The sequence below is a fragment of the Saccopteryx bilineata genome, chromosome 6, assembly GCF_036850765.1.
Source record: "Saccopteryx bilineata isolate mSacBil1 chromosome 6, mSacBil1_pri_phased_curated, whole genome shotgun sequence".
NCBI classification, from domain to species: Eukaryota; Metazoa; Chordata; class Mammalia; order Chiroptera; family Emballonuridae; genus Saccopteryx; species Saccopteryx bilineata.
In genome coordinates this window covers 45,758,297-45,830,385 of record NC_089495.1, presented here as the reverse complement: position 1 = coordinate 45,830,385, position 72,089 = coordinate 45,758,297, and positions in this window count along the sequence as shown.

Sequence of the window (72,089 nt, the reverse complement as noted above, 5' to 3'; positions counted from 1 at the left end):
TCTTAGAGAGAACCTTGATTACAAGTGCCATTTTAAAAACCAGTTCATCAAACTCAACAAAAAATTAGGTATTAGTTCTGCCGAACCGGTGCAAATCAACTGAATCCCACCACTGACTTTCCCTCTTCAGCTTTGTCTTGAAGCACTCTTTCCAGTCTGGGATCAGTGACATGAAACACTTGGTTGTAGCCAGCTGTCCTCTCTTCTGCTCCAGAATCATCTTCAGCTAAATCTTTCCATATCTTTGTAAGTCCTACCCTCTTCACTGCAGCAATATCGTTATACTCTGAAGACCCAGAGCTTTTCTCTGAGGTTCCCTTTCCATTCATATGTTTCTTTACTATTTCCTTCCTGCATTCTTGACTGAGGATTTGTAATTATGATGATGCTAATAATTATGCCAGCAATCACTACTGGGTGCATACTATGTCTCACGCCTTCTGATAGATTACTGACACTCAGAGAATTCTTTTAATCTCACAGCCTCCCATTAAGGTAGATATTATTCAACCCAATTTAGAGGTAAGAAAGCTGTGAGAAGCCACAGCTTCCCATGAAGCTGAGTTCAGAACCTATGCCTGTCTAATCTTAGGCTTGTGAACTTTGGCCCTGTGCTCTATTTCTTCATTTCCCCACTTCTTCCTCAGACGCATTCATAAACATTCTGCCTCACAGCTACCTGATTTCTATAGTGACTTCCTTGGTCTGGAGAAATCTGTTTCCCTCTGTTGTTTTCTTTTGCTTTTCCATAAAACACCCCACTGAAGGCTTCATTATTATATGTGTATTTGTGGTCCTTTTCAACTACTATCTTCATTGAATAATTACTATAGATCTTTTCAGTGAATAAGTAGTGTTGGGTATGAATGGATATATAAAAGAAATGCCAAATATATTTCTTAATCCCTGGTTGGAGAGACAAGAACTTCACATAAAATATAAACTGCATAAAAGAATTTATGCTCTAAGATGTTTGGCAATTTACTTCTAATCTGAAGTACACTTATTTTCCTGGTTTTCATCACCCTATAAATTCTCTATTTAATTATGTTTTTTCTCTAATCTCTTACTCTTTATTTACTTCTCTGAATCCATTCCCTCTCTTCTGATTATTTATCTTTGCTTTTTTTTTCTTTCCTGTTCATCTGTTTAGTTCCCTGAAGGCTTTGGTCTGAGACATTTTCTTTTTCCTTTTTCTTATTTATTTATTTATTTATTTATTGTATTCTTCCGAAGTGAGAAGCTGAGGGGGACACAGACTCCTGCATGTGCCCGACCAGGATCCACCCAATGCTTGGCCCCTCTGGGGCATTACTTTGCTTCAATCAGAGTCATTCTAGCATCTGAGGCAAAGGCCATGGAGCCGTCTTTAATGCCCGAGCCAACTTTGCTCCAAAGGAGCTTGGCTGCAGGAGAGGAAGAGACAGAGAGAAAGAAGAGGGGGAAACATGGAGAAGCAGATGGGCGGTTCTCTTGTGTGTTTTGGCCAGGAATTGAACCCAAGACTCTCACATGCCGGGCTGACTCTCTACTGCTGAGGCAACCGGTCAGGGCTGACATTTTCTTTTTCTTTTCACTATTTTTCTTTGTTATATTACTATTCCTAAGTAGTTGCATCTATTATTCTTAATTCTAAAATATAAAATCTTTTTTTCGAGAAGAGAAACTTTTACAAAATAATTAAAACACTTCTTGAAGTTCTCACAGTGTTTAAAATTGAAATTGGTAGAGCTAAGATTCAATCTAACCTGTGCTGCATCTTCATCACCACCTAGGTGTTTAAAAAAAAATTTTTTTTTGTATTTTTCCGAGGTTGGAAACGGGGAGGCAGTCAGACAGACTCTCGCATGCGCCTGACCAGGATCCACCTGGTATGCCCACCAGGGGGCGATGCTCTGCCCATCTGGGGTGTCGCTCTGTTGCAACCAGAGCCATTCTACCACCTGAGGCAGAGGCCACAGAGCCATCCTCAGCGCCCGGGCCAACTTTGCTCCAATGAAGCCTTGGCTGCGGGAGGGGAAGTGAGAGACAGAGAGGAAGGAGAGGGGGAGGGGTGGAGAAGCAGATGGGTGCCTCTCCTGTGTGCCCTGACCGGGAATCAAACCCGGGACTCCTGCACACCAGGCCTACGCTCTACCACTGAGCCAACCTCCAGGGCCTAAAAAAATTTTTATGCTAATTATTTTGCCTTTCTTACACCATCAATGTATTTCAAATAAGTTGTTTTAGAAGAAATAAGTTGGGTTTAGTTTGATGATTTTATCTGAAGAGATGGAGGACAAAACTGAACCCAGAAGCCAATAACGAGATGATGGCAAAACAGCTGAAGTGTTATTCCCAACTAGTAAACGACTGTTTTCCTTTTTAGAGGACCCAGGGCTCTATGTTTATGGCTTCCGGCCGAGTCTTCCAACTGTATTAACAATGAATTTCCTAACTTTGCTTTAAAATAGTGGATAATGAATAGTTTCATTTAAACTCCTCTTGATGCAGCCCCAATGATATGAAAAAACAGTCCAAATGAAAAACAAAGGATGAGTCACATACACAATCCTTTCTTTTCTTTTTTTTTTTTCATAGCAGGGTGAGACCATGGCCAGCTAGATAGTTTCTTCAATCCATCCTCTGATTCCCTTGGCAATTAGCAACCTCATGGGTGAGTGAGGGGAACAAGAGCAGGAGGAAAAATGCCTTGTCCTCTCTTTCTATAAATTTAAGCCTACTTCCTCTTGTCCTTTCTCAGGGGTAAGCTTATATTTCCATCTTAAATATGAGCTCCCGAAGGGTATTAACCATGCCATTTTTACTTAACTACATTTTATTTTCTCCAATATGATGCTGTGCTCACATAACTGATCTACGGTCATAGGAAGAAAATGACGAAAACTGCATTCCAGTGACTATAAGCTAATATTTTATGGACCTCTGTAATGAAAGTTTTGACCACTATTATAAATCATACCTTGAACATACATAACTCATGGTCTGTACTGACCATACTGTGAATATGTCATATAACATTTAGCAATTGATTTGAAGTCTCCTAATTGGGGTTTGGTGATAATTAGGCAGAGCAGGATAACAATTACTTCTGCCCTCTGTATAAATGGGGACACTTACAAGTAAGAAAATGATAATATAAAAAAAGGCATAGAGTCATGTTTCACTTTTTTCTGCAAACATTTTTATAGAAGTGGACTGTATTGTTGTAAACTCATACTAATGACAATATATTTTTTTTAAACAAAAAAAATTCAGTTTAAATTTGAATTTTAAAGTCACAGTATTTCTAATACATGAAAGTAATTAAAATATATTTCCTTATCAATTGCCACTTATGAAAACATCAATTTAAAATCATTTTTTTGCTATGATTTAGTGCAAGTAAGTGAGAGTAACATGTTCTTTTTTTTCCTTTTATTGTTTTCTTTATTACTTTATGATTCTTCCCCTACCCCTTTCTTTTAAAGGCATTGGAAACTAAATATATCTTAATATATAAAATGGTTTTCTTTTTCAAAGATTTCAAAGTAGATAATAGAGCAATTTGGACATATATCTTTATGAAAAGATCTTCTTTGTTTTAGAGAGTATAACTTCATTTATTTCTTTTATTGGTAACTATCATATGAAAGAGCAGCTCATTCTAGTTTCCCAGCATAGCTCAGTGGGAGACATCTGTTTTTCTGGTTTCGGGCTCTCTGTTTTCCAAGCCCTGGCAGTGAAAAGGTTACCTGCACTGATGAACAGAAAAATAAATAAATGAGTGATGTGCCTGGAGAGATGGCGTGGTGAAGAAATGTACATTTTAAATGAATTCTGATTTTATTAAATGCATTTGCATAATCTGAAGAATGCATGTGAGTTGCATAAAAGTGCTGAATACTTTTTTAAGGGTTCCTCATTTTCATAATTTCTGCAATTTTGTGTCTATGAATGTTAATAGGTCCCTCCAAACCCCATTTTAATTGATGGTTCTAATTCATTTTTATAAGTTAAGCCTTCGGAGATAAAAATAGCAAGAAAGGCCCTGGCCGGTTGGCTCAGTAGTAGAGTGTCGGCCTGGCATGCAAGGGGTCCCGGGTTCGATTCCCGGCCAGGGCACACAGGAGAAGCGCCCATCTGCTTCTCCACCCCTCCCCCTCTCCTTTCTCTCTGTCTCTCTCTTCCCCTCCCGCAACGAGGCTCTATTGGAGCAAAGATGGCCCCTGGTGGGCAGAGCGTCGCCCCCCTGGTGGGCGTGCCAGGTGGATCCCGGTCGGGTGCATGCGAGAGTCTGTCTGACTGTCTCTCCCTGTTTCCAGCTTCGGAAAAATACAAAAAAAAAAAAAAAAAAAAAAAAAAAAAAGGCAGGAAATGCCCAGACATCCTTTTCTGGGAATATTCTTCAGAGATCATTGACTGCTTTGAGGAAAATGCTTGTTTTTCTCCTAGCATGCCACCTGTAATGTCCTTATTGTGCATGTTTGAAGGAAGGTCAGCCCAGCTGTCAAGCTTATTTTATTGACTAACGGGGACTGGGCATCTTGGAGCCACCATGGCACAGCATTTGTGTAAGGCTGGAGTGTGCTGGAAACAAGGTAGATAACTTATCCCTTTATCTTTTGCTTCTTTCTGATCAAATCCTGCACTTTTATAACTGTAACATAATATTTTTGTCTACAAAGAAATTCAGGATGCTGCACCGAGGATTACCCTATACAACTGAAAACTCTCAGAGAAAATAGGCCACAGAAGTAAATAAGAAACTAATGTAACTAGTCTTGATTCACAGAGACTTTACCCTTAATCACTTTACCCTTAATTGCTGTGTCAAACCACAAGGCAGTTCCCAATATTTCCACACAGACTTTACCCTGGAAGACCTCTAAGCAACCAAACTAATGTATTTTGATTGCTTATTCTTTGCAATGGACTGAATGTTGGTGTCCCACTGAAATTCACATACTGAAATCCTAATCTCAAAGTGATGGTATTTGGAAGTGGGGATTTTGTGATGAGGTCTTGAGGGTGGAGCCTTCAAAATGCTATCATAAGACGAAGCAGAGACCTAGCTAGTCTAGACCATGTTATGATTCATTGAGAAGGGGTCATCTACAAACTATGAAGTACGCCCTTACCAGACAGCTAATCATCTTGGACTTTCTAGCCTCTAGAGCTGTGAGGAAAAATGTCATTTAAGCCACTCAGTCTACTGTTTTCTGTTATGGCAACAAGAACTGACTAAGATACTCTCCTTGTAATGTACATTATACTTCATCTAAACATCATGTTAGACTTTGCATACTGATTAAGCAAATGTCAATGGTTATTTAAAAAATAAGTGACATCTTTATCAGGCAGTGGCAATATGGATAGAGCATCAGACTGGGATGCAGAGGACCCAGATTCAAAAACCTCGAGATTGACAGCTTGAGAGTGGGGTTGTTGATTTAAACATGGGATCATAGACATAACCCCATGGTCACTGGCTTGAGCCCAAAGGTCCTGGCTTGAAGCCCAAGGTTGCTACCTTGAGCCTGAAGTTACTGGCTTGAGCAAGGGGTCACTTGATCTGCTATAGCCCCCTGGTCAAAGCACATATGATAAAACCGTCAATGAACAACTAAGGAGCCTAAACGAAGAATTGATGTTTCTCATCTCTCTCCCTTCTGGTCTGTCTGTCCTTATATGTCCTTCTCTCTGTCCCTCTGTCTTTCTCTCTCTCTCTCTCTCTGTCTCTTTCTCTGTCTCTGTCTCTCTCTCTCTCACACACATACATACACACATACACACACACACACGCATGGTAAGTGACAGTTTATAAAGAGTTGTAGACAAAGCATAGGTATTGGAGTTGTAAGTCTCACCTAATTTAATTCCCTATCATCTGCTGGTGTCATGACAGGTCATTTGGTGCCCTATTTCCATTATTAATATGGTGGAAATGTTAATAATAGCAATAATAGTAGTTACAACAACAAAAGCAACAACCATTTATAAAATCTGTTGACCACTCTCCTAGACATTTTATCTGCATTATCTCCAATCCTCAGAATGACCTGCAGAATAATATTGCTATTTTACAAATGGTGAGATAAGGCTCACTAACAAATGCAAGACCTTACGACTATTGTCCAGCCTCACTATCGGCACTGTATGTGTAGTTCATGAGATAACATTTGTGGAAACATCATACATAGATGTATGTGTGCGGTGTCTTAATGTTTATTTTATTGATTTTAGAGAGAGAGGAAGGGAGAGAGGCTGCCCTGACTGGGGATCAAACTGTCAACCTCTGTGCTTCGGTACAATGCTCTAATCAACAGAGTTATCTGGCTAAGGTTCATAATGTTTGTTGAAATGGCTAAAACAAGCAAGAGAGTACATAATTCTTTGAAGGAAGGAGGGAAAGACCATGGCCTGGTTTCTGGATTTTTCCTTGTCTTACCCCAGTTTCTGAATTCCATCCAGGGTTTCTAAAAAAATAATTTAATTTTGCATTTTATGGCCCTCTTCACATTTTTCCTCCATTAAAAAAATAATGTCTCTATGGCTCTTACAGTCCAAATTTTTATCTCTCATATCACCTCTAGTCTTCTGGAGCAAGGCAAAGAAACAGTGGTATTCAAAGATTTATTTCCAAGAGAACTATGTAGTCTTGGGACATATTTGTGAGAGATCAAAGGAAATACAATAGAAAAGAAGTCCTTTTCCTAATCTCCACAGCAGGGGTCCCTCGTGGGCCACATGCGGCCCCCTGAGGCCATTTATCCGGCCCCTGCCGCTTCCGGAAGGGGCACCTCTTTCTTTTTTTTTTTTTTTTTCTGAAGCTGGAAACGGGAGAGACAGTCAGACAGACTCTTGCATGCGCCCGACCTGGATCCACCCGGCACGCCCACCAGGGGCGATGCTCTGCCCACCAGGGGCGATGCTCTGCCCCTCCGGGGCGTCGCTCTGCTGTGACCAGAGCCACTCTAGCGCCTGGGGCAGAGGCCAAGGAGCCATCCCCAGCACCCGGGCCATCTTTGCTCCAATGGAACCTTGGCTGCGGGAGGTGAAGAGAGAGACAGAGAGGAAGGAGGGGGGGTGGAGAAGCAAATGGGCACTTCTCCTATGTGCCCTGGCCGGGAATCGAACCCGGGTCCCCCACACGCCAGGCTGACGCTCTACTGCTGAGCCAACCGGCCAGAGCAGGGGCACCTCTTTCACTGGTGGTCAGTGAGAGGAGCACATTGACCATCTCATTAGCCAAAAGCAGGTCCATTGTTCCCATTGAAATACTGGTCAGTTTGTTGATTTAAATTTACTTGTTCTTTATTTTAAATATTGTATTTGTTCCTTTTTTTTTTTTTTTTTTTTTACTTTAAAATAAGATATGTGCAGTATGCATAGGGATTTGTTCATAGTTTTTTTTATAGTCCGGCCCTCCAACAGTCTGAGGGACAGTGAACTGGCCCCCTGTGTAAAAAGTTTGGGGACTCCTGCTCCACAGCATAGCTAAGGCAACTCCAGGCTTCGTGAGTCCATTTCATTTCAACAGTGCTTTCCAAAGAAACCTAGTGACTTCCTGTCTTAAAATTGGCAAGTAAAAGTCTCAAAATGCAAATTATAGAGCCCTTTCTTAGCAAAGTTCCTGAGAGCTCCAGCCCCCAGCTGTCTTTTAATAAGATTCTCTTGTAGATTCCTCTTTGTCTCCCTTTTGAAACCAGCCACTTATGGTTCTGAATTGCTAGTGAAGGAGGCTCACCTGTTCATGGGGAGGAGTTGATTGAATGATTTGACAAGAAATTTAGCTCCTTTCAGTTTAAGTCTGAATTTGACTTCATTTATGTGTGAGTTCTAACAAGTCTACAGTCAGATTTCATTTCGGGGGGAAATGAGAAGATATTTTCTCTACATAGATGTCCACTGTTTTGGTCCCTTCAACTGTGACACGTGCCTGTGATAGTTGCACGTTCTGTTGTTCTTTTCTGCCATTGTTCAAGGTCTATAGTTTATTTCATTATTATTGGAGGATCATGATGGCTGCAAGTTACTTAAAAAAATTTAGTTGAGTTTTGTAAGGCCAATAGTCATGGCCGTTGTGGCTATGCACATGCAGGTTCTCATTGGATTCAGGCAGATAGTAAAGAAACAGTGGAGCCCAGTGAAGCCAAAAAATGGTGGGCTATTTCTTTATTAAAGTCTCGCACTGGCCAACAAGCAAACAAACAGGAAAAACACTTCACACAGGTTTCACAACCAGGAGAATCTTCTCCGTTTCTCCTAGAATCAAAGACCCCACCAGTCTCAGCAGAGCTCCCAAAAGCCCCTCAGCTCTGGTTCCCCATCCACATACCTTCTCTTTGCCTGCCAACATGGCTTCTTCCTCAGTACTCTGCATTCTCTCCTCTCTTATTCTGAAATATTGTTTTTTCCTTCTCTTTCTGCTTTCTCTTTTCAAAACTTTCTGGCTTGAAAACCTCTCCTCCAGCAAACATTAACAAAACAATAGCCCTTCCCAAGCAGAAAGGTAATTTGCAATTTCACAGGCCATATAAACCTGGTGCTGCCCAGCCCCCAATGCAAACTATAAGTGAGCAAACATAAAAATCATATTTTACAAACTTAATTGACCAACAAGTTTTGATGCAAATATTTTTCTTGCTCACTAAAAACTCTCAACAATAACTTCTGAAAAGATAAGGACATAGCAAAGAGTGTTATTTTTTAAATCTTTTTGAAATGAAATCACTAGGAAAACATCTTCTGAGGTTGATCTGATTATTAGCTAGACAAATGCACCTGACTTTTTTATTGTTGTTTCTGCTTCTGTAGCTGTAATTTTTCTTTGCTTACTTTGCTAAGGACATATCTGATAAGATTCAGGTCGAACTTTCTATTTGTCTCTGTCACTGATAAATGAGAAGTTCTATCCTTTGTACTTAGACTTGTATTGTTTATTCATAAAATCATTCTGGTTTCATTTAGCACCTGTTTGAATATATTTAACTTATCACCCCAGAAAATCATTTTTTAGAAACAGACTTTTTTTACATTGGTGGTTCCATTGAGTTCTATTTTAGGATATTATTTTATAATAACGAATACTCTTTATCTCTAGTTCTGTATTTATCTTTTCATGGTATACAGTGTCAGTGGACTATTTTGTGTATACACACACACCTTTGGAGGTGCTTACAATACTAGGTAGAGATCTTATTTCTAATATTAAAAATCTCTATTGTTTTTATACTGGTTTAAAACTTTAAAACTTACTATTTATTTCTATGAAATTTTAAAATAATTTGCATCACTTGCAAATGAATTCTATACATTTCTCTTTGGCTTAATTTTATTATAGTCATTTAAATTGGAGAAAGTTTCATACAAAAAATAGCTTTTTTTCAAATCTTTTCCAAGTTTTCCAAAACTCTGATATTTTCAAGAGTAAATTTTTTAAAGTAAATTCTGAAGGTGACTCTGAGAACATGACAACATGAATATAAACTTTCTACCTCATACTACTAATTCTGGAGCCATTTGCTTCTCTAGGGACAAGTCGCTGCTGTGACAAGGGGCTTTACTGGTTTGGGGAAATCTTAGGAGATAAAATAAAAAGCCATTTCAGCTTGGAAGGGCTCTATGCCTGTCTAGGGGGAAGGTCAACTTTGACCTCACATGAATTTTTTCAGTTGTCCAATCTCATAAAAATTGAGACCAAGATAGATTTAATTTGAAGGTGTAAGGCCAGGGGCCACCACCATCATGGTCATTCACATGCAGGTTCTCATTGAATTTGGGCAGATAGTAAAGAAACAGTGGAGCTGGAGAATGGTGGGCCATTGTATTTATTGGTCTTTCACAAAGACAGGCAAGCCGCAAGAAAGCTAAAGGAAAAGCAGAAACCTGCTTTTCCCGTGGAGGGCAAGGGATCAGGGAAGAAAAAGAAACCCTACTGCACCTTCCAGTGGTGGGGGCAGAATCTCTCTTCTCCTTCTACTCTCTCTGCAAAACATAGCTTCATTCTCTCTCTTTCCCTTCTCTTCTTCTCTTTTCAAAACTTTCTGGCATGAAAACCTCTCTTCTAGCAAACATTAGCAAAACAATAGCTCTTCCCAAGCAGGGAACATAATTTGCAATTTCACAGACCACATATACCTGGCGCTGCCCAATTCCCAATGCAAACTATAAGTGAGCAAACAGAAATCATATTTTACAAACTTATTTGACCAACAGAAGGCTAAGGTTTCCATGTGTGTGTTTGGGACACTGTTAGAGAAAACACAACAGGCCTTCAAGGACTCTAACCTGAACCTCTAAATCTATCTTATACCTTGTCTATAGAGGAAGAGATAATTTTAAAGGGGTTCACCTAAATTGAAGGATGTTGTAAAGCCAGTATCCATGGCCACCATCACAGCTGCCTGGCCCATGCAGGTTTGCATTTGATTCGTACAGACAGTAATGAAACAATGGAGCCAAGAACTGGTGGGCCATTACCTTTAATCCTAGCTTGCACCCAGTGGGCAAGAAATACACACACTGGGAAAACACTTCCCTTTCCATTCAGGGCTCCCAAAGCCACTGACTTTTCCAAGTTTCCTATAATCAAAGGTTTCTATCTCACCAGCCTTATTCACCTCTGTTTCCTATCTCTTTCTCTCTGCACAAACTCTGCACAAACTGGCTTCTCCTTCAGCATTCCACCATCTTGGCTGCTTCTCTTCTCTTCCACATGGTCTTTCTCTGCTCTCCTCCAGCATGAGCTCCTTTGCCTCATTTTATAGTGTAGAAATCAAAACCTTTAATCCAATATACAAACAAGGAAGTCTCTGATACAAAGTCACTTATATGAGGCATAATGGGATTCCTCATGAGAGTGCACCACTCCACATCATGCAACAGTCAAGGGTGTGGGGAAAAGCTTAGTCTTAAAACTAAGCCTTAGGCTATAAGGACCCTGCCTGCTTGCAGCCTGTCCCCCACAATGCAAACTATAAGCAAGCAAACATATACATCATATTTACAAACTTATTTGACTAATAGATGTATATATAAATTAATTAAAAAACCCACATAATTGGGTGTAGGGCCAGTGGCCTCCTCTGTAGTGGCCATGCACATGCAGGTTCTCATTAGTTTCAGGCAGATGGTAAAGAAACAGTGGAGCCAAAAAATGGTGGGCCATTCCTTCATTAAAGTTTCACACTGTCCAATGAGCAAACACACAGGTAAAACACTTTCCTCTTCTTTCATTCAGAGCGCACAAAGCCCTGACACATTATCCAGTTCCACAACCAGGAGAATCTTCTCCAGTTTCTCCTGGAATCAAAGGACCCCTCAGTCTTTCTTAAAAGAGCTCGCAAAACCCCTAACCTTTGGTTCCCCATCTGAACACCTTCTCTCTCTGCAAAACATGGCTTCTTCTTCAGCACTCTGCATTCTCTCTCCCTCACTCTGCAAACATGGCTTCTTTGTCCTCTTCTCCTGCTCTCTTTTCAAAACTTTTTGTCTTGAAAACCTCTTCTCCAGAAAACATTAGCAAAACAATGGCCCTTCCCAAGCAGGAAGGTAATTTTTAATTTCACTGACCACATATACCTGGTGCTGCCCAGCCCCCAATGCAAAGTATAAGTGAGCAAACATAAAAATCATATTTTACCAACTTATTTGACCGACATTGGATATATCTTTCTCAGCTAAAAACAAGTTTTACAAACCTCTAGATTAGTGGTTCTCAAGTAGGAGATACCTTTTTTTGGTCCGAAGGATGCACCTGACTATAAGATGCACCTGGAGTTTTAAGGAGGAAAATAAAAGAAAAAATATTCTGAACGAAATAATGTGTTAAAGTATTTAATAACATATACCACAATGATATTTCAACAATGTAAACTCAACAGCAGTATTAACAAGCATTATCACTGTACTTAACAAATGAGAAGAGACTTTAATATTCAAATACTCTTCCAGTTGTCCGGGAACCGACAGCAGCTAAAAAAAAAAAAAAAAAAAAAAAAAAAGGACATTTGCTCTATTAAATGCATGGGCATTTTCCCCTCCACATTTGAGGAAAAATATGTCTTATGAAGTGAAAAATATGGTAGTTTGTCTCCCAGGTGATATTTGGCAATGTCTAAAGATGTTTTTGGTTTTTACAGCTCAGGGGAAATAGATGGTGGTGCTAACATCTGGTGAATGCAGGGCAGGGATAGTGCTAGACAACCTAAAATTCACAAGACAGCTCCCACAACAAAACAGTATCCAACCCAATCTATCAATAATGCCAAAGTTGAAAGACTGTGTGTTAGACTAAATAATAAGTTCTCCCAAAACCAACAAATTAAAAATTTTTTAAAAAGTGTATCAGACTGCCATTAGATTCTTCATCTATAAGACCAGAAGCTACAAAAAGTGGTTTAGAATTCATAATTTAAAAGCAAAGGATTGCAAAGCAAAAAGTTTATTTCTAGCCAGAATTTTTCACCCTAGTACCTAATTTCAGAAAAATACCAAAATAAAATAAATGACTTTAATATATAATGAATTGACCAGAGAAGGATACACTCATATTTCTCTTTTCTTTTTACTTGAGAAATTAGTTACAGAGGCAAAAGAAGGGCCCTTGGAGCTTGGGGCGAGGGCAGAGGGAAGGAGGGAGAAAGATATATATTTTGAAATATGAAAAAGATAGGAAAGGCCCAAGTGTGCTCCTGTGAAAGAGAGAGAGCAAGAGTGAGCATGCTAACACAGTCATATTTCTAAACATAATAATTCTTTCATAGAAATGCTGATCATTTCTAAATTTTTTTCATCAAAATCTAGAAACAAGAAGAAGCAGTGTTGAAGAGGAGATAAAGATACTTCAGAGATCTCTTGAAGGGAATAGGAAAGAAGAATAAGAGAAAAAGAAAGCAAAACCTTTCAAAAGTTCTTATCATATGAAATATACTGTCAGGGAGAGATGGTACAGAAATTAATAATTTATAAAGCCATTGTGAGGCTATCCTGTTCACAATCTTACTGAGAGCTATGTATAGTATAGCAATCATTAGTGGAATTGAAAAGTATAGTGGTAATTGTGGATAAATGAGTGGAAAAATGAAATAAATACCAGTCCCATCCAAGCAATAAAAGTAAAGGGAGACAAACACCCAACAAGGTAAAGAAATAAAAGTATAGAATGGCCGTATACAATCATATATATATCAATGATTATATCACAGTGAGTGGGATAAATTCTCTTTTTAAGAAGTAGAAACTCTTCAATCACATTAAAATAAAAACAAATATTAGCATTTGCTTTAGAGATGGTTAGATTTTGGGCGAACCTGTTGCATTTTTTCCTGGGCCTGTGACTAGATTGTGTCTGAAGCTTCTTAGAAGTCGAATGTGCTCCTGAGATTGAATTCTGCCTAATGAAATATGTGAGTGAGTCTGGTCAGCTGTTTCTTACGTTGACTATTAAAATCTCCCCTGTGTGATTATCTCTTTTTCCGTAAGGGCTGGACAACTGCAGAGGATCCATCCAAGGGCTGTGAAGATCCTACCAGATGGAAGCATTCCAAAAAGAAAAGATGGACAGAAACTGAGATCTCTGAATGATTGTGGGTTGGCTGTCCACTCCAAACATGCACTAAACTGGTGTGCTAACAGGAGATAAAATTTTTTATGTGAAGTACTGGAATTTTGGTATCTTTTGTTTTAGCAGTTAATTTTTTGACTAATATAAGTATACAACTTATTGTCTCTCTGAAGTCACATGACGATGATCTTCCTGGTATGGCAGACTATCCCATTGGAAATGGTTTAAAATAATTAAGATGCTCATAAAATAATTAATTTGTTGGGATTAATTAAAAAGGGACACTGATCAACTACTGTTATGGGTAAATTGTACAATCTTTTTGGAAGATATCAGCATCCAAACATCAACAGACTAAGTAGTTTTCATTTCCCGTGAACCAGCAATTTTACTTCTAGGAATATAGCCTAAAGAAATACCCAGAATTTTTATAAAAAAGATGCATTGATGTATGACTTTTATAATTTTTAATAAAATTATAAAGTATTAATGCCCTAAAAGTAGAATAAGAGATTGTTAGATAAATGTCTGTGATCTTAAGATGTAATAATTAAGACTCATTAAAATCACATTGAATATGAATATAAATATTGCCAATAGAATGTTTTTAAGTTATATTGCCTGAAAAATGTTAAGATATAAAGTAATATCTGAAATATGTTATCACATTGGAAATAAATGTACAAAAATGTATCTGGGTAAGCTTTTTGTGATTACTGAGCTTTCAAAGATGAGCAGGTATAGATTTGTGATTTAAAAATGTAAAAAAACACATTTAATCAGTTCTTTTAGATCATTCCAAATATATAGTGAAGCTTTTAAGGGACTATATGTTGAGTCTTCCTTCTTGTTGGCCTAGGAATTCAATTTTAGCCCAGATCATAATAAAGCGCCCATATGAAAGTATTGGATCTTTACATAATGAATCTATCTCATCTTTCAGGAGGACTAGGTTTTCAAAGTAATGTGTCAGAAATAATTGTACATAGATAAAATTACTGTTAAAGATCTCTTAGGAAGGTGTCACATAAAAGAAGGTCTTACTATTGAAATAGTCTGGGTTTTTTTTCTCTCAAATTACATCAAATCTTCATTCTTCTGTTAAGTGATTGCTTTGTGTTTACGGACATTTTGGTGGCAGCCTGATCATAATTTAAAGGCAAAGAGAAAGGATCCACTGAGGTATCAACAGATTCAATCTTTGGTCTCATGCTCACTTAAAACAGGTACTTCCTGAGAAGAATGGTGAGAAGAATCCCCACCATCATTTCCATTCATTTTCTCCTTCTGATGAAGAACACAGAGCAGACTCATCAAACAGTACTTGCACATTTGCTTTAACTCCATTGTGCTATTTTCACTGTGTTCCATTAAACACACACACACACACACACACACACACTAAATTAATTTGACAATATATTTGGCCTTTTACTATTTTGTTAAAAAATGTGTTGAGCTAGCCTCTGCTACTTGAGAACATACATTTTTTTTTTCTTTCTTCATTTTTGAAGCTGGAAACCGGGAGAGACAGTCAGACAGACTCCCGCATGTGCCCGACTGGGATCCACCCGGCACGCCCACCAGGGGCGATGCTCTGCCCACCAGGGGGCGATGCTCCGCCCCTCCGGGGGGGTCGCTCTGCCGCTACCAGAGCCACTCCAGCGCCTGGGGCAGAGGCCAAGGAGCCATCCCCAGTGCTGGGGCCATCTTTGCTCCAATGGAGCCTTGGCTGCGGGAGGGGAAGAGAGAGACAGAGAGGAAGGAGGGGGGGGGTGGAGAAGCAAATGGGTGCTTCTCCTATGTGCCCTGGCTGGGAATTGAACCCGGGTCCCCCGCACTCCAGGCCGACGCTCCACCGCCGAGCCAACCGGCCAGGGCCAAGAACATACATTTTAAAGAGACATTATACCTTTTGTCAGAACAAGAAATCACTTTTGGAATCCAAGACTGCAAACAACTGGCATCCTTCTTGCTAAGTCATTTAGTATTAGGAATATTTATTGTACTTTAATATCTTCCATCCTAACCTCACAATTCATTTTCCTATTGCCTAATAGAGCCTCTGACTGAAGATACTAAAATTAAGAGAAATTGTATACAAATAACTATCAGAATATTTGAAAATCATGTGCACAACATTCAAGTTCATGCATGTGGTCCAGGTTTTTTTTTCTTTAAATAGAAAATACATTGCAAAGTGTTTAATGAGGTGCCAGAACTGGTGACTTAATACAACCTTCTGTAATTTCACACCCATATCGCATGTATTTTGTGTGGAGAAAATTAAAGTTTCCAGCTGCCATAGCAAAAGATGCAGAAGTCCTCAATGCACTTATAAATGATATTTCCCTCCACATGGAAGAGATTAGGGCTACATCTGCTGCAGTTTAGTTGATGAACATGGAGTAGATGGTGTCAAGAATCACGCAGCACTGGAGTCTAGTAAGAGAACAGGAGGCCACCACCCACAAAGGGACAAAGTTCACAGATTCTTATGGGACATTGTTTAGTTAGGCTGGCTGTGTTCATTCAGGAGATGAAACATTACATGGTACTCCCTGCAAACTCATTCACAATGCTTGCCTACACACAACACTCGGATCTACTCTAGAAATATTTCAATCGTAAATATGATTGAAGCCATCAGTTGTGGTATGTCTCTATGATAATGAAATGTTATCAAAGATACAGAAGCATTGCCATTGGTCACTGATGGGACAGAGACAAACCACTTCCAGAGAAAGTAATGGTTGTGGAATGTGTGTTGGTGAAACACCAAGGGATCTCAGCAGAGGCAACGAGGGTGCTCTTTCTAAATCAAATTCAATACTAGAGTGAAACTGTCATATCAGTGAGAAAAAGAGGATACTGTTTAAAAGATTGCAAACATATAATAGCAATGCGGTATTTTTTTTCAAGGAATGCTAATCTAAACACAATAACAAAAGTATGAACACAACAGTAAGTCATTTTGATGTTCTAAATGACATTTTGCATTTTTTTATTATTTTAGATTTTATTTATTCATTTTAGAGAGAGGGGACAGAGAGAGAGAGAGAAAGGGGAAGAGCAGAAAGCATCAACTCCCATATGTGCCTTGATCCGGGAAGCCTAGGGTTCTAGGTCGACACTTACTCACTGTGCCATCACAGGTCAGGCTGCATTTGCTTTTATAGAATAACCTTTTGTAACTTTTCTCCATAGCAGTGGTTCTAATTATTATTAGCTATATCATTATAAATGTTGATTTCTTCTACAACTTGAGGTGTTTTTTTTTTTCAAAACTTTGAATTCCTTTGACTAATGTTTGGAGTGCAGCATTTTTTAATGCAGCATAAATGTGAATTGATTGAGATTTCCAATGATGAAAAGTAAGGTGTCATCTCAGGTTTCATATTTTTGTCAAGATCTTTTGTTTACTTCATTGTCATTTTCCTGGTCATAACTCTGGATATTACATTTCTTTGAGTGAGCAGTTTACCATTTAGTGATTTAAAGCTTTAGTGGTTTGTCTTCCTAGCATACCAAGTGGATTGCCCAGGAATAGCCTGAACCCTCAAAGTCTCTATATTCTGAGTAATGAAGATGATTATCGTCAGTGATAAATTTACTTCAGGAATGTCAACTTGGTCTTTATTTTCTACCCTGAAAATGTTTTTGATTATAAACTTATAAGCAAAGGTTGTGATAAGTTTTTCTGACTTCTTCAAAAACCTCTAGGGTGACATTTGGCTCAAAACTCTTTAACCTTAATTAGTTTGCTGAACATTAATCCATGTATTCAGTGCTAGAGGACTCAACTTCTGTAATTGCTTATAGGCCTTTAAGCCATCTGTAAAACTGAGAGTTAATATAGAGTCTAGCCACTAGATTAATTTAAAGAATATAATGTGTAATGAGAAAACACTCAGTAAAACAAGAATTGTATTTTATGATTCAGAAAGGAAGCATTTTAAGTTACCTGAATATGGGGTATACATTGCGCTTACCGAATTAATTTGTTGGAAATCAGGCCTTTTATTCTTTTTGTTCTGAAAATCTACTCTGTCTCCTTTTCTGTTACTACTGTTCTGTGCTGGTTTCAGGTATTTCCAATCTGGGCTATTAACCTCTATTGGAAGAGCTTTCAAGTTCTTTTCCTGTTGTGAAAAGTTATACATGAGGCAATGAGAGATATTCTATGACACTTATTCAGTTTTACAGTACAGATGAGAACATGTTCCATGTCACTCATTCTAGCCATTTGATGGTCCTGCACAAGTAATCCTCACTCTCCCGTATATGGTCTGGTGATAGCACAGGCAGACCCTTGGCCTGCACAAATGCTTTTTTCTTTCTATCTCAGCATCCTTCTATTGTGCACAAAAGGCTTTATGCACAGGTGTGTAGACCTCATACCCAGTTCAATCTTCTTTCATTACCCATTCCCATGCACTGCGCAGATCAGATTTCAGGCTGCACCTTGTTCCCAGAGCTGTTCACAGCAGAGGTATGATTCCACTCTCTGGGATGGACAGTGCCTAGAGGAGGTTTTAGCAGCAGGTTCTGGGTCATTTGGGCAAGTCCTCATTTGAATTCCTCATTCCAAGGTTAGGTCTGACTGAGCAGCCCTGTAGTATGGGAGTACAGAGCAGGACCAAGCTTTCTAGTTTCTAAGGGTAATGGTGATTCTGCTTCTACTTAGAGGCATATACACAAATAATATGTGACATTTAAACTAAAACTGAAAAAAGTAAGATTAATTATATATGTAGGAGGACTGAAGACTGCAAGAAGGAGATTGGGGAGAGTGGCTACCATAGAGCAAAGAGAAGAAAATTCTTGTCCAGGAAGTCATTGTCTTGAAGTCTAAGGAGGTAGAGCATCTTCATGTAGACACTGATGCAGCCTGGAATCAGAGCTGAATAAAGGATGGGGAGGAAGACTCTGAACCATGTGGAAGGTCCTCACTGAATGGAAGGGAGTATCTTGGAAGTCCTGAGACCACAGCAAGGAGCCTGCACTCTGGAGACTGGGAGAGTGTCAGAGCTCATAAAACCAGAAAGATTTTACAGAGTAAGTGCATTGGGATAAACACACTCAGAAAATTAAAAGGGCAGGAATTCTGCTCCTACTTCCTGACTTCAGGGACAGAATAAAAACCACAACTTAAGAGAATGCAAGGGAACTGTTATCTTTGGAGAACAAAAGCTTTCAATATAACAAGAGGAAAGGAGGAAATATTATGAAACATGGTTAAAGATGTAGCCAAGTGACTGATGACCAAACTGAAGTTCCAGAGGACAGTGTGCAAATGTGTAGGAGGGAGGGGAGAAATGTGGGGTTGTAGAGCAAAATACAGGAGTGAATATAATGGACAGGAGAGATGAGGTCTTTGTCTCTTGGAAGGAGCTGCTATCCGGCCTAGTCGGTATTCTCTGCCAGGGGAGGGAGGCTCAGTTGTACGGTATGTGGACCTTTATCTTGGTCCCATTGATGATAGCTGCTGTAGGTGCCACAGTGGCCATGGCACTCAGCCTGCATGTACCGGAGGGGATTGGGATGGAGGGTCACTGATGTTTATTTCTTCTTCTTCTTCTTCTTCTTCTTCTTCTTCTTCTTCTTCTTCTTCTTCTTCTTCTTCTTCTTCTTCTTCTTCTTCTTCTTCTTCTCCTCCTCCTCCTCCTCCTCCTCCTCCTCCTCCTTCTTCTTCTCCTCCTCCTCCTCCTCCTCTTCCTCCTTCTCCTCCTCCTCCTCCTTCTTCTTCTTCTTCTTCTTCTCTTGCTCTGTGTAAGTCAATTTACTTGTGTTTATGTGTCTCATAATCTTCACAGCCTGTGGAGTTAGTTTTTCTTACTAGTAATGCAATTAACATTTAAACAACATGGTGGTTAAGGATACTGACTCTCACATACAGTAGAAAATCTGAATATAACTTTTTGACTCCCCAAACCACTTAATGACAGTCATCCCTCAGTGTCTCCAGGGAATTGATTCTAGGTTGATTGAATCCATGGGTAAGAAACCTGGGGATACAGAGGGCCAATGGCATATTTATTGAAAAAAAATCTACATATAACTGAACCTGCACAGTTCAAACCCACGTTGCTCAGAAGTCCACTGTTTTTATTTTTTTTCACTTTCTATTGTCTCTAAAGCATTGTTTTTAAGGAATATATTGCCCATTATTTATAAACACTCAAATTATTTTCTTAGCAACTTCTTTCTAAATGCGTAGTTCACAGATTGCTCCAGGTAGATATATTAAAGAGCCATTCTCTGTGACCTTTAGCATCACATTTGGAGGTAGATGTTGATAGTTTTAAAGACGTTCCTTAGCTAATTCCTGTGCTTAGCATTTCTCTACTAAGTTACTGTCTATCATTCATTTGACCTGCTTTGCCTCCAGAAAGTTCACCTTGTTTTTCCATTATCCAATAAGATTTCTACAATCTTTGATTCACCTTTCTATTTAATATAACTTTACCAAGAACCTGACACTTGCAAGGGAAGGAAGGCAGAGCATATTTCTGTTGAATAAATGTTTATTTTTATCTTAGTGACCTTTTAAACTGTAAGTTCCTTGAATGTGAAACTGTGTTCTATGTCATAGGTGATAGAAAACGATTGCTTAAAAAACTGAGTTAAGTTTTTTGAATTACGGTATTGTGGAAAATCATGAACCATTGGCTAGGTGAGTGCTCCATACATATTTTCAATCATTCTTACTATGACTTGGTGATTCCTTAACCTTAAGAGTCCTATGATGTGTTTCCATGACCAGGGCCTCTCTGCTGAAGAGAATAAATACCAGAGACCATTGTGTTCAGTGTCATTGATACAGGTCTTTTAAGGATGCAATGTCTACTCTACCTAAGAAACTTTTGTTGGGCTTGAAATCCAGTTTTAAAGTGTCTCCTGTGTAAATGATGAGCACAAGATTTTGACATTGACCTTTTATATGCTTTATATCCAGACTTACTGTCTAATCTTGGATATATTTCAAAGAAATGAGACTGTTAATAGTGGAGAAAAAGATATTTGTGAAACAGTATAACTGTGATAGCAGTTATTATAGAAATAAGAAGCACTATATAAATGCCTTAGTAAAAATTGTAAGACTTAATCTGGAGTGGCTTTTCCTTATTTGCCCAATAAATTCTATTTAAATTATTTGCTATGGCATTAAACTTCCAAGGGAAGTTATGCATGGTCTCCACCTGTTTTAAATACTGTGTGTCTCAATTACAGACTTGCCCTTGTGAAACTTTAGAGTCTCACAATCCATGTTAAAGCTAATGTTTAACTGGAAAACACATCAGTTAAATTTATCTTTTAGATTTTATGTCAAACCCATGCATGCTGGCACTTTGTATGCCATTAACAGAGACTGAAACCCTATTCTATTTTTTTTTAAGTTCATTTTCTTTTTCAGGACCATGAAATACCAAACTGAATTTGAACCTAAACAGACTCTCCATTTCAAACTAGATATGAAAACCATTTAAAAATTATGTGTGAGTCCACTGCACGAAAAGGGATGGAAGTCCTCTCTGAATTCTTGTATGTATATTTAACAATTTATTGCTGCAGCTCTGGATATACAAAGACTTGAGTAATTGGTGTGGCTGTAGAATAAACATGACTGCTTGTATCAGTACTACATTTCCCTCCCTCATACAACGACCTGCACTGCTACATTTACAATTACATTTACTGCCAAACATATTGTTAAGTGGACAAATGGGTCACTGGCTCTCCACAAGTGTGTCTATATTCCTGAACCAGTCACAATTCTCAAAGAAATAAAAAGTTTGGCTGTGATTCTGAAGTGAGCACATTAACCCATAAAAGTACAATTATGTTTACAATTTAAAATAGGACCTAGTTACAAAATAAATAGGAGACAAAGCAGGGGGTAGGGGTGGGTAGGCATTTGAAAGTAAGCGTGTGATCACAAAAAGCAAGGAGATGTTCTAGATGAGATTGCCATCTGTCTGGAGTGTGGCAGGAAGACAGCTGGCTTCAGCATTTGTCTACAGCAATAATCGGGACAAAAGGGAAGTCTTCTGTGACCCCGAACTAAGAATGGAGTTTAACTTTGAGAAACTCTTGTCTGCCAGGGCAGAAGTAACATGTTATAAAATTTTTATGAATACTAATTTATCTCAGGTTATTGTACAATAAAGTGCAATGTAGGAATAGATAATAAATAAATGTATTCTTATGAGGTCTTCATAAAAGCAGAATAATGTCTCCCTCATTCAAGATTTTTAGTGATTTTGAAGGACCTTACTGAAGGATCACTGTATCATTAAAAGACTTTGGAGTTTGACAGACCTGGCTGGACTCTCACCTTTAAATGGTATTACTTTCTTAACTATGGGTGAATTATTTTATCCCTTTCAGTCCAGCTGCCACATCTGCCATGGCGCTGTTGTAAAGATTAGATGAGATCATTTGTATAAAGTACGATGGTCCTCAGCTAACTCCATAAATACCCATTTTCATGTTTAGGCCTGAAACTTCCCTTCGGTGAAGGGTGTGAAAAGAGAACATGTAAAAAGGGATATTTCCTAACTGCTTTGGTTATGATCTTGGTTAATTTTATGGTGTTTTTGTTTGTTTGTTTGTTTTTGTCATTGTCTCATCTTTGAAAAAACATGGTTGTTGAAGTGGATGGTGTTGAACCTCTTTTATTGCTATGACATTTTCTTTTTTTTACTGCTTACTCTGAGAAACAATAAGGAAGATACGAAGCAGAAGGGGAAAATGTTGATATTCTAAAATAGATTTTAAAAAATTCAAACAATATAATAAAAACAGAACTTTAGAAGACACTAGCATTGATTATAATCACATCCTTTTATTTTGGAGCAAAGAACAAGGTACCTGATTTGATAAGTGTGGGTGTACATATGGGACCCATGAACACCATATTAGACATCAGGATTCTTCAGGAAAAATCTGGGGTCAGTTTTTCTTCTTACTTCAGTAGACCTCTTAGGATGAAAGTAAAAGCTATTTTCACATAAGCCATTGCATTATTGCCATTTGATGCCTAAAAAATAATACATGGGCCGTTTTCTACTTCTTAACTGAATGGGTCCCAGAGAATAATTTAGATTTTAGTTCTCAATGGAGAACTAAATACCCCCTTCAATGAAAGGGTATCTTTTCTAAATTTTGGAAAGGTACAATAACAAAAATAACTGAATCATAAAAAGTCAATAAAAGGGATCATTAAGAAAAAGCCTTGAGCTTCATTAACCATTTGTGTGGCATCAGGTCTGGGGGAATACAGCTAGACACATAAAATTTTTATTGCTAAGGAATAATATGGAGTATTGCAGTAATATGGAATATTTCAGTGTCAAAAGCCACATTCTCACCAAAATAAAATGAGGTAAAACAATTTGTAGAGAACTGCCACATCAGTGTTATACATTTAACCATCAAAGAAATTATAAAGATGTTGATTTTCTTCTTTATTGCATAAATATTACTGGGTTGCTCCTTCCATTATTATTTATCTCTTGTTCTATCAGAATAGTACTTTATTGCATATAAGCGCAAACAAACTCTAGGGTAATTTTATATTAAATATGATTCATATATTTTATATAAAATCATTGCCTGTGGAAATAAGATTCTTCCATGGAGTCACAAGAAAAACATTTTGGGTTCCCACACATAGAAGTTTGTGAGCAACTGTGGCAAGATTTATTGAAGTGAAAACAAAAGAATGCTCCCAGGTGCCTGAGTTTCCTCCGAGACATTTCTGTGGAAGAAGTCTTGGGCCTGGTGAGCACAAGTGCCCACCGGGAGGGGCAGGATCCAGGACTGTAATGCCATCACCCTGGCTCTGGTATCCAGCACTCTCTGCTCCCAGTTGTGCTCTGGCTCTATAGGCACTGTGCTTCAGTCTGTGCATGGGTCCCCCAGCTGTCAGGCCACCAAGGCAGCTATAGAGAAAAAGCACACAGACCAACAAGCTAATGAATGAAACTTGAGCCTTTGGTTCACAATATTTCTTCTAGTTTGGGAAGGAATATTCTCTTTCAAACTAACCAGGCTTCTTTTTAATCCTTCATGACTTGTGCAAGGCCCTCCCCTATAGAACCCTTTTCTTGAATCTTCTGAGTTCCTTGCCCTTATTTTATGCAATCCTTTTCCCAGATTTTCTCAGATTAGACTCTTCCCTTTATGGTTGGTATTTTGGCTCCTCCTGCCCATGTCTCATAGTAGAAAGACCTCTCCCTGCACCATTTTGGTTTTACTGTGCAGGAGCTCAACAAAAGGACTTTTTATACTGTTTTATCTTTCCCTCCATAATCCTAGCTAACAAGTCCACTGTCCCCATGTAGGGAAATAGAAGGATGTTGATCACGTTGGCAAGCAATGCGGCTATTTCCTGAATCTTCCAGGCTTAATCTGTCCTAGCCTACTTTCTCCCTTCTCTTTTGTTACTACTTAACTAAATAGGAAAGATATGTGTTACATTGAAAATTAATTCATTTTGTAGAGCAAAAGAGACTCTAGTCTTTCAGCTTATAATTAAAAATATTTTTCAACTCATGATTAAAATAGTGAAAATTATATAGTATTAGAGTAATTCCAGTGAAATATCGTCACATCTTTGCCACGGTAAACAGAGAAATTAGATATTAGGTTGATTAATTTATTCATCCAACTCACTGATGATTCCTATTAGAAACTAGCTATTGGGAAAGCAAGGAAGACTATGACAAGTCTGATCTCAAATAGCCATCATCTTTTGAGGAAAGCAAGTCAGTACTGATGTAATGATTATAAGTAAGCAGAAAGCATTGGGGTACACACAGGAAAGACCTTGATTTTTATGGAAGGACAGGAAGGCTTCTGGAAGTACAAAGCAGTTGAACATTACAGGGTGAAAAGTTTGTAGAGGTGAAAAGAAGGGCTCAGTTGGCATAAGAAGCTGAGGATAAAGACACACAGGAAAAGAACATGGTTACACAGTCTTATCAAGGGGTCCTCGGGTTATAACACAGTTTTGTTCCCACAACAGTGATGTAACCTGAATTTTGGTGTAAGTCAAAATACACCCTAGCCTAAATCACTTACCTATCTTAATTCTAACACAATTGAAAAATCATAATCTAGAACATAAAAACACAATTAAGCTACAGAAAAAAGAAAAGGATATAAATATACTGTATTGTACACTGTAATGTAGTAACAAAAAAACCCCACAAAAAATGAGTGTAAAAAAAAAAGTATGACGCTAATGTCATAAGCCAAAACACTCACGTCTCAATTTTCTTAAGTTTTTATGGGAGTGAACGTTGTAAACTGGAAATGTCGTATATCAAGACTGTTGTAAACTGAGGACCCCCATATATAGTTAAGAATGGTTAAGATGGGAATTTTATATTTTATGTATTTTCCCACAAAATTAAAAGTTAAAACAAAAGTCAATACAGTATATACAAATTCTTAAATATTGGCACAGTGTTAGATGTTGATACTATAGTACAGAGAACCTGGTTGTAGTTGAATCCTGTGTGAATGAGCTTCCTCCCAGTGAGGCTTATGACCTGCAAACCACAAGCAAGATGGCCCTTGTTAAACTGGCTTTTTTGGACCACACAGCCATATAGAAAACTCTTAACAAGCATTTTTCTTTTTGGCTAATATATCTAGATCAATATGTCTTTAGATCAAAGCAAGCTGAAGGGAATGACTTATTTTACTCTCTATAGCCCAAATTCAAAGCTAGAATTTGAAGAGAAGATTGAACCATGCATATTCTTCAGCACCAAAGAAAGTAAATCCAGAAAGAGGCAGAGGAAAATGCAAACTGAAAATCTGTGTGGAATTGGTGTAAGCAGAGATTGTTTGCCTACATTACTCAGACTTCCAACCTTCTGGTTAGGCCGAGACTACATGCCGAAAGAAATAAAATTTTCTAGGTACTCAGAGCTTTACAAAAATTCAGCTCTCTCTCAGGAGGTCAATTTCATTATTCACATTTTACAACTAAGGAAGCTAAGATTAAAAAATTTCCCAAGACCATATAGCTAGTAATTTGCAGAATGCATATTCACATCATAGTTTTTTATTATGAAAGCTCATAATTTTAAACTATATCTTAGATATTTGTGAATGCATTACATGCATTATATAAGGAAAAATACGCAATATGAAAATATATAGCCTAATAACCAAAGATGATAATTCTATTGTTTATTTCACTTGTCTGTAAAAGTAATATAATAAAATTTAAGGAATCATATTCAGTTGGACCCCAATTCTGTAATCAGATGTTGTTTAAAATATTAGCATGTATTTTGTTATAACCTCTTTTAAACCATTGTTAAAAATTATTGAAGTTTTTCCTTCAATCATTTATCATAGTTTACATTTCCCAATTACTGTGCACCACTTGGTAAAAATAATAACTAGAATAAATAAATTTTACTTATTTAAAATCTAGTTCTCCATATATTCCATGAATAATTATTTTTATCTTCATGTAAAATTTGTTGTAAATTATAATTATTAAAATTATATTATGTGGCATCTGACTAGTGGTAGCACAATGGGTAGAGCATTGACCTGGGACACTGAGGTCCCAGGTTCAAAACCTTAAGGTCACTGGCTTGAGTGCGAGCTCATGTTGCTTGAGCACAAGCTCACCAGCTTGAGGGCAGGGTTGCAGGCTTGAATATGGGATCATTTACATGATCCAATGGTTGCCTAATTGAGCCTAGAGGTCGTTGACTTGAAGCTCAAGGTTGCTGACTTGAAGCCCAAGGTTGCTGGCTTGAGCCCAAGGTTAGGCACTTGAGCAAGGGGTCACTGGTTTGTCTGGACCCCCCGCTCTATGTCAATGAACATATAAGAAGTAATCAATGAACAACTAAAGTGATACAACTACTAGCTGATGCTTCTCATTTCCCTCCTTATCTTTTTTTTTTTTTTTTTTTTTTTTTTTGTATTTTTCTGAAGCTGGAAATGGGGAGAGACAGTCAGACAGACTCCCGCATGCGCCCAACCGGGATCCACTCTGCTCGCCCACCAGGGTGCGATGCTCTGCTCCTCCGGGGCGTCGCTCTGTTGCGACCAGAGCCATTCTAGCGCCTGGGGCAGAGGCCAAGGAGCCATCCCCAGCACCCGGGCCATCTTTGCTTCAATGGAACCTCGCTGCGGGAGGGGAAGAGAGAGACAGAGAGGAAGGAGAGGGGGAGGGGTGGAGAAGCAGATGGGCGCTTCTCCTGTGTGCCCTGGCCGGGAATCAAACCCGGGACTGCTGCACGCCAGGCCGATGCTTTACCACTGAGCAAACCGGCCAGGGCCTCCCTCCTTATCTTTAAAAAACAAAACAAACAAATATATATTATGTGGCATGGGGTTAAAAATTTATTTTTTTTCCCAAAGCTCAGTGCTTTGGACTATAACTTCTGTATATTACAGTCTAGACTTCTTTATGCAAAATACTTATTCATAAGAAATGGCAAAATAAATGACTATATACAGGACATTTTACTCTCAAAGACACATTTTTGAGTAGGTATCTTTACAAACTCAAGCAATAGAATCTGCTAAGAATCTGATTTAGTGTGTTTAATTTTATTTAAAATTTAATGATTACCATAATAAAGACATTATTGCAGGATGATAATCTGAACAGTAATTAACATTTCTATTTTGTTGTTGCAAGGTCGCAATGGTGTCAGGGCAGCCTGCTTCCTCTTTGCTTTGTGACATTCCATTTCACTATGCTAAATATTCACAGCATAGATTGATATGGCTTTTGGCCTCTCTCTCTGAGCTGGATGTGAATCTTGGTGTTAGAGACAGGAAAATGAATGAGTCCCCCACTATGACTCATTTTCTGCTCCCTCTTTAAAGGGTAATTATCATGACACCATTTATGCTATTATGATAAAACATTTCCATTAAAAACCCAGTCTTTTGAGATTAATGTTACCTATAAAAACAGTCTACAAATTTAAATTAGACAAAAACACATAAAACAATAAAACTGAAATTGTAAGCTTCAGGGCAAAATTGAGAAAAAGTAAAAACAGGGCTGCCATGAGTGTAGTATAAACTGTGCCCTGAACAATTTATACATTCCCTGAACATTCCAGGGAATGCCATTCACCTAGGCTGTGCACCAACATTGCTATGTTCCAAACTAGTCTGAACGAGGTAAGTAGTGGAGGGAAGAAACTATAGCTGTACTAAGCTAAAAGTTCATCTATGACTAAGCACTTACAAAATATTGCATTAAAATTATAGATGACAGGCCATGTCTCAAAGAAAATTTATCTAGGGTGCTGCACACTATCCCAGCTGGCAGATCCAGCTGGGATAGAAGCTACTGAAGGTGGTGTATAAAATAAAAGCTGGTGACTGAAGAGTGAAAGCTCTTACTGCATCATATGGGAATGGGAGTCTGCAGGAGAGCTCTGTCCCTCCTATGCTCCAGTTCCGGTATTGTAACCAGGGACTAGCGATCTCTTTATTTAGCTGGGACTGGGCAGCTGGCTATGTGCGTTAAGTGCTCTGAGCTGTTGGAATTAACTAGATATGTTTATTTAGAGATTAATTCTTCTATTATGACAGATGGCCTCCCAAATATGGTGTAGTCTGTTTTTTTTAAAGCAGCTTTTCTGGGCTTCCAGTTTTTATTTAGGCCAGGATACCAAGTACCCTGAAATTTTACATCATGGTAGTAGTGCGGAATTCATTTTAAACATTTTTTTCCTTGTAATTGGAGGTAATTTCATCAAACCATGAAATAAAGGTCAATATAAGGAGGATCTTTCCAATGAAAAGAATGATAACATTTCATGAAGACCTCTTCTATTGCATCGTTGTAAATACTTACTCAGCCATTTACTGGGTTTATTTATTGGGTTTCTCCCTTAAAATGTAAACAAGTTTCCATTTCTTTTGGAAAAACAAAGAGCTGAACCCCAAAAGAAGAAGAAGGTCTGGGGTACAGGAAGATATTCTGGGGTCCAAGGAAAACCATGAGTTTGCTTTCTTGGAAAAGATACTGGGGGCATTCAGCTCAATAGCAGTCTGAAAACTGAGCACCTACACTCCACAGATTGCCTTTTACTCTTTAAATTGCCTGGGGCAGAAACACTGGCTAGAATGACCAAGGAAAGACAATGAGAATCATAATTTTTTTGTGCCCTAGATTTGAGAGCCCGAAGGAGGACTGTGGCCCCTGTCTTCTTTCTAGTACGCACCTGGGGATTTGGCACTTGATGGTTGCTCAAGAAGTGTTTCTTGAATGAATGAATAAATAAATAATTATCTTTTCCATACACATCATCTCATTTGATTCTGACAATGGACTTTTCTTTGAAATTTTATTTCAATGAATATTACCGCACACCAAGAAGACTGGCCAATACATTCCAGATAATGTCTTTAAAGTCAGGAGCTCAGGCCCTGGCCGGTTGGCTCAGCAGTAGAGCGTCGGCCTGGCGTGCAGGGGACCTGGGTTCGATTCCCGGCCAGGGCACATGGGAGAAGCGCCCATTTGCTTCTCCACCCCCCCTCCTTCCTCTCTGTCTCTCTCTTCCCTTCCCGCAGCCAAGGCTCCATTGGAGCAAGGATGGCCCAGGCGCTGGAGATGGCTTCTTGGCCTCTGCCCCAGGCGCTAGAGTGGCTCTGGTCGCAGCAGAGCGACACCCTGGAGGGGCAGAGCATCGCCCCCTGGTGGGCAGAGCGTGGCTCCTGGTGGGCGTGCCGGGTGGATCCCGGTTGGGCTCATGCGGGAGTCTGTCTGACTGTCTCTCCCCGTTTCCAGCTTCAGAAAAATACAAAAAAAAAAAAATCAGGAGCTCAGAGTCTAGTAGGTATCTAAGAGATGTCACCATACCAGACCACATAAAGGAACATGGATGAAAAATATGAAGGTCTCTAATTGCAGGGATATGTGGTGGTCAGGGAAGGAACATTTAACCCCTGTGTGCTCTGGGAGCTGTGGAAGGTAAGCAAGCTTTCTTTGGACCCTCACAAGAAGGAATTATATTTCAAAGAAAAGGCTTGATATTGGTGCATATCCAATTACCTGGAGATCTTTTCAAAGCACAGATTCTGAGTCAGCAGGTCCAGAGTGAGACCTGAGAGTTTCAATCTAATGTATCTTAGGTGATACTGATGTGTCCATGAACTATACATTGAGTATCAAGACTATGAGAAAAAAGTGTCACATTTAGAGAAATATAAATAATCTATTACGTCCAGAGTATAGTTTTCAAAGTGGTGGGTGTGTTCATCAGGGTCCAGGAAGTTAGGGGTTGGCAGAAAATATAGCTTCTTTTATTTCCATGTCCAATTCTGAAAAGTTCTATTTTTGTTTACAGTTAACATGTATGATATATAAAAGCAATAATATATATAAAAGCAATATATTGATATATATAACATATATATATGATACACAAATGTATATGTACATATTTGTTTGAGAACATGTTCAACTTTTGTTAATAGAGGTTATTAATAAAGAACAAAATGATAGGTTTAGACAGGACACTGGTGGTATGCACAGGAAAAGTCAAGGCATAGACTATCATTCAGACAAAGACGTTGAGTCTCTGAGGTGTCAAGTGATGTGCCCAGATTTGCAAAGCTGAGGTCCCAGTACAGTGCTTCTGACTACAAGTCTAGTGCACTTTCCTTTAATCTGTGCCTCTGGCACTTAGCTGGAGAACAGAGCCATAAAATAAGTCAGAGCACCAGGGGGACCTCACCTACACATGCACTTTCCTCTGACCTCTAATAAAACACAGCAGAAAAAAAAGTTGCAAAAGCCAGATTGTCTTACATAAGCATCTTATTTGAGATAAAGTGCTCCTTGCTGGTGTCGTTAATCACCTTACCTCTTGGCTTCCTCTAGGAATCCCTGGCGACAGGGCAGCTACAAGCTGTTTTGTGTCTAAATTGCAGCTATCTCAAGATCAATTAGTATTTTTCATGGAGCTGTTTTGTAGAAATACAATAGAGGATGTAAAGTTGATTGTTGTGAGAACAAGATGCACAGTTAGTTGCCTATGAGCCTGCAGGGTCACTGAAGTGTTTGTCGCGTCTAATGGTGCCAGCCTGAACTTTGAATATGGTCATTTATGATTTTATTATCCCAGAAGAATGAAGCCACAACCTGGGGAGGGATAGATGGCAGGGGCAGATGTTGAGTATTACTCATAGAAGTACTTGCTTTTCTTTTTTAGCTATTTTGCAAATTAAATACATTCCATTTTAACATTCCAGAAGACCTTCAGTGAGTCATCATCTCCAGAAGCCATGGCGGGGACCCAAGAGTCAGGCCCTGCAGATGTACTGGACTTTCCTGCCCTGTGTCTAAAAAGTAAAACATGCAACATTAAAAAACAATTAGAAAGTCTATTTACAATGTGAATGTGCTCTGTCCTTTAGCCAGTCTCCAGCATTCTGTCTTTTGTTATTTTTGTTAGCACTGCACGCCTTGCCAGCATTGGTGGTGTAGACTCTTGAGGACTGGGCTTTTTCCCAGCGCTGACCTGGAGCTCCTGACTCAAGAGGGGAGACACTCTCCAAAGCCACTTATCACTTTCCACATTTTACTCATTCTTGAATATTTCATCATCATGATTACAAAGCAAGTCTAAAGAACGTTTCCTGTTATGTAATTCTCCATCTATAAGACGCATCTTTTTTGGAAAAATTTGGGGTGCATCTTATACAGTGGTTGTAGATTTTTTTTACTTGCATTTCTTACTTATTACTCATAGAAAAGCAAGTACTTCTATGAGTAATACTCAACATCCGCCCCTGCCATCTATCCCTCCCCAGGTTGTGGCTTCATTCTTCTGGGATAATAAAACTGTTTGTTTTTGTACTCGTTGATGAAGACAGAGATTCGTAATCAGACACAGATGAGGACAAGCTAATGGATGGGAGTTTTGACAGTGATGAGGAGTTGTATGAATTTTATGATGAATAAAACTTGAGTCCAATAATTTTATGTAACACATTTATTTTTTCAAATTTTGGACCCCAAAATTAAGGTGTATCTTATGCATGGGACCATCTTATAGATGGGGAAACATGGGAAATTAATTGACTCATCCATTCCTTCATTCGCTTAGATATTCAACTCACTTAGATATTTAAGGCAAGCAATCTTCACCTAGTGCCTGCTCAGCACTAGTCCCTGTCCATGTCATGAAAGAAACAGAATAAACACTGTCCTCACCCATCAAGAGTCACCTGTCTAGGGCAGGGCAGATAAATAGTAATTATAGTCCAATGGGATCAATGTTGCTATGGAACAGAACCAGTGAGGGAGAACTAGTTTCTAGCTCCAGATCCTGTATTTGTTTGAAGTGGGAAGTAATACTGCTAAAGGGCCTAGCAATCTCTTGGAGACACCAGCAAATACAATAATGGGGGTGGGGGAAGGCAACTAGCATTTACTGAGTATTGGGCTAACTCTATCTATTACCTAGCTATCTATCATTTATCTTACCATTGCATGTATACATATATACTGTATTCACATATCTGTGTACACATATGAATATGCATAAACACATACACATATATATGCACTTCGTATATACACATACATGTAAATATGCATATATAAAATCAGCATATATACACTATATATATAGATATATAGATGTATATACTTATATATAAATGCATTTTTCATTTTTTTCTCAGAACTATCCTGAGATATTAATATTTCCAATTGACAGAAAATTAAATTAAAATTTGGAGATTAGAAGGAATTGCTATAGTTACTCTGAATCCACACAGTTCTGACCTCGAGGCCACACTGTTTCTGGAGAACATATCCTTAGAAGACAGATGTGACACCTAGTTCTTTGCACCTCACCATAAATGCTTTAATTGAGTGTAAAGAAAAGAAGCATGGTTGGTTTTTCAAATTTTCTTTGCTTATGGAAACTATCCACTCTCTTCTCTGTGTGCCTAGATTCTTTCATATATTCTGGGTCACTACGGTAACAGTGAAGCTCTAATTCTTTCCTAGGAGCTAATCTCTTAATGAAGAGCTCTTCAGCTGTGCCAAAGAGTGACCGCCTAGGTAATAAATGTTTTCATGTTAATAATTCCCTTTTAAAATGTTTGAGTCTTATACAATTTACTCTCAACAGTTCAGAAATCTTATTTCAGAATTTCAAGGGGGTATGTCTTGTCTCATGTCATATAATTGTTTAGTAGCTGTGAATCTGACATCTTAAATTTTTCTTTCATGGACAATAATAGAAGTGAAGTTTCAGCCTATCAGTATGATATTTTCTGGGTTTTACATAGCCAACATATGCACTCTCACATCTGAGATTCAAGAAGCCCACTTAGCTGAAAGAAAAGGCTAGCAGGGCATGGAGAGGCGTCAAAGCTCATTCCATTTTCCCAGCCTATGGGAGAATATAGGCTTCTCCATAATTGGAAGACCATCAGCTTGCATCGCAGGTTGGTTCAATCTAGCTTTTAACCTTCCACATTTTCTTTAAAGTGAAATGTGAATAAGTAGTTGCCATCCTATCAGGTACTCACTTTCTTGGTGTCTTAGTCAGTTCTGGCTGCCATAACAAAACACAACAGACTAAATGACTTAAGCAATAGAAATTTTTTTTCACAGTTCTGCAGGTTGGGAAATCTAATATCAAGATGCTATCTAATTCAGTTTCCTAATGAGAGCTCTCCTCCTGGGTTGCAGATGGCATGTCCTCTTCACTGTGTGTCCTCACAGAAACCAAGTGATTGATATCTCTTTTCCTCTTATTAAACCACTGATCCCATCATGAGGGCTCTATCCTCATGACCTCATCTAACCCTGATTTCCTCCCAAGGGCTCCGTCCCCTACTATCATCACATGTGGGGTATGACCTCAATAGATTAATCTGCGGTTAAAGCACAATTAACCCACAACACCCACCTCGGAGCAACGTCTTGAGATGTAAACCAGCGTTACTTCTAATGAGCAGTTATAAGTGAAATGCCATAAGCTGAAAAAGAAATAGAGTCCCTGGATCCTCAGAGCAGCACAAGGAAGGCTCAGTAGCCACAGAGCTTGTGAGCATTCAAATAAACCCTTCTTTCCTGGGTTTCAGAATGATCCTCTTCCTTTTAAAGCAAATGCCTCAGATTTAGCTCCCTTCTCCTGCTCCACATTGGTGTAAATCCCTACAGTCCCTCATCATCCTTCCTCCCCCGAGAGGTACTTTCTTCTTTGGATCTTCTTCTTCTTCACATGTTCTTTTCTAATCGATCTTGATGACCCAAATATTCAGCAACTACACTAAGAGTTTAGTTTTATTTCCTGAATGATAGGAATACTACCAAGAGTTTGGAGAATGGAAATGGAGAAAAACATTTGCATCCATATTTCCTTTATTCTATTCTTGTGTATTTGTATAATAAATGAAGAAAAAAGTAGTAAAAGTACTGCATTGTCATTTTAAAATATCGTTCATATTACTTCTTAAAGAAAACCTAACTCTCAAAGAACCTCTATAGTATACCTTGATATATGATGGTAAATTAGAAAAACACAGACAAACAAAACAAAACCACATTCAAATACATGCCATATTTGTTGTTTCACCTGTGAAGATCTCTCTGACTCTAACAGATGAAATTGAGCATTCCTTCCCGTCTGTGGCAACAGTACCTATCACATCCTTCTATTTTAACATCTACCACATTCTTCTGCAATTACATATTTTCATATACGTTTTTCACTTTAGTCTTCTGTTGTTTTCCCCATGGTATATGTAGTGTTGAGCAAGATAACAGAGAAATGGCAATGTTTAATAAAAGTTTATTCACTGAAAAAGTCATTTGAAGATCATGGAGACATTTAAGTTCATTCAAAGGTTATTGGGTATTTAATATAGATAGAGTAGGTGTAGAAGAAGTTATATTACTTCCAAAACTGACCAGATTAGAAAACTCTTGACATCTAGTCAACTCTTCAGCTTTGTTATTGCATAAAACAAACTGTTCTGGGACTTTTCAACCCCGTTGTAATATGGGGAGGAGGGGTGAGGCAAAAGAGCCGGATTATGTTACAATGTTACAATTGTCATTAATCGTCATTAATTAGCTAAATAAACTTCAGCAATTTGTGTAACCTATGGGCTTTATGTCCCCTTCTGCAAATGAGTGCATTATACAGATGATATCTTGGTTCACTTCCAACACCAAAGTTTTCTTCTTTTATGAGTAACGATAGTATGAACATGCTATAAAAAATAGGAATGTTTTACTATAAAGCTACATCAAACAGCTTTGTGGAAACAGAAATTATATACTGTAAGGTATTTTTCCCCACCGAGATGGAAGGAAGGGGCTAGAGCCATGAAGTGTGAAATAATAAAAGGTTTTATTGAGTAAAGCGTGCATCCCACCCGACGAGGTTCCCTGGCCCCGAGGAAAGATGGAGGCCAAATAAGTTGCAAGGAGTGACCCGCGTGGGAGATATTTAAAGGGTCCCTAGGGTGGTCGAGCTAATATGACATAGTGAAATCTCACTGGCTGGCGGATAGTCGCTTTTTTCCAAAGGGCTGCTGGGAAGTTTCTTTTGATGTGCTTGGTTGTCGGTAGTCCTAGCCAAAGTTCATGGCTAGGGAACCCATGTGACCTTCCTCCATTGCCCACTGACCTTACATTCAGACCTTTTGTGTTAAATAGAATAGGGGTGCCATTTATTCATCTGGCTACTTCCTGCTGATTAGGGACGTCGTGGGGAGGGGGAGATTGGCTGATGTTGGCCTTGAGGGGTGTCAAGAGGAACATCTGTTTGGCTGTGACTGGAGAAATTTCGCGGATGTGATCCTAAGATTTTTTTAGAAAAAAAAAGAGGAGTAATAGGGGGATTTGTAGGGTCCAGACTTTTGGAGAGCTGGAGATGGGTGGAGTCCAGTGGTTCCAACTGCCAGTGGTCCTGCATGGAGGCAAGTCTGAGGCAGAACTGCATGTCAGGAGTGGTGTAAAAAGAGGAAAGGAAGGGGTCCCATCCATTCCCATAACCAAGACTCATGAGGGAATTAGGTCCAGAGTGTGATGGCAAAACAGAGACGGTAGCCCCTTTGTACACAAGAAATGAGATGGACTTACCCACTAGTTGCAGCATAACCTGGATTCTCCGAGTCCAGGCCGTGTCCTAGAAGTTTGAGTGATGCACCCACCTGGCTGGATTGGCCTCCCATTTGGGCGGCTTGTCCTCCACATAGTGGCGCTGAGGAAAAACCTGTTGCCCAAAGGGGTAATCGCTCTGCCAGTGACCGGACTGCTTGCAGTTAGGGCAGTGCTCAGTGGGCAGCTGCAGGCAGGGGCCCTGCCAGGACCAGTGACCTTACTTGCCACACTTAAAACAAGCTGCTGGTGGGGTTTCTCTTTGCGGCTTGGACTTGGGTTGGGAACTTCCTGTGCCTTGCCTCTGTTGCTCTGCAGGCCTCAGGGTTGCCACAAGAGCCAGGGTTTAGAGTGTTATCTTCTACTGCATGCAGGCCTGGAGAACAGCCTTGGCCTGTTTCTACTATTTGGGACCATTAGAAACTTTAATTGCTGTGTTCACAGGTCCTGGGTAGGGGTTTGGGGTTTGAGAATAAGAGGAGGGGAGCTCGTGGAGAGCATGGCATCCAGATTCAGCAGGAAACACTGAAACCAGAGGCAGGACTGGGCCAGAACATCCTGTAAGTAAATTGGGGTTGGGCCTTGGGGTCCTGCAAACAGGTGTAAGAGCCAACAGTAGGTGGAGAATGACCTGATGGAGGAGGGGTTTAAGAACACAGTGGAGAAGGGAGGGGCCCCTGGTCAGCAGGGGAAGAGAAAAAGAGACTAGTAGTGGTGAATAAGAAACAGGATTTTGCGAAGGGAGGGGAGGGCACCTGAGCGAAAGAGGTCTGCAGAGGGACCAGAGAGAAGTCCTGAGAGAGTGGCGCCCCCGGGGGTCAGGCAGGAGGGAGAGAGAGTTAAGAGTCTGTGAAGAAGGAAAGATTAGGAGCTGAGGTTTTAGGTAAGGTTTCTCTGGCCAGAAAAAGGGCTTGCATGGTGGAATAGGTGGCACAGAAATTAAGGACGGGTGCACGAATAACTAGAAGCCCTGTATGTAAGGGATCTCCAACCAGCTCCCAGCTTTTTTGGCGACAGTTAAATTGGGGAGGGTGTTAAAACCGAAAGTCCCATCAGGAGGCTAATTCAGTGGCTTCTGTGGCCTGGCCACAGAGGAGAAGAAGAACAGTTTCTTCTTCTTTAAGGAGGGAGATTCCTGTGCCCCCATGGCCGCCCTCAGTCCTCAGAGTGGTCAGAATTGAGTATCAGTATCCCAAAACTCAAGCTCTGGCCATGAACGGATAAGGTAAAGTGGATGTGCTTGGGATGTCTCCGCGAACACACACTCACTTGGAATGAAAAAGACTTCCCTGATGTAGCTACGGTTTCTGGACAGGTAGTCTCAGCAGAAAGAACTCAAGGGTGGTAGGAGGCAGGGGACTTACCGCACCGTGTGCTGAAGTGGGTGGAAGGTTGGAGATCCTGGTTCTTTCTCGGAGGGGAAGGGCAGAGGAGCGATCCTTGCAGACCTCAAACTCCTCCCAGATTTTCGGAACCAAAATGTAAGGTATTTTTCCCTGCCAAGAAGGAAGGAAGGGGCCAGAGCCATGAAGTGTGGAATAATAAAAGGCTTTGTTGAGTACAGCACTTCCCACCTGACAAGGTCCCCTGGCCCCAAGGAAACATGGAGACCAGGGAAGTCGCAAGGAGTGACCCACGTGGGAGATATTTAAAGGGTCCCTAGGGTGGTCGAGCTAATATGACGTAGTGAAATCTCACTGGCAACTGGTACAGTTGCTCTTTTCTAAAAGGCTCCTGGGAAGTTTCTTTTGGCTTGCTTGGTTGTGGGTGATCCTAGCCAAAGTTCATGGCTAGGGAACCCACGTGACCTTCCTCCATTGCCCACCGAACTTACATATACAATTATAGAATTTTTCATAACTCTACATGATGAACCTCATTCATTCTTTCTTATTTTTTAAAAAAACAAATTGCCTTAGAGAGCTCATACCCACTGTGACAATGTAGAATACTACTGAAAGCAACACCTAAATTAATCAGGCTCTCAGATGTGATACCTCAAAGATTCAGCGGAGTTTTTTTGCTGTTATTTTGGGGAGAAGAAATTGTAAAACTACTCTGAGCAGACAAAGGAGAAATATAGAGTGTCTTAGCCATTAACAATGGCAGTATCCATTGGATAAGGTTCAGTCCCTCTCCTTCTAAAAGCAGGGCTTCTTGTTTGAAAATAGACTCTGCAATGACAATAATATATGGGCTGACAGTTTGCATCTCAATGATACATTTGCAGGCACGGTCTTGTCATGTTAATGAAGCTTTTGCCACTGCATGGCCTCAGTGACAGTTGGATCCACAAACAGCAGTTCATCAATTGATTGCAGGTGTTTCCCCTTGCAAAATAAAAACTGCATGTACAGAGCACAAGGTGAGGGAAAATCGATTTTCAACAGCCACAAAATCTGGTGAGTGCTGAAATACAGCTTTTGGAAATAAATTCTCTTGCTGAGAATTCCATTTGTAAAATATAGAACCAGAGACATCAGTAGTAATAAGGATTCATAAATTTAAAATTAACTATAATATAGGAAGGGATAAAAACTTTTTCCCCTAATTAATAGAAAGTGAAATTTCCTCTGAGAGTTAAGCCATTCTAGTTGAGAATCACTAATCCAGATCTTCTACAAGGAAAATATTTTATTTTCTTCTTTCTGTACCTATATTACAACAACTGGAAGTAGGAAATCAAGACACAGAAATTCTGATACTCAGTTCTTCTTCTGTCAAATTAGAAGGACTTTGACAATTTGGGGTAGATCACTCTGAATTTAGACCAGGAGGCATAGATTTGAGTTGCTGATGACATGTTTCTTAAAATCTGGATACTGTTTTTCTCATTACAAATAGGGGTAGTGAGGGAATAGGGAGTAGTTTATGTTCTTTACAATGCAATGATTTTATGCTACCTACTCTGCACAATGACTGTAAGGATGAATGGAAGTACAAATAAATAATATCAAACGTTAAACTAAAAATATCTGCAAAATTGTTACCTGTTCAGGTCACTTTGGTGTCTGCCAATCCATTACCTTCCATTCTCCCTGTAAGCTTAATTGAAAACTCACTCTTCCCAGAAGCTCTCTTTTGATTAACCGGAGCTTAATACCAAATTGTGTAACTCTTCCTTTGGAATTTTCTTCAGAGCCAGTTTATGAGTCATTCAAGGAAATAGTCTTATTACTTTGTAATCACACCTCGTTTGGGATACCAAACAGAATTACATAGCCTGATCACTCACTTAATTCACTAGATTTTGGCTTCAAAAGACATTTGCTATTTCCAAAACAACATATAAAGTTGATTTGCCAACTTTGTTTATACTGGAAAGACTGTGTTGTGGACTCTGAAAACAATTACAAAAGAAAGGTTTCATAAGGTATTGCACCATAGAAATATGTGGGATTGAATATATTGTTTAAGAAAATTGTCACCTGAATGTGGATAATTATCATTTGAGTTTATTTTATGTTAAAGAAATATATTCCCCAAATTTTACACATCATATATGTTTGTATGAGGTTATTTATCCTTATGTGTCTATTTTGCTATATTATTTTGTTGCTTCTGTCACTAACTTCCTTTCCCCTCTCCTGCTCTATGTGTTCCCTTGGCATAACCATAACCTTAGTTGAATCAAATTCTGCTATTTTTATTTTTATGAAGTGAGAAACAGGGAGGCAGAGAGACAGACTCCCACATGTGCCCAGCTGGAATCCATCTGGCATGCCCACTAGGGGGCGATGCTCTGCCCATCTGGGGCATTTCTCCATTGGAACCAGAGCCATTCTAGCACCTGAGGCGGAGGCCATGGAACCGCCCTCAGTGCCTGGGCTAACATTGCTCCAATGAAGCCCTGGCTGTGGAAGGGGAAGAGAAAGATAGGGAGAAAGGAGAGAGGGAAGGGTGGAGAAGCAGATGGTTGCTTTTCTGGTGTGCCCCGACCAAGAATTTAACCTTGAACATCCACATGCTGGGTCAACACTCTACCACTGAGCCAATCAGCGAGGGCCTCCAATTCTGTTCTTAACCTGTGTTTTCTCTTATGTAGTTTGATATGGCCAAAGCAAAGACATATCCTCTTGACTCATCTCATTTTAAATCCTTAACCACAAACCCAAACTAAATAGTCATTCTGCTTGATGATCTTACTCTGTTTCCCTAATTTATAGAATTGTCTTTCTACTGACCTAGACTATTTTTTCTCATCTTCTCTTCCTCTTTTAAACCTCCATTAACTCTTCTTTTAACATCACTCTCATTTGATGACCATGATTTTTACCATACTGAGTAAAATGAAGTAATCAGAAGAGAAGTTCTACTGACCAGACCATCACTTGAGCCCACTTACCAGCCCTTGTGCCCTGTCCCTTTTTTATCTCGTTGCTAGATAAGCAACCTTGCCCTTACACAGAATAGAGCTCCACACTTGTGCATGTGAGTCTATCTTTCTTTACCTATTCAAGGGCACTGCTCCAGGACTTACACCTCCTATATTACATATCATTCTTTTCTTTTTCACTGGATCATTCCCATCAACATAGAAATGTCTTAAAAATATGTTTCTTGACTCCTTTCCTTTCATTTCTCTTCTCATTTCTCTGTGATGTATTTAGAAAGCCATCTTGAAATATTAGTTTATACACTGCCCATCATCTTGGACATTCATTCCCACCATGCTTGTGCCTTTACCACACCCCCCAAACTACTCTTGTCAAGGCAACAATTGTCCTTCTTAACTGCATACAGTGATAACACTTCAGTCCTTAAGTTACTCAGCCAACTGAAAGAAGGTAAAGCAGTTCATTACTTCTTTGTCTTTGAAATACTTTCTACATCTGCTCCTAGAGACACCACTCTTCTGAGTTTTCTCTTATTACTCCCTCCTCCTTCTCAGTTTCTTGTTCATTACTTCTCTTGTCCCTGATTTTTGAATGTCAGAGTGTCTAAGGCTTACAATTAGTCATATTCTCTTCCATGGCTACATTTACTCCTGGGATGACTTTATCCAGTTTTATTGCTTTAAGTGGTGTCTACACACTGATGATTCCCAAATGTGTTAGTACAGCCCAGACCTCGGTTTTGACCTCTAGACTATTATGTTGTCCTTATCCTATCTCCACCTGAATAGTCTAATAGACATTAAAAACTCAGTAAGTCCAAAACTGAACTTCTGTTGAGCCCAATTAATCTGTTCATTCATGGTTTTCCTGATCTAGTTTGAAGGCAACTCAGTTGTTATAATTGTTCTGGCCAATACCCTTGACTCCTTTTTCTCACACTGTGCATTCAAGTCCCAGGGAATTTTGTAAAATCTATCTATAATCCACAAACAGAATTGAACTCCTCAGCACTCTCACTGCTACCATTCTGGAGCATCAGATTTCTTCTGAATTGGTCCAACAGCTTTATAAGTGGTTTCCCTAATTTTATTCTTACTCTCTGATGGCCTGTCATTAAGACAGCATTCACAGTGATTCCTTTAAGTCTTTCTTCATACAATTTCCCTTCGCTGCTCAAACCACAACTTTTTGTTTTTATTTTTCTCAGAATAAACGTGTCTTTGCAATATCTTACAAGACAGGCCCTATATGACTTGGTCCCACTTTTTCTTCACACCCACTTTTTTTCTATGACAACTATTTACTCTCTGCAATTCAAAATACTGGCCTTGCTGTACATCAAAAATTTCAGGAACATATTTGCCCTTGAATACCATTTCATCTGTTTCCTTATCATGAGATTGCATCACTAACTCCCTCAAGCTCCTTAAGGTACTTCTCAAGGGTCAACTTCTCATTGAGGTTTACCTTACCACCTTATTTAAAACTGTATCTTGTGCCCCATCACACCACAGCCAGTACTCTCCTTCTCTGGCCTGAATTTCCAGTGCTCAATTCTTCTTTCTAACTATATTTTTGTAGAACTTATGATCTAATTTATTGTATAATCTACATAGGATCATAATTTTCTGATTTACTCTCTATGCCTTGTTGGGCAAATGAATTTGTAGAATTGGTATTTTTTGAGTTTGCTCACTTTTATTTTTAAAATTGGTGTTGGGCAGCCACATGAATGCTTGCCCTCAGAGCAGGACAGTTGATTACAAATTGTGAGATTGCATTCCCGCTTGGGAGGGGCTATTGTTTTGCTAATGATTGCTGGAAGAGGGGTCTTTGTGGGCCCAGCCAGTTTTGCAGAGAAAGCGGGGAGAATGCAGAGTGCTGAAGAAGAATTCAGTTTGGCAGAGAGAGAGAAGGTTTGCAGATGGGGAACCAGAGCTGAGGGGCTTTGCGAGCTTTTCTGAGACTGGTGGAGCCTTTGATTCTAGGAGGAACCAGAGAAGATTCTCCTGGTTGTGGAACAAGAGAATATATCAGGGCTTTGGGAGCTCTGAATGAAAGGGAAGTGTTTTCTCTGCCTGTTTGCTCGTTGGCCTGTGTGAGACTTTAATAAAAGAATGGTCCATCTTTTTTTGGCTCCACTGTTTCTTTACCATCTTTCCGATTTCAATGAGAACCTATATGGCCACAAGGATGGCAGCCACTGGCCTTACATGCCTGTTCCCCTAGGACAATATAAGCTCTATGGAGGAAGAGAGTGGTTTTAAAATTTTTTTCTGTTTTATTTGCTGATGTATCTCAAGAGCCTAGAATTGTTCCTAGAATTGTTACTAGCCTGTAAAGAGTTTGATGAAATATTTTAAAAATAAATAACTATTATAATTAAAGAAAGTGTTGCTTCTCAGATATCAGTTATCTTAAGTCTTTCAGTGAATTTAAATGTGCTTGAAGTCAAGGGTTGCCCTTCTTTGCTCATAACCTTTATAGAACACTTAGGACTTGTTTATATAGAGAGGAGAATTTCAATAAATGCTTCTCAGATGATCAATATTTACAAATATAATCTTTTAGAAGATCATTTCAGTGTAGAGTTAGTCTATAAATATACCATTTTCAGAACATTGAGTACAAATGAAATAGGCTTCTACACATGGCACGATGATCTTGGATAATGTAATGTTTCTGTTACTTTTACTGTCTAGCAATTATAACAATGGATATGTCGTTGTGACAATATGTATGATTGGTAGACTGAAACAATGGTACAAAAGCTTGAGATTATAGACATTTTCCAGATAATTATTTGAAAACACTCTCTGTGTAGACAGTGATAGACTGAATTACGTTCATAAACAAGTAGTAAAAATTAGAAAATTGATGCAATAAAACTTGATTTTTCTTAGAAAAGTAGTAAAAAAAAGGGTCAAAATTGTGTAAAATTTGCATAATCTTAGCAATAAAAGAGGCAGCTAGGGGTGGAGACCATATACAAACCTTGCTAATTGATTATACCCCAAGTCAGGTGAGCTATGATAACTGTGCATGCCAGATACACAATTTTTTAATCCCAGTGAGGGTGGGTAGAAACAGACACCATCATAGTTCAGTTTTGATCTTTTTTGCTTTACATGGAAAAAAAAAATTTTTTAATTACTCAGGCTGTATAAGAATAGTCTTTTCTTATACTCTATCCTATTATTCCCCTAGCCTACTTTTCAACTCATCTTCCATATCTAATAGATACCACTTTTTATCATGTAGAGTACAAATTCCAATCAATTTTCCATATAAGTATATATAAATGTATATGCACACATACAAAATACACATAAATAGTATTAATTTGTGATTTATTATTTTTCTTAATTCTGTGTTTTGGAAATTTATATTTGTCATTACCTGTAAATTTATACTAACTCATTCTTAATAATGATTAAATAATATCCCACAGAGGTAACACACCACAATTTACTTGATTATTCATAGGTTAGTAGATACTTGAGTTGTTTATAGCTTTTTAAATTTAGATATGTAAAATTGAATATTTTATTCATACATATTTGTGCATGTATGTTGGTATTTCTGTAGAATAGACTCTTCAGAAGCAGAACTGCTATATCAAAGACAATGTGGATTCCATCTGAATGTAGATGCTGCTAAATTGTCTTCCCAAAGGTTTTACCTATTTGTGTTCCACCAATGGTGTTTGAGTTTCTATTTTTTCATTATCTCAACAGCACTAGATATAAGACTAGCTTTTAAAATTCTCAGTGTGATAGGTAGGAAGGGACAATTTCTGGTTATTTATTTCAATTCTTTAATATTAAATGAGTTTATGGCTTTTACTTCTAGTATTAGTAGATGCACACTGTTTTTCTTTTTCATTTACCACTTTTTATATTCATTTTTTTTCTTCTTCTTCTATTTACAAGAAGACATTCAGACTTAGGGAAAAGTCAGGGGGGAAAAGGAAATCTTGTTCTTTGTTCAGTAGCCACACTGCACCTCCCTTTACTTCCAGGTGTGTTTAGGAAACAGAAGAAAGAACTTATAAGTAGAGGTGCTAGACTAGTGATAGTTAACTTTGCTATATATTAGAATTACTTATGCCTTTTAGGTTTGCTAGGAGTATATTAATACTGATGGCTGGCCATACTCTAAATATAATAATTTACTAGTTCTGGGTTGGAATCACATGCTGTTTTCATGTGCAGCAGATATTGAGAATTATATTTTGGGAAGTTCATTTATTCTTCAGGTTTCTGCTCAATTTATCAGATACTGAATTTTTCAGGACATGGGGCTGGTGGCCTTGGTGCAGACCTATTATAGATATCTCCATAGGTAAGGGACTCACTGCTATCTGTAAGGTGTGATTCAAGTACCCTCACTTAACTGGATTACTAAATCATGTCACCAACATTCTGTAGTTCTCTTTTTCTTTTCTTTTTGTACGAAGGCAAAGAGAGAGGAAGGGAGAGAGATGAGAAGCATCAACTCTTTGTTGTGGCACCTTAGCTATTCATTGATTGTTTTCTCCTATGTGCCTTGACCGGCAGGCTGCAGCAGACCAAGTGACCCTTGCTCAAACCAGCGACCTTGAGCTGAAGTTGGTGAGCCTTGCTCAAACCAGATGAGCTCACGCTTGAGCTGGTGACCTCGAGGTTTTGAACCTGAGTCCTCTGCATCTCAGTCCGATGCTCTATCCACTGTGCCATCACTTGGTCAGGCTGTGTTTACTTCTTAAGCAGAAAAGAAACTGTCGCCATTTTCTTTTGGAACTTTCTCAACTCTTCTATACATGCATATACATTAATAAATACAAACAACATGTAAAATCAAGTACTGTGGTCAGTGTTCAGGTTCAAGTTCAGAAATTTCAGGTTCCATTACAAGACCGTATTACGTAGGCAGGATATATGACAAAAATAATAAATTCCCTTGGCTTTGATCATGACATTCTGCCATTATTACTATTCTTTGAACAAAACTGCTTAGGGCACATTTTGGTCTCTATAAGGGCTTCAAATATCTATTGTTGGGTAATAAGTTATTTCAAAATTAACATTTAACACAACAGCATTAACTTGGTTTTCTCATTAATCTGCATCTTGGTGAGGGTGTGGTAAGGACACCTCACACATGTTCCACAAGGTGTCAGGGCAATGACCCATTGGAAAGGGGATCCACATCCAGGACGGCTCCTTTATATGACTGGCAAGTGAGTGCTGCTTCGGGGCCCCTTCATGTGGCTTTGTCCAGGGCTTCCCCGTATGCATGGTGGCTGTTTTATTCAAGAGCATCCAGTGGTTTATGCCCTGGCATAAAAGCCAGCACAGTATCACTTCTGTATATTCTGTTGCTCAAGCCGTCCCAGGGCCTGGCTTCAAGAGGGGGGAATATACACTTATTTGATGGGAAGGCATCCAAGTCAATTCAAATCAATTCTAAAATGTCACATAAAGCAAAATTTCCCATACATACGCATACAATACACTCTGAGTTTTTAAAAAATATATGTGTTTTTTAACTTCTATTTTTAAATAAACAATTTCTATAAAAAAGTGTTTTCAAAAACTTTTCACTTTAAACTAATTTTAGCTCATAAAAGTAAGGCCAGATTTAGGATCAGGTACTGCTATGAACAGAGCAGGCAAATGGATATTGTTATTTAAATTTATCTATACCTTGAAAAGCAATATGTCCATCAAGTGCTCACAGCACATCAGAGGAGATAAAAATAAAATTCATTGGATGCATTTTTAAAAAACTATTCACTTTCACTACATGTACTTAATGATAATTTATTTCACTGGTCTGTTAAAGAGTGCAGAGCTAATGAAGTGATATACTCATGGTCAGTTAGTGACATTCCCTTAAAATAATCAGGAGAGCTTATTAGTTACTTGCACCTTGAATTGCTTTTATTTATTTAATGTACATTAGAGAAATTTCACCAGGAGATGTGGCTGGCAAATTTATCAAACAAAAATGAACATTAAGTGTTATCAGTCTGAAAGCAAGTTGTCTACAAACAACATTTAATGACATGCTTTTAGTCAATTAGAAAGCCTCAGTGTGTTCTAAATTTTTTTACTTTTTTATTAGTCGAGCCTGTGTAATAAATATCATAAAGTGCAAATATATTTGCAAACTAATATTAAAACTCCCTCCATTCTTTTCAATAAATTTGTCTCAGGAGGTGTTATATGCTTCTTGAATTGTTTTAATATAGCAAAGCAAATGTCATCTTTTTTTGGTAACATGGCTTATTTCAAAAGTATGCTGAGCACCTGTGAAATACAATGCTGAGAAGATAGTATGAAAGATTATAAATGTTATTTTCAACTATTTTCTGACTGCATTAGCACATTTTTCCTGGATTGTGAATTCAGGTAACTTTAAAAAACAATCTAGAGAATGGGTAGATATTTTGTATGAGAGGAGTGTGCCATTAAATGTCCACTATATAGCAAAATCTCTTAACATTGAGAAGCCAGCCCAACATACAAGAAATGTATACCTTTGTTATTTTGACACATTGGCTCTCAGAAGAACTAGCTCTTCGTTTGATTTTTAGACATGTCTTGGATTTTAGACACTTTTATTCTTTTTAAAAAATTTCTTGCCTGACCAGGTGGTGATGCAGTGAATAGAGCATCGGAACTGGGATGCAGAGGACCCAGGTTCGAGACCCCAAGGTCGCCAGCTTGAGCGTGGGTGGGCTCATCTGGTTTGAGCAAAGGCCTACCAGCTTGAGCCCAGGGTCGCTGGCTCCAGCAAAGGGTTACTTGGTCTGCTGAAGGCCCGCGGTCAAGGCACATATGAGAAAGCAATCAATGAACAACTAAGGTGTTGCAACGCGCAATGAAAAACTAATGATTGATGCTTCTCATCTCTCTCCTTTCCTGTCTGTCTGTCCCTGTCTATCCCTCTCTCTGACTCACTCTGTCTCTGTAAAAAAATAAATAAATAAATAAATAAAAATTAAAAAAAATTTCTTGAACATAATACTTATTCTTCTTAATCTTTCTTATAGAATAATTCATATAATATTCATAAAAAGATAGTATCTCAAGTTAATTGGTGAAACAACATAACAGTATGGCTACTTACCTTACACAAACTTGCCTGTTTGTGTCAAGTCAGCAGCAGCTGGACAAGCAGCTTTGTAGCTCTCAGTGCTAGAATGTTCTTAAGGAGCTTGTGGTAGATAAAGACAGAGGTTCTGGAGTCAGATTGATTTCTATTTCAATCCATATTCCATTATTTACTAATTAACTGTGACTATCAAGCATGTTATGACACTCTACTGATGCTCTTCTGTAAAATAAAGCTAATGAGATGTTATAGTGAAGATGAAGTGAGAGAGTCCTTGCAAAAGTAGCTGGCATAGCACCAGGCTAAGTGTACATTGTGCCCTCCTCATCTCCTAACTTTTCTAAAATAATACACTGTCTTTTGTATTAGTCAGGGTTATCCAGAGAAATAGAACCAATATATGTGTGTATTTATATGCATGCATATGGATGCACAGATATACATATACCATGTATTTATTATAAAGAATTGGCTCACACAATGATGAAGGCTAAGGAGTCCCACCATCTGCTGTCTAAAAAATGGGGACTCAGCAAAGCCTGTGGTAAAAACCAGACTGAGTTTGAGGATAATAATTCTCAGTTCAAGGGCAGGAGAAGATGAGATGAAGAGTCCAGTTTAGGTTGTGAGACAGAAAAAAGAGTCAAATAACTTTTTCCTCTGCCTTTTGTTCTTTCTATTCAGGCCCAGAGGGAGTCGGTAATGTCCACACTTTAGGGAAGCCACTCTGCTTTACTTAGTCTACAGATTCAAATGCTAATCTCAGCTGGAGGTACACTTACTGACACTCTCAAAATAATATTTAATCTGGGTACCAACTGGCCATTCAAGTCAACATAAAATTAACTCTCATATCTTATTTTCCTTTTAATTGTCTCTGAAGTCCCAAACAACCTCATAAATTAAATGTTTCTTAAACATCAGTTTCTTTCTATCTTGTCATGGAGCTGCATCCAAATCCATACCAGTAGAAAGTAAATTTAAAATTGAGGTATGGGAAATCACACAAGACATAGGTTAGTTAGCTAAGTCTGTATGATTCTAAAGTTTGTGTTGTAACAATTAATTTATACAACCTTTTAATAACTGAAAGTAAGAAGATTATCTTGTTTATTTTTATATGACACCAAAGTGATAGCAACCCATCTTTGAATAGCTGGTCTGTGACATTGCCTTCTTAGACATTTTTCTCAGCCATCTCTTCATTCTTTAAGCAATGTTTATTGAACATAAATTTTTTATGGTCTGGTGTTGCGTTATATACTCAGGGTTCAGTTGTAAACTATGATTAAAAAGATAAAAATTGTGCTCATAAGGAGCTGTTAAGAAGGAGGGAGAGAGACAGGATAGAAAAGTAAATTGCATTGCAGTAAGTACTTTCTAAGAAAATGAGACTGGAGAGGTCTGCCAGAGATGCCATGGAGAGATTGTTCACTATTCAACATCTTTTGGACTTGATTCCTTGGAGGATGTGGTGCCAGCATAGAGTTTTAACTAAAGAAGTGAAATGAAAAGATGTGCATTTTGGAATGATAACAAGATGAGTGCATCATGGAATTAATGTGTAAGTGTGGTCTAGAGAGGCAAGTTTTGCAGCTGTTGCAATAATCTGGGTGAGAGATGATTGAGGTCCGAACTGAGAGTTGGGGTGAGGGACAACAAGAAAAGGGGCAGGTTTCAAAGACATCATGGAAGGAGAAGTCATAAAACTCAGTGTGGCAGTTGAAAAAGAAGAAGAGGTTAACACCCAGGCCAATGAACTGAACAACTTGATGAATAATGATACATATTTTTTTTAAAGAAAGAAGAGCATATTTTAAGGAAAGATCATTGTCTTTCTATTTAGCAATGAGAATATGTACTATGTTTTATGCAGATGAACTGTCAAGCAGAAAAATAAATTAAGAATTTGATCTATAGAAAAAAATGGATTAACCAGATAGACTTGATGTCCAAATGCAATTAATGAAGTGGTAAGACCAGATGACTTAACTTTCACTTCATTGTGTGTAATGATGGAGAGCAGAGAAGAAGAGAGGTTTCAGAAGTTTAGGAACCTTTCCAATTATTTTTGTCTCAATGTTTCTTTAAGAAGAGGTGGGATTTCTGAAAGTGCTCAAGTAGAATGAGGTGGAAATGCAGGCAGGAATTCAGCCTGAGGTTAATTTAACTGACAATTGTATGTGCAGTTGTGCTAATGATCAAAATCAGACAAAATAAAAGCAAATTATCTAGTTTAAAGGATGCAGAAGTGTTGCCTACTGGATAGTATGTCACACAAAAAGGATTCCCAAATTGCCAAGTGCTGTTTTCATTTTCTGCCTGCTGTTATCCTAACTTACCCTCTATCTATTGGAGGTTTCCAGAAGGCATTTTAACTGACTTCTGTATTGCTAATTGCAGAAAAATCACTGCGTTTTCTTCTTCTTTTTAAGACATATATCCTTCCCCTTCTTCAAATTAGAGTAAAATCTTGGCTCTAGTCAATATTCTGACAGAAGTTTAAAAGCTCACAGGGCATTAAAATGCAGTTAAAAAAAAGAAAAAGCAAAGAACTAAATTTAAAATTCCTTGTGTATATAAAGAATTAAAAGTGCATACAATATGTGGTTGTTGAATTTTGGGGAGAAGATTTATGCACTTGTGTGATGTTCTCCCCTAAATATTTATTGATCGATGTGCATTTCAGCAATTTTAAGAGTTAAGATTGGGAAATTAGGGCCAATTACTGATCTGTGAGAATAAGTAGCCCGCAGCTAGCATTCAATGACAACAATGATTTTCTGAGGTTTAACCAAGCCCTTGGGTACACGGGTTCTCCTGCATGGAGGCTCTAGGATTCTATTTCTGCTCTCTCTTGAGTTTAGGATGACAATCATGATAAATTGTAGCATATTGTGAGGCGGTTTGAGATGAAAACAAATTTTCACTAGGGACTGTAACACAACCTCCAAATTCATGCTCTGATAAAACACAGAACGTACAATTGGTCTCCTTTTTCTTCCTTTTTCTGTCTCCATTGTCTTTTCTGAAAACAAGAACAAAATAACAAATAGAGAACTAAAATATGTATTGGTAACAGTAATCCTTTTTTAGATAGAAATTAGAGTTTCAGTGATTTTATGTACATATCTATTTTTATATATCTATCATTTACATATCATTTATTATATTTTCTAATTATTCAGTTTTTTTAATTTATTGATTTTTAGAGAGAGGAAAGAGAGGGAGAGACAGAAGGAGAGAGAGGAGAAGCAGGAAGCATCAACTCATAGTAGCTGCTTCTCATATGTGCCTTGACCAGGCAAGTCCAGGGTTTCGAACTGGCGACCTCAGCATTTCCGGCCAATGCTTTATCTATTGCACCACCACAGGCCAGGCTATTCAGTTTTAAAGAGGGAAAAAAAATTGGGAAATAAGTAAGGATTTGAACAATATGAATGAAATAAAATTGTGGAGTTAAGGAAGTTACAGATTTATTTTAAAAATAAATGACAGCTTTCATTTTAAAATGGACAATTATACACTTACATAAAGTTCTCTGTAGATAATGCAAAGTAGTTAGCATGTTGGTAGATTACCTTTATCAGAACAGCTAATTTACTTTGTTACCTGACGGCACAGTCATTTTGGGATTAAAAGAATCACCTGACTGTTTGTGCACTAAGCCTTGGTCAGAGTGAACAGAATTGATCCTCTTAAAGGTAAAATGCAATGACCTGCCATTTTTATTATTACATTTCTTGCTTTCAATCATTTCAGTTGTGTGGAATTTTTGTTTTTCTTTTTCCCAGAATCTGCTCATGACCTTGGTAGATTACTTCTCTGAAATATCTTCAAGCTCATAAAACTCTGAAAACATTGAAAAATTTCAGCATGCATTTCATGCTACTCTATTAGATGAAAATAGATCTGCGGGCCATTTCTCAAATGAAGATTCCCCAGTTTGGTGGCTCTAAAGAATCTTCAATAAGGCAACCTGGTTATTTTGTATTCCTTTAGAAGAAACAGGATTATGTTAAACTGTTGTTTCCTGATTCTTGTTGATTTATTCATTGATTCACTTATTCTTCCGACAGTCATTTACTCTTGAGTTTTCTTTAATGTATAAGCACTGTTGAATTTACATAGAAATAGCCTGACCAGGCGGTGGTGCAACAGATAGAGTGTGGAACTGCGATGTAGAGGATCTAGGTTTGAAACCCCCCAGGTCGCCAGCTTGAATGCAGGCTCACCAGCTTGAGCATTGGGTTGCTGGCTTGAGTGTAGAATCATAGGCATGACCCCATGTTCACTGGCTTGAGCCCAAAGGACACTAGCTTGAACTCACAGTCGCTGGCTTGAGCGAGGGGTCACTCTCTCTGCTATAGCCCTGGGCCAAGGCACATATGTGAAAGCAATCAATGAACAACTAAGGAGCCGCAACAAAGAATTGATGACTCTCATTTCTCTCCCTTCCTGTCTGTCCCTGTCTGTCCCTCTCTCTATCTCTTTCTCTGTCTCTGTCACACAAAAAAAGAAAGAAAAAAATGAAATAACAATGCTTGGACCTTACCCTGCAGGGATTTACAATCTTACTCTTTCTATCATGTATTCTACAAGATTCTAGCCTGTTCTATGGAAGAGGTTGGGTGACTCCAAATCAAATACCTGGGCTATGCATTTTCTGTATTGGATCAAGTTTAAAATGTGTTTGAATAATTAAATACAGATAAAATATTACAAATAATAAAAAACTATAATGAATGAGGTGAAAAAGTTACACGAAATAGATGTTTATGAAGACAAGATTTGTAATGTGGGCTGAATTGTGTCCCTTGCCAAATTTATATATTGAAGTCCTACTACCTAGTAAGTCAGAATGTGACACTATGTGGAGACATAATCTTTTACAGAAGTAATTAAAATGGATCCCAACCTCTTATAACTGATATTCTTAATTAAAGAGGGAATGTAGACACACCCTGACACAAAGAACAGCTATTGTGAAGACACAGGGAGAACGTGCTTACAAACTAAGGGGAAAGGCCTCAGAAGAAAGTAATCCTGCCCCTTTCTTGAATTTGGTCTTCCATCCTTCATAAAAATGAGAAAATAAATGTCTAGTGTTGAAGTCACCAGTACTTTGTTATAGAGGTCTTAGCAAACTAATACAGCAAGAGACTTGGAAAATTAGTCATAAATTAATTATTGAACAAATACTGTATATATGTTATTACAATAAATGTACAGTAGACATTAATTTATCCAGGCCTTAAACTGCTTGGAATTTATTTCTCAGATAAGTGCAATCACATATTTGTTACCTGAAAAATGCACACACACACACACATACACACACTCACACAGGAACCTACACACAAGTGGAGAATGGCTTCTATGAATGATAGTTGGGAAGAAAAAGAGGGAAAAGGACAATAATTGACGGTAGTGAAAATAACAGTTTTTTATATTTTGTGCCTTCTCTGTTCCAGTGTGGCATTAAGCATCATAACACCTCTTTTTATTAGAGTTTATTTCTGTTATAGTTGAAGATCTGAGACTCAAACAGAATTGGCACTTGCTAATTTTTGAAGACGTAGCGAGTGATTTCAATAATTCTCTGGCTCCAAGAAGAGTCTGCTGTGCTCCCAGGACTCATTAATTCTGCTGAGTAGACTAGGCTTCTTAATGGTTACCAAGAGCTCTGAAATTCATAGTAGCACATCAAGGCTGGGAGTTGTCTTAGAAGAATTTAATTCCTCCAGCCTTTCTAAGAATTTCAGATTATTAGGAAGTTACTGACCTTCCTTCCCAAACCTCATTCAGTCACTTGGAGGTCAACCCACAATAGGCTTCTCCTTTACTTAACTATTCTAAAGCATTGGTAGGAATTGTTGCTAAGGTCCTTGCAAGGTCACAGCCAAATATGTAGAATAGGCAGGAGCATCACATATAAATTTGCATAAAACATGCCTTGAATTTGCATTTAAATGCACTTAATTTGCTCACATCTATTATTATGCCTTTAGAGTATACATTTTATAATTATTCTTTTATAAACTGTCATTTATTTTTCATGATTTCCCCCTCCTTTTCAGTTATTCCCATGATTTGTGCATCCTTGAGGATGTCTCCTCTCACAGTGCAATGGAGGTACTGGTGCTTTTGCATAAAATGTTCTTGCAGAGGAATGCTGGCTATATCCTTAAAATTTTTCCTCATCAGCAAACCCTCTTACACACTTTTCCCATTTCTTTTTAAAATTTTTAAATTTTTATTTTTTTTAGGTGACAGAGAGGAGATAGTGAGGCAGAATCCCGCATATGCTTGACTGTCACCCAGCAACCCTGTCTTGGGCTAATTCTCAAGTACAGAGCTATTTTTAGCACCTGAAGCTGATGCGCTAGGACCAACTGAGCTATCCTCTGCTCCTGGGGCCACACTCAAACCAACTGAGCCATTGGCTATGGGAGGAGAAGAGGGAGAGAAAGGGGGAGGAGAAACAGTTGCTTCTCCTGTGTGCCCTGACCAGGAATCAAACCCGGGACATTCATATGCTGGGCTGGTGCTCTATCCACTGAGCCACCAACCAGGGCCCACTTTTTCCATTTTATGTCTAGTATCTGACTTCCTTAGAGATTTATTATCAAAGCCACCACTATTAAAGAAAAATTGTATCAGGTTAAGTTAAACAGGGAAAGAAGACTTTATTCATGACCATTGCAACAGAGGTCAAGATTATTACAATAGAGAGACATTAAAATTTATTAAAAAAAATGTCATTGGAATTTTGATGGGAATTGCATTAAATTTGTATATTGCTTTGGGTAATATAGTCATCTTGATTATATTTATTCTTCCTAGCCACATGCAGCCCCATGTTTATTGCAGCATTGTTCACAGTGGCCAGGACATGGAAACAACCAAAAAGCCCATCAATAGATGACTGGATAAAGAAGATGTGGCACATATACACTATGGAATACTACTCAGCCATAAGAAATGATGACATCGGAACATTTACAGCAAAATGGTGGGATCTTGATAACATGATACGAAGCGAAATAAGTAAATCAGAAAAAAACAGGAACTGTATTATTCCATACGTAGGTGGGACATAATAGTGAAACTAAGAGACATTGATAAGAGTGTGGTGGTTACGGGGGGGAGGGGGGAATGGGAGAGGGATAGGGGGTGGGAGGGGCACAAAGAAAACAAGATAGAAGGTGACAGAGGACAATCTGACTTTGGGTGGTGGGTATGCAACATAATTGAATGACAAGATAACCTGGACTTGTTATCTTTGAATATATGTATCCTGATTTATTGATGTCACCCCATTAAAAAAATAAAATTATAAAAAAATAAAAAAAAATAAAAAAAAATAAAAAAAATAAAAAAAAAGAAAAGTGTAAAAAAAAAAATTTGTTAAAAAAAAAGATGGGAGAGGGTTTTTTTTTTATTTATTTCTTCATTTTAGAGAGAGGAAGGGAGCAAGAAAGACAGAAATACGATCTATTTTTGTATGTGCCCTGCACCTGCAACCTTTGCATAATGGGACGATGCTCTAACTCAGTGGTCCCCAACCTTTTTTGGGCCATGGACCGGTTTAATGTCAGAAAATATTTTCACAGACCGGTCTTTAGGGTGGGACAGATAAATGTATCATGTGACCAAGACAAGCATCAAGAGTGAGTCTTAGATGGATATAACAGAGGGAATCTGGCCATTTTTAAAAAATAAAACATCATTCAGACTTAAATATAAATAAAACGGAAATAATGTAAGTTATTTATTCTTTCTCTGATGACCGGTACCAAATGGCCCACGGACTGGTACCGGTTTGCAGCCCGGGGGTTGGGGACCACGCTCTAACTAACCAAACTATCTGATCAGGGTAAGATGGCAGAGATTTAAGCACTAAAGTGAGCCAGTATAAAAATGCTGGAGAACTTTAGTAGAAAGATTAGTCAATGTGATTGAGAATTTCTGTTTGCATATTGGTGCTCCTACCCTCACACAGAGACTGGGGATTTTTGTGGGGGGGGGGAGGTAGATACTCTATCTTTCTTGATTACATTTTAGAGGAAAGGCTATCTGTTTCTTGAGAAAGACATTCCTGGTGGTAAAACTTGCAAAACCCTGGGAGATTTACTTCTCAAATAGTCAGAGAAAGAATTTACAGTTGTGAGTTTTATAAAGTAATTGTTCTAAGAAAAGGAAGGTCAGAGGCCCACAGTCAGAAAGACAGCTGTCTAAAGTTTAGTTAAGTTGAGGAAGACGTTAAGGCTTTCTTGATTGACACAGACATCAATACACTCAATCAGTAATTATATAGGCAGCTATCCAGCAGCGCTTGCCCCATCTCTGGACTTCTGACCTCCTCTCATTAGCACCTCTGATGTGTGGAACTTCTTAGTTTATTTTATTAATGTGTTCAGAGGGAAATGTCCAAGCAGGTGGTATACATCTGGAAGCTCAAAGCATATAAGGACTCTTCAAACCTATGGTAAACAGGTAACTGTACAAGAGCCTTTCACTTACCAATTAAAAGCAATCAAGGAAATTTCTTCACGTTAGCCATTTGGGAAGGTTATTGGTCCTTTCTTCTTTCTTAAGTCCTTCACAGAAAATTTTTAATGATGGTTATAATGATGTCAATCAACATTAAACCACTATTCTGCAGAAATCAATGGTTTTGGTACTCACACATAATAACCTCATAGCTAAGTTTCAGTTATATTTTATAAAAAAATGTAAGATAACAAGGAGTATAGTGATTTTTCTAGAGTCACCCAGCTAGTAATACTTCAGGGAAATAAAATATTTCACAGTTTAGCTCTGACACTTATTATCTCTATGACTTTTTGTTCAAGTTTTTCAATTTTTCTGTATCTGGTTTCCCTCATCTATGAAATGAGAATAATAAATAGTACAAAGTTATAGTGTGGTTAAAATAATTTATTAAAAAATAATCTATATATAATTTACAAAATATTTCTGGGCATATAGGAAACACTTCATAAACTTTGGCAATTATGATTTGCTGACTAAATCTGAGGTCTGCCTGATTCTAAAACTTACTCTATTTCGGTAAGTCATGATGTTATTTATGTTGTTGTAATCTTGTCAGTCATATAGAGTACTTGAATTAATTTTTTAAAATTAAGTATTTGAATTAGACATATTTTAAGGGCAAAAAGGGGATGCATAATGGTTACACATGCTACAGGTTACAGTTTTTTTTCCCCTGATTCTCTTTTCTAGATAGTCTTCACTTTCCTTAATATCAAATTATTCCAAAATCTATAGCCTTTTACATCAGTTTTCCAGGTATTAACTAATCTCTGTAGTTAATTAACCAACATCTGTATTGATCTTTGTTCTATGATGTTCATAATAATAAGAAAAAATAAACTTTTATTTATTTTATTTCTGCAAACAAGATCATGATGACAATACAATATTGTATGCTCCAGCTTTTATCCTCAGTGAATTTATGATTCTTTACTCCCTGATTCTCTTTGAATTACATTCTTTCCTTTACCCAATTTGTTGTTCCCTTTTCTAAAAATTTTTAAAGATTTTCCTTAAATCAAACCCACTTTTTTGAATTTATAATTCTAATTCATATCCATAGAACATAAGTTTGGCAAGATGTTTCTCCATCCTTAGTCATTTACACATTGAAGGTAAGGGTGCCTATTTCTTTAAAAATATATATATATATTTTCTTTTCTAAGTTGAGAGGAAGGAAGACAGAGACAGACTCCTGAATGAACCCTGACTAGGATCCATCTGGCAGCCCCTGTCTGGGGCTGATGCTCTGCCCATCAAGGGCTATGCTGGCAACCTAGCAATTTTTAGTGCCTGAGGAGAGTCTCCCCGGTGCCATCCTCAGTGCCCAGGTCTGGTGCACTTGAACCAATAGAGCCATGGCTGGCAGAGGAGAAGAGAGAGAGTGAGAAGGGGGACAGGGAATGGTGGAGAAGCAGATGGTTGCTTCTCCTGTGTTGCTTCTCCCGATTGCAAATCAAAGGTGGGACATCCACACACATGGCCAATGCTCTACCACTGAGCAAACATGCCAGGGCCAAAGGGTGTGTATTTCTAACTGTGGAAGTATCTACCATAATTCCTCATGTATAAGATGCACACTTTTTTGAAAAATTTGGAGTCTAAAAACTAGGTGCATTTTATACAGTGGTTGTCAAGTCATTTAAGAAGTGTGGCATTTCAAATGCCATAGATGGAACTGAGGATGAGGTAATGTATGAAGACAGTGATTCATCATCAGACACAGATGAGGATAAGCTAATGGATGGGTGTTTTAAGAGTGATGAGTATAAATTTTATGATAAATAGAACTTGAATTCAATAACTTTATATAATACATTTTTTTTTCAAATTTCAGGCCCCAAAGTTTAAAGTACATCTTATACATGGGAGCATCATATACAACTATCAAAACTGGATTATACTATTTTATTGATAACTTAAAGACCATTACTCTATTACTTGTCTCCCAAAAATCTGTTTTACATTGTAACCTTCCAAGAAAATAGAGTGACTAATATTTATACTGAATACAACCAGTTTAAAATATTTTAAATGAAATAGGTTTACTCAAGTGTTGGAGTAATTCTGGGATATTTTGTTTGTTTTTTAATTTGAGATACTGTTAATTTCTTTTAGTAAAGTGAAACACAAACTTGAAGAGGGTTATCAGAGGCTCAATGCTGTCATTCAGTGTCAGTGTGTTGGTGCTTTGGGCATTGTTCCCGAAGATCATAATCTGAGAGATAATGACTCTGGTTCTGTTTTTCCCAGCTGTTCTCACTCTTGGGATCAGCTGCCATTGTTATACTTGTAAACTCTATGCTTGGCAGAACTTGTGATGGAGTCTGAAAATGCATTTTATTTTGTGGATTTCTTTCCTGCATGGTAAAGTTATGTTTAGCTTTAAAAGAAGAGCAATACAACACGATCTGATTGACAATAACAGTGCTTAGAAGACATCAGAGGAATTCAATTGCACTTACAGACATCACCTTGGATTTTCCCTTTATCCTGGTTGAGTGAATCATTTGTGATGTACTCATTTGAATAATCACATCTTACATTATAATAAATACAAAAACAAAAACAAAAAAATCTCAACAACAAATGTACCTGCCTGGAGCTCACAGTCTATTTATTATGCTGTGAAGTGTAAGATCAAGTAGGTTAGAAACTTCTGCTACTTTTTGTGGAAAATAATTCTTTGTCATAAATTCACCTTTTCTCACCTGGGTCTCTTTGTGCCCAGTGAGAAACTTGGAAGACAGCTGGACTTCATTAAAGTGCGTACAGCAAAGCCATCCCTCTGTGGACCTGTGGGTTGTACAGGGATTGAACCAGCGACTTTGGCCTCATTAGCATCGTGTTCTACCAGCTGGCTCTAGGGATAATTAACATTCAACATGAAATGATTTCTCTGGGTGATCAAAAGTAAAAGAAAAAAGATTTAAATCGAAGTATCCTTTGAACCTGAGTAATACTATATCCAAAGAACCGTAAGATTCTTTATATCATAAATCGTAAAATGGCACCAGACATCTCACCAGATGTCAGATAAACAACTTTAGAAATATCATGTTATGGCCTCTACTTATCTTACTGCAAAGTTTTACTTTTAATTATTATTTATATTATATAAACAGAAGTTTTGCCAGACACTTTTATTATAGTGTTTTAAGCACTTTTTTTAGCAGTACTTGAAAAATACTTTAATATTACCTTTATTGAGACTACTTTTATAAAACAAAATGGTGAATGGAAGCTTTTGACAAGGGAAAATGTCTGAAGCCCAATAAATCTGGACATTGTCCAGGATCCCTTTTGGCTTCCCTTAGCTTCCTGCTTTCTCCCTTAGATGTTTCACTTAAAAAAAAAAAAAGGCCTCAAAATCCAATTTTGAAATCTTTTCTAAATGCCAATCACTATTCCCTGTTTGAATTATTAATTTATATAAATCCTTCATTTCATTAAATTGCAGAGTGTCTCTATCAACGATATTATTTCTCAAAGTGTTTTTCCCTTTTGACTTTTGTTTCCACTGGTGCAGCTCCCTTTCCCCAATCATTCAGGTTTTAAATCTAGGTCATGATTGCTTATCAGCTTCTTTCCCTCAACTATATGCTCCTTAAGTACTGAAATTGTCACCGTTTATTTTCCATTGCCTGGTGCAGTTCTTGCCACACTGTAATAGTTGAATAAACATGTTTAGAATATATATCTATGTGTCTATATCTATATAGATATTAACCTTTGCTTGCTCTGATACTTTTCTTCTGATTAAAGAAAGTTAACAAATAATCAAAGAATTTGAATGCAAAATATAGTTATAAAATACATAGGAAAAAGTCTTTTATTCTTATCTTCCACCTGCTCAGCTGTTCCATCCCCCACCACACATATTCACGCATAGGTAACTACAATCATTAGTTTCTTATACTTCCAGAGTTTCTTCTGCATCTCCAAACACATATAGACCTGTTTATATATTTATATTAATATAAATATATATGTTATACATACATATGATATGAGCAATACACCACACTCATTATTGTCTATCTTGCTCTTCACTTGAAGTTTCTTTGAAATATTTCCACATTTAAATGCAGTTTTATCATTCTTTTTATTTAAGTTGTATGCCATTCCTTTACAAGGCAGTAACTATGAGGGCTGTTTCCTACGATAGAGTTATTTCCATCTGCAGCTAATTTAAGGATACTTTAGTAAATAACCTTGTGTCATTTCACATTTGTGCAGATAAATTCTCAGAATGTAATTGACGGGTTATTATTGGTTACAGCTTGATAGCGATGACATAACCGAATCGCACCCCAGAAGGATAGTGTCACCTTAATACAGCAACATATGAAAGTGACTGTTTCCTTTTATCACAACATGAGTTTTATCACAAGATGAGTTATCAAAATATATGTTTTCTTAAAGTCTATAGAAATGTATTTCAATAAAACTTTAGTAAACATTTCACTCAATATATGTGAAGCCAAACATCTTTTATGTTTAAGATTTATTTGTATTTTCATTTTTGTGAATTGTCTATTCACAAAATATTGTCTATATTTTTCAAATAAGTTGGTTTCTTATTAATTAAACTATCCAAGCTTGATCTTTGTGGTAAATTTGAGCACTGATCTTTCTTTCTCTCCTCCATCCCCCCCAAGATTGTTTTAAGTAAACTTTCTATATTAAGGAACTACTGATTTCTATGTTAAATATATCTAACTCTTCATTGATGGATTTTCAGTTTTGAGTCTTAGTTAAAAGACTTTCCCACTTCAATATTATAATGGAATTTATTCATATATTTGTTTAGTAGTTTCATAGCTTACTTATGTAAATCTTTGATCACTGGAAATTTATTATGATGTATCATGATGTGGTGCATAGATGCAATTTTATGTTTTTTCCAAATGTCTATCTAGTTAATCTGACTATTTGTTGAATAGTCTCTTTTCTCTCCATAAATTTTGAAGGTTAGAAGCTAACTTAATGCTGTACTATGATTTTTTATTATTTAAGATTTAAATTTTTTTTTAAGATTCTGAATTGTTTGCTGGTCTATTTTTGTCCCATTATTGTTATTATTGTTATTATTAATGCTTTATATTTTAATATCATGTAGGACCAATGATTTTCATTGTTTTTATTATTAAAATATTTTTTCACTATGTTTATTTCCCTATACTAACTCTATAACCAAATGGGCTAGATGATTACAAAAATTTTGCATCTTATTAGATACATATCAAATATGCAAATAAACTTACAGAGAATTAACATTTGGGGGACATTAAGTTTTCTTCTAGAACACAGTGGGTTTTTCTCTTTTGTTTACTTTTTATTTTTTGTTTTTCAGTGGTGTTTTAAAGTTGTTTTATATGAATTTTGTATAGGTATTATTAAATTTGTAGGTGTATTATTTTTATTGTATTTTATATAAGACCTTTTTGTCAATAATATCTTTAAAGTACTTGTTGTTTGTATGTATAAAAGCACCTTTGTATACAAGACACTTACTGGAACACTTAAAGGACAGAGAGCAGGAGCAGGTAGCCAAGCTTCTGCCCAGTAAACAGATACAGCAGCTGTGAAGCAAGAGAGGGAAGAGTCTCTGATGCTGGTGAAGTTCCACGAGCATTTGGTCATGATGATAGGCAGTTCCTGAGCCAGTTTCCCCTTGGAGGGGTTCTGTGAACCTGCAGGATGGGCCTTCACTAGAGCCTGTCTGCGCTCCCGCCCTGCCTGAAGAAGCCTGAGGGATGCGTGGCGCTCTTTCATGTGGCGATGGATCCGGAGCTGTTGTTAGCTGGCTATGTGCTCACAGCAACCTCTCTTGCAGTCGAGTTGAGAAGTGCACTTTTATGGCTTCTATGATATTCTACTTCTAATTGATTACAAGATTATGCTTATTTTTAAATACAGAATTTTTGCATTTCTGCTCTCAAGACATGTTGGGATTTACTTAAGTGAAAAAGGCGCTCCGTTGCCTTTCAGATCTTAGGTGATCCCCATGGCAATGTTTGACATGAAAGTCAGTGGACACGTTTCTATCCCACTCTGCACACTTCGAACATAAAATCTGAAATGGGTTTACAGTAGAAAATTTTAAAGCTAAAAATATTGAATTCAAGAGTGTCATTCATTCTCTTCTCTTCAGTAACTCACAATAGAAAACAAGGAGAAACATGTGCTAAGATTTTTGCACTGGAGAGTAGTAGAATCACAAACCTTTTAAAATCTGAGAATGAGAACTTACACAAACTTTGGAGTCAGATATACCTGAGTCTAAAACATGGTAATTACCACAAATTAGTTAACTCTCAGAGCTCGAAAGTATTCCTTCTTTGAAGACCTTAAAAAATATAAATATTTCCTATCATCCCTTGCACTAGGTATGTAACTTCACAGAGGAATTTGAGTAGAAGTGATATGTGCAGAACCAGGAGATAGAAGGAGCACATTGTAACTGGTAGCTTGAGGGAGAGTGGCCATGCTATTATGAATACCCACCTGGCACTCTTAGATAAGGAAGAAATAAGCATGCCTTATGATTTAGCTGTTCAATCATTAAGTACATTTATTACTTAAAACACTAATCCATGATAAAGTGATAATTTAATGGTAATACATAATGTTTATTTCATAAAGGATGCTCAATTAATTTATGTCCTCATCTGTGGAATGACTATAAAGGACTTGAAAATGTACAGTTTTAAAATAATAAGAATAAAATATAAATAATGTAAATCTACACAAATTATAATCAAGTTCATATTAACTTATTATTATTATTTTGTATTTTTCTGAAGTTGGAAACAGGGAGGCAGTCAGACAGACTCCCGCATGTGCCCAACTGGCATCCACCCGGCACGCCCACCAGGGGGTGATGCTCTGCCCATCTGGGGCATTGCTCTGCTGCTACCAGAGCCATTCTAGCGCCTGAGGCAGAGGCCAAGGAGCCATCCCCTGCGCCCGGGCCATCTTTGCTCCAGTGGAGCCTCGGCTGCGGGAGGGGAAGAGAGAGACAGAGAGGAAGGAGAGGGGGAGGGGTGGAGAAGCAGATGGGCACTTCTCCTGTGAACCCTGGTGGGGAATCGAACCCGAACTCCTGCACACCAGCCCAATGCTCTACCACTGAGCCAACTGGCCAGGGCTTTAACTTGTTATTTTATAGCAAATTGCTTATAAAATAATAGCAGCACAGGAAATGTGGCACTAAAATGGTTTCTGCAGCTTATTTGAATATGAGAGAATATTATTCATTCACCTATGTATGATTTAAAAATACCTTCATCCACTTTTCCAAAGAAGACATATGGATGGCCAATAGACATATGAAAAGATGCTCAATATCACTATTCATTAGATAAATGCAAATTAAAACCACAATGAATATCACCTCATACCTGTTGGAATGACTAACATCAAAAAATCCAAACAATAAATGTTGGTAAGGATGTGGACAAAAGGGGAACCCTTGTGTACTATTGGTGGGAATTCAGATTGGTGCAGCCACTGTAGAAAGTAGTATGAAGTTACTTCAAAAAATAAAAAATGAAACTACCACTTCTGAGATATATACAAAGAAACTTGAAATGCTAATTCAAAAAATATATTCACACCTCTGTTCATTGCAGTATTATTTATAATAGCCAAGATTTGGAAGCAGCCCAAGTGCCCATGAGTAGATGAGTGAATAAAAAAAAAAGCTGTGGTACATTTACAAAATGGAATGCTACTGAGCTGTAAAAAAAAGGAGGAAATTTTACCTTTTGTGACAGTATAGGTGGACCTGGAGATTATTATGCTAAGTGAAATAAGCCAGTCAGAGAAAGACAAGTAGCATCTGATTTCACTTAGACTTGGAATCTAAAGAACAAAATAAGCAAACAAGCAAAATATAAACAGACAGATGCAGAGGACAGACTGACAGCTATCAGAGGATATGAGGGCTGGGGGCTGATTAAAAAGGTAGGAGATTAAGCAAAGAAAAAACTTTATGGACACAGAGAGCCGTATGGGGATTACAGGAGGGGAAGGGTGGAAGGTTAAAGGAGGGAAAGTGGTGGGGGAAGGTAGAAAAGGGAATAGAGGGGAGTAGATATTGATGGAGAGAGACTTGGAGTGGTGAACGCCCTGTATAATGTACAGATGGTGTATTACAGAGTGTTACACCTGAAACCTATGTATTTATTATGTCACTCCAATAAATTCAATAAAAATTAAAAAAAAAAAAAAACACCTTTTACCCAACACACATGGTTTCCTCCTACAATAATAGTGTAGAAATAATATTTGTAACAGGCCTTTTAGTAAATGAGTTCTGAGGAAAAGCCATGACAGTATATTTTCTGAAACTTGACAATGTTTGTACATCAACAAATTTTACAATATTCATGACAATATTTAAACAACTTTGATTTCAGTCACTGTTAAATGCCCTGTTTTATCTCATATATCACTCACAAAAGACACTTAATAATTGCATATTCTAATTATTAATTAGATAAAGAAGATAAAAACTTCTTAATCCTCAGCTATAATACTAAACTTAACTCTGTTTTTAATACTGACTTAAAATCAAATTCTGACCCTGTCCATCTGGGACTGAGATTTTTGCCTCAAGACACAGAACAATAGAGTGGCATTCATGAAGGGTTGTCAGAAAGCATTTTACTCACATAATCTCCTTTAAACTTCACATTAGCCTTTTGAAATATGTCTTTCCTACTATTTACAGATGGCATAGCTACAGTTCAATGACGGTAAATAAATACGAGAAACAGAACCCAAGAATACAAAGGTAAACCTAAATTTGATCATAAACCTGACTGTGCCCAAACCAATGCTCCCTCCATCAGACAGCAGGAATTTACCGTGAGTTATCTATGTTTGCTTGAATGTATCCCCCAAACAACTGAAGTTTTCTATTTGAAAACTTAAACTTTTATTGATTAATTTGTAAAGAGGCTTTCTCACCCCACCTTTCTGAGGACGGCTTTCTGTTTGCATGCCTCTTGCAGCATTACATCGATGGCACCATCATTAACAATATTTACTGACTGTTAATGGTTTTTGTTACAGTTTCGCTGATCTTTATTTTCCACATACAGCAAATTCACACATTAATACCTATCTCACAGGATTATCATGTCAATTAATGAGATACATAAAAAAGTGTTTTGAAACCTAAAAACTGCTATACAAATATTAGCTACTATTTTTTGCCATGAAAATATAAAGATTGTAGCATTAATACCTTCAGAAAAACAGCTCACAACACTGAGTATTTATTCATCTATTTGCATGCGTCAGTTTACAGCATAGTATTGTACTATTTGTCTTAATTGGACAAGAAGGTGTATATATTGCTGTTATGTATGATTATGTCTGATTCTGTGTGATTGTGTGTGTATATGTCGTGTATGTGACAAAGGCATCCTTATATTTTATTTTTTTATGTATTTATAATTGTAAGGTATTCTTTTGTCTTCCTTTTCAACACAATAAATAACTCTTTCTTTAAAAATGTTACTTTTGTCTATCTTTCCATTCATTTATTTGTTTTTTTCTCCTCCGTGTATTTAGGGGATTGCATTGATTCCACACGTTCCCCTCCAGCTCTAAAATGCTCTAATTCCATCACTATCTGAACTGTCTTCAAGTTTCCCCATGCCGTTGAAGTTCATGTCCATAGATGACTGAATTAAACCAAAGAAGTGATGAAGGCTGACCCAGGAATATATGCTATTTTCAGAGTTTATCATGGCTGTTTCATCACAAAAATTAAACTTAAATTCTGTATTAAAGTTAAATGATACTCCATATTTAAAATTTAAAAATTGTTTCAAAAATCTATAATTACCTGGGAAGTTCAGAAATATGTCTTTTAGGCACATAGGAGACAATTTTGAATTTTGAACACAAATTCAGTGTGAATAATATTACTGCCAAATGCTCATGTTTATGGAAATTCTCCTGATAGCCAGATAGATGAGTCATTTACAGTAAATAGCCATAAATAAATGGTCAACAATGAAATAATGAAACAACAGTTGGTTAGCGTTTATCTGGAATGTGTGTGTGTACATACTCACATATCTATGCATGAACATATACATATACACTCATATTAGGGACAAATACTTCATTACATTCACATTCTAAGCAGCCTGAAAAATACCAATAAAGATATTTATCTAAGCAGTACTTTGTGCTCCAGTGATGTTTTGGTCTCACTTAACTTTTGAAATCTACATGCGGGAATAACCTCTTTTATAGAAGTTCGAATTCAGACAGATTAGGGCTGGCTGGCTGGTGTCGGAGTTGGAGGGGCAGCTCATCACGCCCTTCATGCTGGCAATCTCACTGCTATAGCTCCTGGCCCCCTTAAAAATACTGCTCTGAGATCAACTTGTGGAGGTGCCAAAGTACGCACTGGAGTTGTGAGTCAGAAGGCATATTCTGCTTATTCATGTGTCAACATCAAAAAAGCCTCAATATCCAAGTCCCAAAGACTGATCTCTGTACAGAATGGCCCCTGGTAATCCAACAAGCAAGATGGAGAGAGAGAAAATTTATATGTTAAGAAGCTTTTTAAAATTAGTTGTTTGTAATTACTACCTTTGTTGAGAGGGATAACAAACCGTAGCATACAGACATGCTCGAGAGATATGATGAATTATATATGCACAGTTTGCCAATAACTCCGGAAATCATTTTATTCAAGCAGCAAGTTAATGATTATTATTATTTCATCTCTAACGACAGTGAACTGAACCAAATTTAAGCTGTGTTTCCCCTACCTTTTGCATTTTAATCAGTAAAATAGAGGTTTTGCACTAAAAATTTATAAAAATACCGATTTTAAAATCAAGTCATGGTTTGATTAAATATTTTAAATAAAATAACTCAATTGGCATTAAAATATTAAAAATTTTATTTTGCCTAGTATATTAAGTAACAAAAGAAAACTGTCTTTTAAGGAATAACTAAATAATGTGTCCATTATAGGTAGAGTGCAGAGCGCATTCCTAGCAGCTGTGGCTGATGCAATGCTGTGAGAACACTCCAGCACTTACCCCCCTAGGCACACCCAGGAGGGAGCTCACCCACTGTAAGAAAGTAACTCAGCACCAACCAGGCAGCTCCCTGACCTTTTTAGCCATTGGCTGTGAAGGACACGATGTAACATCCTATAGGCTGAACCCATGTATATAAGCTAGCTTACTTCCTGAATAAAGTGGATCTGTGTCACTGAACCTGGTCCCTGGAGTCGAGTCTCTGCATCTCCGTCATCCTCACCCCCCGTGGGCCTTGTCCACAGTCCATATTCAAGGTATATATGTAAAAGATACTCAAAATACTGGAACTTGAAATTTTAATGTCAATGAGGTACTTTTCTCATTAAAAGAGTTTAGGTCTACAGTAGTTAATTTTGTAAATGTGTCCTGATTAGGTTTCTAATCATGAATTTTAAGATATCAGACCTTTATAAAAAGACAATTACCTGATTGCTAGTCATTCTTCAAAAGCAAATCTTACTTTGGTAGAGCTGGGAAAAGCCTTGTTTAGTGTTTTTATTTGTTCCAAGCAAATAAAGTTCAAGAGCATTCTAACTTTCTCTAATGGTGATGCCCACAAATCCAAAACTACAGATTTGAAAATTTTCTGTGGAAGTCCTGGGTTTGATTCCTGGCCAGCGCACACAGGAAAAGCACCCATCTATTTCTTCACCCTTCCCTCTCTCTTTTCTATCTCTTTCTTCCCCTCCCGCAGCCAAGGCTCCATTGGAGCAAAGTTGGCCCTGGCACTGAGGATGGCTCCGTGGCCTCCACCTCATGTGCTAGAATGGCTTCAGTGCAGCAGAGCAGCACCAGAAAGAGGGGCTGAGCATCGCCCCTTAGTGGGCATGATAGGTGGATCCCGGTTGGGGAGTCTGTGTGCCTGAACCCCCCCCCCCCACGCCTCTCATTTTGGAAAAATACAAAAAAAAAGAAGTGAAAAATTTCTGTTTTAATCACTGTTTTTGAGAACATTAATATAACAGATGTGTTATAATATTTTTAAAATTGCCATTTTGTTGCTAATTTTGAGATCCTTTGAACCTGTATTGTGTTTATAAATTCTTACTTATAAACCATTAATATATGCTGAGTATTCACAATGCTAATTATCCATGAAAATGTTAAATTATAAATAACACATTCCAGAGAACCTGAGGTGGCACATATTATAAACTTACTTGATTGCTTTTTTCATTTTGATTACTGAAAAATCAGTCATTTCCTTTCAGTTAATCAAATGCCACAGAGATCCTCATTTTGGTTTCAGTAATCCTGCTTATTCCATTTATTTTTTGATTTGTAAAAATTATTGCAGTAACAATATTTCAGATGTGATTACTGATGAGGTTAAAAAAATTTTTTTAGTCATATACCTTTTTATTATAAGCGGTTAGCTATCAGTGTTTAAAATATTATTTCATTAATTGAGTATTATAGATTCATATAGCCTTCAATTTATTACTACTCAAAAATTTTGTATTTATATCTCACTAAAAAAATGGGTGTTAATTATATCACAAAACAGAGAAGTCACCATTTCATGGACAGAAGCATTAACATGTGCCTCAGAAAAGTAGTACTATTAAGTATTTTATTTTCAGGCCCTGACCAGTTAGCTCAGTCAATTAAGAGTATCATCTAGAAATGACAAGGTTGATGTTTTGACCTCTGATCAGAGAACACATGAGAAGCAACCAATGAATGCCTGACTGAGTGGAAATACAAATGAATGATTCCCCTCCCACTCTCCTCTCTCTCTCCTTTCTTTTGTCTCTAAAAAAGAAAACAATAATTAAGTTCTAGGCAGATAGCTTACTTGGTTAGAGCATCAACCCGGAGTATGTTGCCGATTTGATTCCTCAGTCAGGGCACATACAGGAGCAGCTCAATGATCCTGTCTCTCCCTACCTACCTTTCTCTCTTTCTCTCTCTTAAAAAAATAATAAAAATAAAAAAGAAAGAAGAAAAGAAAACAAAAAAAGAAAAAAAATGTTTTCAGTATTACTTAGATCAACAGGCATTTATTTACTAAAAGTATTTTCTCCTTGGTTTTAATGCTTTTTTCTTTATTCTATTTACTCACTTGTTTAAATGTGCTTTTTGTGTGTGTGAGCTTTCACACTCAATCTTTTTGTTCCTTGATTCTGCATATTTCTCTTGGCCACTTATTCCCTCAGTGTCAATTGCATCTATGTAGTTGAGTCAGAGACACAAATATAAAATTATATTAAAATATACATTTACATCTATAAGATTAATTCATCTACACAGTTTCCTAGTAAACAACTAAATACCTGCCTTTTGTGCATCTCACAGTCTCTAAATAAACCTGTAAAATGAACTTGCTTGACCCCAGAGCAATTATCTTTTATTTAACTTCAATCTGAGTTAATATCACAATCTATTAGCACTCAACAGAAAAAAATTAAGCTATAAGGAGTTCTTCTTCACCTTTTGTTCATCTACATCTAAAGGACAAACATTTTGCTCTTTCTCTTTTATTGTAGCAAATTTTACCACTTCACTTGATGACAGACAGGACAAGTGAATGAATCACAGGTGATTTATGACAGGCTACCTAGAATGACTATTGATTTTACTTTTCCAGCCTAATTGAATTAATGTATCTGTTTGCCCAAAATCTGAGTCAGTACTCTTTGGGAAAAAAATGATAGATAAAACATAAATTTAGATGTTTGCAATTGGCCATGAAATAAAAAGGGATCTAATATTGATGGATACTTAATATCTTAAAATAGCAGGAATTGGCCCTGGCCAGTTGGCTCAATGGTAGAGTGTGTCTGTCCAGAGTGTGGATGTCTTGGTTTGAGTCCTGGTCAGGGCACACAGAGAAGCGACCATCTGTCCCCCCCCCCTCCCCCAGTTCTCTCTATTTCTCTCTCTTCCCCGCCTGCAAACATGGCTTGAATGGTTTAAGCACATCAGCCTGGATATTGAGGATGGCTCTGTGGAGCCTCTGCCTCAGGTGCTAAAAAAATAGCTCAGTTTTGAGCATAGCCCCACATGGGCAGAGCATCACCATTAGACGGGCATTGTTGGGTGGATCCTGGTTGAAACGCATGCGGGAATCTGTCTCTCTATCTCTCCTCCTCTCTCTTGGAAAAAAAGAGAAAAAAATAGCAAGAACTAATATGTACATAAAATATAAGACAAAGTTGCAACAAAACATTGTTTCACCAGATGAGATCCTCTACTTTCCTTTTTATCCTTATTCATCCTCTTATTATATTGTGAATGCTTAGAGAAGGAATTTGGGAAAATATTTTACTATCCATTAAATATTTGCTAGTTAAACCAATAATTAAAGTAATTTCCAGTTTATATAATAACTCAAAAACAAACCTTCTTATGATTAGCTTCTGTTTTTAAAATGTCTCCCTAAATCTATTAAAAACTTTCTATTCTCATTTCTATCTATTGTTTCAATCTCCCTGTCATCTAGATTTCTATCATTTTCTGTATAGCTTACTTTTAGTTTCTTTCACTCTTTCTAAGCCATCTTGTACTCATATCCAGATTGATTTACCAGAAGAAAAATCTGGTAATCTCTCTTTTTGACATAAAATCTGTTAAATTTTACCTTTCTCAGGAAATACAAATTCTGTAGCATGACATCTGATATAAAACTATGTGACTCTTCCTACCATAATGTTTGACCAACTCTTTTCTTCAAGCCAGATAATCCATATCTCTTGCTATTTGTACAATGAACAAAGGTCTTCTCCATACTTCTGCCTGTTCCTTATTGCTTTTTTCTCTACTGGGACTTCCTTTAGTGTCTTTACATGTCAAACTCCAACTCACTTTTAAATATCCAAATCAAAAGATACATTCTCATTGAAGCCATTTAGAGCTCTCCTGTGAAGAGACAGATAGATATTCTATTCTGTGTGCCTACAGCAACTGACTGTAACTCTAAATTCACTCTATGTCTATTACATTTCATTGATAAATTCATTTAGGAATTCCTTATCAAATTTGGTGAAACCCTTAAAGGTGGCTCTTATAGATATTTTTATTCATACCAGGATGTAATATAGTGTACAACATATAATAGGTTGTCAAGAAACATCATGTATACACAAAAATCAATGAAGTACAGGGTTTACAAATAAGCTATCAGCTGTATTTACAAAGAAGCAATTATTTATAGATGGAATTTTTCTAGCAAAATTGAATTTTTTACATTATTTAAGCCTTGATGTATTCAGCATCATTGATAAAAATCTCATTTGAATTGTCTAGATCTAACATGAATCCTAAAAGAAATTAGAAAACTTTGAAATATAAAACTTTTCCTTTGGAAATAAAGTATTTGTAAAATTTAAAACAATTTGAGACTCTAATGATTAAAAATTCAAGGAGAAAAAAATAATTTTAGAGTTAGAACTGAAAAGAAATTTTAGAAAAGAAATTCAGAAGCATAATAGAGAAATAGCTATGGAACTTGTAAATTATTTTCAAGTGGTTAGAAAATCCCTCTATTTTTATAAAGTTCACTTCTTTGGAAGAGTTTGTGAAAATGATATTTAAATAAAGCTATACTTTATGAGTAACATTATCTCACCTAGATCACAAATTTTCAAAGAGAAAACTTTAAATCGAATATTGTGGAGCAATTTGTAACATTTGTAGTTCTGATATGTATAAGTTGAACTTTGATAAAGAAAGCCAGATTATCTATATACAAAGAAAAATATCTAATCTAAAATTATTAGCATGAATTATATAATGTTGTAAAGAATACTATAATATGTTTATTGTCGCTATAATTGTTCAATGGATATAGTTCATGGAAATTGTGCTCTTCTAAATAAAGGTTCTTACATTATACAAAAGTCCTTACCAGAACTTATATTAACAATCTATTTTTCTCAAAATGATATAGGCAATTTATGAAGACTTTCAAATAAAAGGAAGACTTTTTTTGTGTGTAAACTCATGTGTAGTAATTAAAATATACAAATTATTTTTTTCCTGAACTGAAACTTTTGAAAAATAAAAATACAGAGAGAGGTTTAAAATATCATATATTTGCAGCCCTGTTCGGTTGGCTTATCAGTAGAGTGCTGGCCTGGTGTGTAGAAGTTCCAGGTTCGATTCCAGGTCAGGGCACACAGAAGAAGCAGCCATCAGCTTATCCAACCCTCCTCCAATATTTCAATCTCTTCCCCTCCCACAGTTATGGCTTGAATGGTTGGAGCAAAGTTGGCCCCATGCATTGAGAATGGCCATGGCTTTGCCTCAGGCACTAAAATAGCTTAATTGCCGAGCAACGGAGCAGAAACCCAGACAGTCAGAGCATTGCCTGG